The sequence below is a fragment of the Phaenicophaeus curvirostris genome, chromosome 2 (assembly GCF_032191515.1).
Source record: "Phaenicophaeus curvirostris isolate KB17595 chromosome 2, BPBGC_Pcur_1.0, whole genome shotgun sequence".
Lineage (NCBI taxonomy): Eukaryota > Metazoa > Chordata > Aves > Cuculiformes > Cuculidae > Phaenicophaeus > Phaenicophaeus curvirostris.
Window position 1 is genome coordinate 29,041,461 of NC_091393.1, and position 72,089 is coordinate 29,113,549.

Below are 72,089 nucleotides of genomic sequence, written 5' to 3' on the forward strand. Positions count from 1 at the left end.
TGGACTGCAAATATGCACAGGTGTGTGGCCCATGAATAGGGTTGACTGAGCTGGTGGAGGGTGTGATGGGAGTATTGTACACGTGTTACTGTTAGTCTAGGCTAAGGAATGTCAACAATATACAAGATATTGCAAAAGCTGCATGTGAATAAAGAGCTACAAGGTGGCCTTGTGCAAAAAAAAACAGAAAAAGCTGCCTTACCTTTATTTTTTTTCCTTGCTTCAGAGTGTAGTTATCATTTGAATCTCATCTGCACCATTTAACTATAAATTATCGTTATCTATTGATAGCAGAAACAACTTCAGTGTCAGAGAGAGAGACCACTTCTCTGAGATTTTTTTCTTGTTTTTAAATGTGAAAGCTCTTTTGCTTTGTAACCAGAAATACACACTGGAATGGATGAACGGTCTTTTAAAAATCAGCAGTGTGACCCGACCCAAAATAAGGATTAGCAAAATTAAACTCCGGTGTAATGACATGAGATTATACACAAGAAGAGTGCCAAATGGAATGGTTCTCATATGCAAAATTATTCGTCTGCTTAATGTTGAAACTATATTTTCATTTGAAATCTGACTTTAACCTTTGCAGGGATCTCAGCTTCTGTTCTGCCTAAAACGGGAGATGTGATAGAACTGGAGAACGAAGAATTTCTTCGATATGTTTAAGATTATTGCAAAGCAAAAGTTCTAAAATTTCATTTGACATCAAATAATGTGTTTCTATTTTTAATAATATTTTTCAAATTAATTTCTTCAAGTCTCTGAACATTTCACTGAAATACAGAGCAGCGGGTTTTATTTGGAGGTAAGGACCGGTTTCTAGTTCAGCTTTTATCTGATCTACATAACAGAATCCAAAGCTACTCGGTAAGCTTTTCATTTTAGAATGATTTATTTTCATCAAGAAGTTATTTTGGTCAAAATTATTTTAGTTATTTTTGCTAAAATGATTTTATTAATTTCTTGGTGACATAAGGGTCAGGGTCCATAGAAGTAAATGCAAATACTCACTTCTCTTTGAAGACTTCACGACTTTCCCTCCCTATTTTGACCTGCTTGTCCTTCAGAACAGGAGAGCTGATTACATGATTAAGATGCCTGTAAAGAACCTCAAAGAACTGCATTTCTTCTCCCGTTTTGCCCATATTGCTTGTGTGACCACAAAAACTTCCTTTATTAACTTTGGATATCAGGTCTCCACCTGACAATCCCAAACAGCAGGTTTTTTCTCACCACATCATCTCTGGGATTTAGGGTTTTATTTTTCTACTTCCCTGGGGTATAAACACATTTTTGGAGTTTTTGAGAAATGGAAAAGTGACTGGCTGTAGTTTGAACAGTTGAGTAGAATAGTCCATAGGAAAAAAAAAATACAGCTAGAAGGGGTCATATAAATCTGCATCCATCATTAATTTCAGATCATCAAGCATTTACCAGCTATAGTTACACTTTTGACAGACTGAGCTGAGTTCTAAAAATACTTGAGAAGAGAGGATGCCTTCTTGTCTTGTCATCCTTTAAAAAACAGCCTCTGCACCAAAGGTTAAACAAGGGAAAAGGTTTTTTTCTTTCCCATAGACAAACAGAAAGCATTTAATATAATAGGGTACTAACCTGTTTCGATTTCATTTATTGATTTAATGAATAAGAGGAGTGTTGAGTAAGTCAATCAAATCTTTGCAGCATAAATACTAAACAGTAAGCAGTTTGTTAAGCTCCAACCCACTGTTTAAAAAAAAATCACGAAGCTCAAATTGATATTATGATAACAAAAAATCCTCAAAAATTTTGCCTTTGTGTTGTCCTAGGTCTGTATTCAAGTGCAGGCACTATAAACAATCACAGATTAAGTTTTCTTTCAATCCTCCCACCCCACTGAGGGCATTAAACAACCAGATACATAACAATTCATATCCCAAGCTTAAATTTTAACTCAAGATAGGGGCCTCAAGACACCATTATAACATAAATAACAAAATACATAATAATTAGCAATGCTGCTGGGGTTTCTTGTGTTTCAGTTTTTCCTTTTCTTCTTTTTTTTTTTGTATTTGATGAAAGTCAGTTTTGTGGTCTTTCCTTTGCGACGGATTGCTCTAACTTTGCGTGCCCATTTCCCATTAGCTCTGTTCACCTTTAGCCTACACAAACTTTTCTCTAAGGAAAACAGATTTCCTTTGCTCTGAATAGTTGAAAATGCTCTGCGTCTTGGGTGGAAATATCTGGTGAGCTGGTCGGATCTTGAGGGAAAAAGCGTTTTTCCTAGCACTGGTGGAAAGAGTAGTTTAAAGTCATCATGAAAGCAATCCACTCCTTTCCTTGCTTTCCTCTTGCTTCCTCTTTCACAGAGAATCTCTGATTTAGCTGATAAAGAATCTAAATGTATTTCCTTCGTTGATTAATCCTTGATGACAGTCAACACCTTTTAGTCAACATCAAACAATATCAGTTCACTTCATTTCTACACTGCTCTGCACTTGTGTTTTCAATTTGGCTGCTGGCAAAACAGGACAACATCCTCTGATGGGATCTCACCACCTTGCTTGTGTGTTCCTGCTCATCTCCTTACAGAGAACTCAGAGAGTTCTCAGAGAGTTTTGCAACTGCTGTGGCCTCTCCATGGTATCAATAAACCTCAAGCACACGTCTGATAAGATTATCAGTTTTGCGTTCTATGGTCAAAGGCTTGAATTATTCTGGAAGTCTAATTTGGTTCAGGATGCTGCCAAGTTGTGAGCCCTGATTGTCCCATGGGAACTTAAATAAACTTTGAGCCTTTTCCTTGATGCCTACAAAGGTAGGATTAAGCTGACTGTATGTGAACCTAGATGAAAACAGAGGTGCCTACACCCCAAATCATCTGGAAATGAAAGTAATTAAAGCCCTTCAGAGAGCACTTTTGAGTCTTGCCTGTACGAGATTGGGAAGGGTGTTATGACTCCAGTTACAACTCTAGATGTAGTAAGTGGAATCAGATTCCACCAGAGACAATAGGTTCAATCTCGGGTTGATTTTAATGAGCTTTGTTCAGAAATGGAACCTGTGCAGTTCAGCAAGAAAGATTTCTCCAATTAAGAAGGTAGCAACTAGGTTGAATTCATTCAGTTGTGAGTAAAGCATCTTGTAAGTTCTTCTCAGAACAAAAGTTTAATGTAAACTGTCTTCTGGGTTGAACATCCTGCTAAAACATGCTTGAAGTAAGTTAGAAACAAAATCTTGACTTCAAAAAGCTGATCATAAGGGTTAATGGAGGGTAGATAAATGGTGCCTTTGTAGAAATATTTCCACCTTGTATGTTACAACTACATGTGGATTTGGTGTCTGGGGTTTTTTGGTTTTATCTTTTTTTAAGAAGTGAAGTAAAGGTTTGATTTGGCTCTGGTCCCATCGCCAGGAGGCGGCTGGAGCCTTGCCATCTGTCGCAGCTGCTCCTCGCCGTTGCTGCCACTTGAACAGACAATGAACCCAGCACCCTGCAATCATTGGGGTTGCACTGCGGCTTGGGCAGGTAAGGGCCCCCTTTTAGTATCCAGCGGTCCCCATCTGCCCTGCCTCCCGGGGATGGACTCATCCGGGAAGCATTAGGAAGGCCTAAGGGAAGCCAAGCCCACGCTGAAATAAAAAACCTCTCCAAACTCACTGCAAGATTTGGTTCCTGCTGCCAAGGCACACACAGCATCTGCTATTCAGTCCTTGGTTTTACGTTAAAAAAAAAGTGAAAAAAACCCCTAGTATTAAGCAGCCCCAGTCGGGGTTTCTTTGTTAAATTACCTCAATATCTTAAATTCAGCGGTCTGAGTTCTTTTCCCTATCACAAGCACTACCCACACCAAAGCTTCGGGGCAAGTAATTCAGTCATTTAGAAGATGACTTTTCATCAAGACTTTCTTCAAGATTTAGGCATGTTAGGGGAGCAGAGCCAAATGTTCACCATTTTTCTTGACTGCAAGGTGCTGGAAAGCTCAGTCTTTCTCTTGTGCCATGTGCATAACCTTTCTCCATCCCCTACAGGCTCTAGTCTGCAGGGTACAGATGGCTGATTTGCAAGTTTTCTGGTATTTGGTAGCATTTTGGGACCTGCTGCGTTCTTAAACGGGATTAACTCAGGTTTCCACAACATTTGCATGCATGCTGTAAGATAAAGGTTTACACTTATATATTAATTTTACAGCCCTTTTGGCCTTATCTAGAACATAATGTAGTAAACAGAAATAAGTAAGTTCACTCCAGACAGATTCAGTCTAAGAACATAGGGTAGTTTGGAGTTTATGGCAATATTTTGGGGCTAAATCTCTTTTCTCAATTCCTTCACAATCCTGTAAGAATGAAGACAGGTAGGCCCAGTGATTCTGAGTAGCCTAAAAGGACTGAAAACATAGTTTACTTCATAGAAAGTAGCTTTTGTTTTAAAAAGGGCTATTTGAAGTTGTTGTGATTTCTAATTCCAGGTAAGTTCTTCAGGACCATGCTAGGCCAGCTGGCCTGGCAGCCTGTCTCCAGTGCACCAAGGCTTTCTCCACATCTTCAGACTTTGCCATACCTTGATTTAGCATGATTTGAACAATAAAAAGTCCTTTACATCTTTTATTCCATCATTATGAATTAAAACATAATATTTCCAGCTTCATTACCTCTCTTTTTGCTCTTCTCTATCCAAAACAGATGCCTAATATTCTTTCAGATCACAGCACTGTGAGGTCACAGCCCACAAGGCCAACTGTGTCCTGGGCTGCATCAAAAGCAGCGTGGCCAGCAGGGTGAGGGAGGGGATTCTGCCCCTCTATTCCTCTCTTGTGAGACCTCATCTGGACTATCGAGTATTCTGGAATCCTCAATATAAGAAGGAGATGGAGCTGTTGGAACTGGTCCAGAGGAGGCTACAAGGACAATGCAGGGGCTGGAAAACCTCCCATAAGAGGACAGACTGAGAGAGTTGGGATTGTCCAGCCTGGAGAAGAGAAGGATCCGAGGAGACCTTAGAGTGACCTTCCAGTACCTGAAGGGGCTACAGGAAAGCTGGAGAGGGACTGTTTACAAAAGCTTGTAGTGATAGCACAGAGAGCAATGGGTATAAACTGGAGAGGGGAAGATTTAGACTAGACATAAGGAGGAATTTCTTCACGATGAAGGTGGGGAGGCCCTGGCCCAGGTTGCCCAGGTTGCCCAGTGGCTGCCTCATCCCTGGAGGGGTTCAGGGCCAGGTTGGATGGAGCCTGGAGCAACGTGATGTAGTGGGAGGTGTTCCGGCCCATGGCAGGTGGTTGGAACGGGATGGGCTTTCAGGTCCCTTCCATCCCACACTATTCTATGATTCTATCATTCACGGGAATAAACCTTGCAAAGAATTTAACCCATGTAATTTTTAATATTATTAATACGTTTATTATTGAGAAAATCCTTCTAAGCTAGTGTAAAACTGGTTTACCAGCTCTTGTCTTGAAGAGTGTGATTTTTTCTTCAGTTTTTGACAGAGTGCTGTGGAGCAATGTTGTGTTAACACTATGTAAATTACTCCAAGGGCAACTTGTAGCAGAGAGCTACAGCGTAATGGATTTCAATCCTTAACCACACTTCAGCAAAAAGCTCACCTGAAAAATTAATGAAACTGTGAGCTGAGAGGTGGGAATTGCTGAAATGGGAAACACATTACACATGAGTTGTTAAGTAGCTGGAGATGTAGTTACTGTTCACTTGTACCTTAAATACAAGAAAAGACGTTTAAGACTTGGCGCACAAGTCAAGAGAGTAAGTATTCCTAACAAAACTTAAAAGTAGTCAATATTCATATGGTCAGAGTGTCTTGCTGACATGTATTCTACAAAAAAAAAAACAGTCATGGAGAGAAACTGACTGTTCATACACATACACAGCCAGGTAGAAGAAACACCAGAAGGATGTTTCTGACCCTGATGTGAAGAGCATAAAACATTTTGTTGGGTCTCTGTCTCGTCAGTTCTCTATAGGAAAATTTTAGATGTAGAAATACCAGTGGATTTTTACATTGTTTTACATTTAGCCTGGAGAAGAGGAGGCTGAGGGGAGACCTCATTGCTCTCTACAACTACCTGAAAGGAGGTTGTGGAGAGGAGGGAGCTGGGCTCTTCTCCCAAGGGACAGGGGACAGGACAAGAGGGAATGGCCTCAAGCTCCACCAGGGGAGGTTCAGGCTTGACATCAGAAAGAAAAATTTCACAGAAAGGGTCATTGGTCCCTGGCAGAGGCTGCCCAGGGACGGGGTTGAGTCCCCTTCCCTGGAGGTGTTTAAGGCACAGGTGGACGAGGTGCTGAGGGGCATGGGTTAGTGTTTGATAGGAATGGTTGGACTTGTTGATCCAATGGGTCTTTTCCAACCTGGTGATTCTGTGACAATGAATCACATTGAAAACAATGATGTTTCTCAAAGAATCAGTTGTGAAGAAGCAGATTCTGCAATAATTTAAGCATATTTATTGCTGGACACAAAATAATTTGTCATGAATATTACTACTCTGCAACCATTGTTTCTAGTATTTATGCCAGCTTCATTTTGACCTGGGTTATTTTCTTAACCTGGTTTACAGCATGGTTTCAAAAGCAATGAACCTGACTGATTTGTGAAAGATGTGGCAGTGCCACTTCTCCAGCAGAATGAATGAATGAATAAAGGTAATTCACAAATGCCTGCGGTGGCTTTCAAGGCTTGAAATCCTTGTGAAAACGGAGTTGAGATAAATTTCTTCATTTTACTTAAGGAAATATGTTAAAGCCAGATAAAAGGAGACCGTGTGAAAAGGGAAGAGCAGAGGGATCCTGCTTTCTTTGCGAACCAGGAGCAGCCTCGCATTCCAAGCCGCAGATCCCGTGCGGGCATGTCTGCTCTTGAGCTGTGTGCATGGGACCCATTTCCTGAAACCTACAGGCTAGAGTTTTGATTTATGTGGCACAGAGTTTAATTGCCCAGCATTTCCCCAAGTTTAGAGCTGTGTTTTCTAATGCAGCTCCTATGGGTTACTTGTGAATTGAGTGCCAGCATTCGAGGCAGTTATTCAAAGTATAAAGCTTGGCTGTGGTCCAGTGTCTAAAAAGAGAGACATTGAGGCAGAACTCATCTTGGATTCCAAAGGTGTTATTCCAGATTTATATGAATATAACTGAAAGCAGAAGGAAGTTCGTTGTCTATTTTGTCAAAGACAAGATATTTCAGACAATGGGCTATAGATCCCAGGCAAAATGGTCTCGTGTGTTTTGCATCCTATTCATTGGATTTCTTTGCTTGGAAAACTTCATAACTTTAAATGCAATGTTCACATATTGTGAGGGGAGCTTGGAGTATCTAAATCAAAAAAGTCTCTGGGAAAGCTTTATATCAATTCACATACAAAATCTGTCCAGAGATTGAGATAAGCAACCCACAGATACACACAGAACTTCAACGCTATTTCTAGAGCAACTTTAATTGTCAAATAAAATGAAACATATCTCTCTCTTCCAGCTGGAGTGACAACTTCATGCATCTCAACAAGTTGTCTCATAATAAAGGATGAACACCTCTGTATTCATAGTAAGAAACTTTACTGTTAGGTTTGAGGTATGTGACATTTTATAGCTGACTAAATGCATTCTCCGAGGGTGAAACAGCTTCCGCAAAGTGTTTGTGTCTTGTTATACTGCATCTCTTGAAAATCAGCTTTTTCAAGCACAAAAGATGAGGATTTGTGCTCCTTTCAATATTTCTTTGCTTTTAAAACACTTTACAGCTTAGGAATTCAGGCTTTGACTTTCTAAGAAGGAGGGGGCACCCTGAGATGCTTCACTTACTGTATCTTTCTGTCCTTCCTTTCCACTACAAAAGCAACTATTTCGTTCACAGGATTTGCTGACGAACATCTTTCACAATGAAACCTGAGGTTTCACTAACATATTGTCACTTCTTCCAGATCATTATTAAATATAAACCATATCACTCTGTCTAACAGAATCTTGCCATATCCTTGCAGCAAATACCTCCTGACTGATTACCGAGCATCATTACATTTCTCTTTCATATCTTCCCAAGACATGCAAGTTTTTTTCAGGTCACTTGCACATATTTCTCTGGAACTGTCGCAAGAAACAAAAAGGAATCAAAGGACAAACTGACTTAAGGTTTTTGTTGTACACAGGCAGTCCTCCAGCCGTGCCTGCCAGGGGCTTGTCCAGCTTCTGGGCAGTGGCTGAAGAAAACACTTAGGACCAGAAGAGGCAACTTCGTTGGATTTCCATGAGTCAGTCTCCAGAAGCAATTTCTTACAAGGACTACCCTCAAGATCCGCAAAGGTGAATTTCTAATTGCTACTCAGGTATTTAGCAACACAAGTTTTATTAGTCTACAGAATCTTTACTCTTGATAAACAGGGAACAGTTGTAAAATCTTTGTCATTTGAATGCTAAATGGATTGAACTCTGTCAAAATATTTTCCTCCCTGAGGCGTATTTTTTACTACAGATAAATGTCAGAATGGCAATATTCTTTCTTCATAAAGCAATTGTAAATTGGACTTCCTCAGGAATGCTTCTTCTGCTGCGATCACAGAGCTTTGAAGAACTGTTTGTAAAGCATCTTTAAGGCACTCAGCTACTCTAACTTGAAAACCTGTACCACCTGCATTAAAAAAAAAAGCCAAAACTATCCTGGTTTAGAAAAAACAGATGCTAAAAAATGCAAAAGTTTCCTTCAGAACTAACTGAAACCTTCTTACAATTTTTGACTCAGCAGTAAAAAGAACTAATCTGCTCCTGACCTGAGAGTAGAGGAGGGATGTAGGAAAAGGGCTATATTAAGTAGGGGCTCCAGGCATACATAATAAATCCTTCAGTCAGGTTTATTGTTCTGGTTGAAGTGGTGACCGTAGTGTGGGGTGTGAGTCTTTCAACCCTGGGACTCAGCAGCACTCTGGCTTGCTAATAGTGGCCACCACCTGCTGCACTTTGACTTTTGGCTCAATGGTAGCTGCAAAAGCCAAGCCAGAAGAAAAGTGATGAGAAAGCACACTTGGCTGCTGGTGGAGAGATAGCTACAAGACAATCAGACACATACTTCAGTATTAAAGAGAAAAAAATTGCCCTTATATCATGATGGGATGTAATTACAGAGTTCTGACTGATACAGACTCCTGCTGTTGAGCTCCCACTGCATCTTGCAAACATGTTCAAGCAGTCGTGGCTTGACCTCTAGCCCTTAATACCACTATAGAATCATAGAATCATAGAATAACCAGGTTGGACTAGACCCATCGGATCATTGAGTCCAACCATTCCTATCAAACACTAAACCATGTCCCTCAGCACCTCGTCCACCCGTCCCTTAAACCCCTCCAGGGAAAGTGACACAACCCCCTCCCTGGGCAGCCTCTGCCAGTGACCACTGACCCTTTCTGTGAAAAATCTTATCCTAATGTCCAGCCTAAATCTCCCCTGGTGGAGCTTGAGGCCATTCCCTCTCGTCCTGTCCCCTGTCACTTGGGAGAAGAGCCCAGCTCCCTCCTCTCCACAACCTCCTTTCAGGGAGTTGTAGAGAGCAATGAGGTCTCCCCTCAGCCTCCTCTTCTCCAGGATAAACACCCCCAGCTCTCTCAGCCGCTCCTCATAAGGCCTGTTCTCCAGCCCCCTCACCAGCTTCGTTGCCCTTCTCTGGACTCTCTCCAGAGCCTCAACATCCTTCTTGTGGTGAGGGGCCCAGAACTGAACACAGGATTCGAGGAGCGGTCTCACCAGTGCCAAGTACAGAGGGAGAAGAACCTCCCTGGACCTGCTGGCCACGCCGGGTCTGATCCAAGCCAAGATGCCATTGGCCTTCTTGGCCACCTGGGCCCCTGCTGGCTCATGTTCAGTCGCTGTCAACCAACACCCCCAGGTCCCTCTCCTCCAGGCAGTTTCCATCCAGACTTCTCCTAGTCTGTAGCTGCTCAGGGTTGTTGTGCCCCAAGTGCAGGACCCGGCATTTGGCCTTGTTAAACCTCAGCCCATTGGTCTCAGCCCATGGATCCAGCCTGTTCAGATCCCTTTGGAGCCTCCCCACCCTCCAGCAGATCAACACTTCCACCCAGCTTAGTGTCATCCACATCCGACTGAACAAGACGCCTGCCTGGGCCCATTTAGGGATGCTAGAATAAGAGTTAGTTTTTGATTGATAGGCCTAATTTTGATTTTGATTTTTTGATTGCCTAAGCTGCCTGTGTAATTAGTGAGATGCTTCCAAAGGCAGAGTTTGGCTACTTCACTGAAGAAATGCTGAGAAAAACATTACAATCTGGGCCCCACCTTGCCCCAGGATTTGGTGGTGCCTAAGTGGGGTTACAATGGTTAACTGGGAGTTTGCAGTCCCGAAATTTAAATTCAGGGGGGAAAAGTGATGTTGAGGTGGTTAAATCACTGTTCTTCTAGTTGTTTTTAAACTCTTCAGACTGACTCCTGAAGTCTGTCTGTGTTTTGTCATGTAAGTATTTGCACTGTAAAATAAATGGGGACTGTTTAACATTCCCCTCTAAAAATGTGTGTGTGCATGTTCAGCTCCATTAACAATAGGGGTGTATACAGGGCAGGAGAGACCCTGACCCCAGGAAATTATTGCCTAGCTGCTCTAATGGCAATTGCTTATCTCTTATTTAAATAATCAAGTCAAACACCAAACAAATCTTCTAAACTCTGTTTTTTGTTAAGCTCAAAGAAATTGTGGGGAGAATGAAACACAAATCCTGCACAGGACCGATTACAAAAGATCCCCCAAACCCTCCTTCAATATCCTGCTGCCAAGCTATAGAGTCTTTCCAAAAAAGATTAATAGTTTAAAGAACAGCAAAGCAATTATAAACATGAGATGTCCCTATCCTCCAAATGCCAACTGAAAGGCTAGATTCCTATCTATGGAAGATTAGGAAATTTAAATTGTTATTTATTGTGGGCAAGAAATTAGTTTAGGATAAAAGCTATTCCATTTTGAAACAGCAGGGTGAAATTGGAATTTGTCTATTAATTAAGCCACCACTTTCGTGGAAAAGATTTTACTGTCTTCTTGGGTTTGACCTTCTAGCAACTAAACTGGTTTTATCTGCATCTGTGTGACTGTCTATTATACCAGAGCACTACTATACCACCAGATCCCACTCACTAGTGACTGCAGCACAATCCCTATCATACAATAGCATATGACCCCACAAATGATATAATAAAAGTATTTCATATTATAGGGCTTCTAAGGCCAATAAAACAGTTAAGCAGCACTATAAGTATCAATAAAGCCAGTTGCTAGCACAGGTTTCCTTTTTATTAAATAAATCATAGCATAAAATCAGTATATACAATAACCACGTGCTGTGATCAGTATTTCAAAATACTATAAAGTACTTGCAGCCCTTAATTAGGGCTTTGAATGTGGTCTGAACAGGATAAGTTGACACCACCTTACATTCTGATGGTCAAAGAGATGTGATGGTATCTCCTTTACAAAGAATTAAGTAACACTCCAATGTTTATGTGACAATCTGAAAGAAGCCTTGTGAAGGGGAATAAACAATTTTAAATTCTTGACACGCTTGAGACTTTTTTTTTTTTCAAGCCTAACTGCCCCCTCAGCATTGTTATTTTATAAGGAGATGGCTAATACATTTTGAAAATAGAAAGGCAATTTTTCAATCAAAACTGGAAAAACACAATACAAAACTGGAGGGTCTTTTTAGTAGCTGTGGTACCATTTTTGATCTCAAAAGTTCCTGATGTTTCTTAATCTGTAACAGATTTCTTCTGTGAGCAGCCAAAATCAGGAATTTTTTTAGCTGTCTAATTTTGATTTGTCCAGTGCTCAGGGGAATCAATGGAAAGAAGCAGTATGTAGAATTCTGGTTTTGGTGGTTGGGTTTAGGGTTAAGGCATCCATCTGCAGAAGGAATGGACTCTAATTTTTCCTAATGGTCAGGAATTAGGACACAACATTACTGCAGCAGAGAGCTAACTTACAAAAGGAAAAGCAAACAGAGACTTAGAGGTAAGGTGTATGTTTAAACAAGAAGTAAAAGTCAAGATGAAAGATCCACGTAGGTTAATCTACTGTCCTATCACCTACAGTGGGACTGAAACTACTCACCAAAGATTGGAATCTCTTGATGTGACCTACACTTATATTACAAGCCCAGAACCCTTCTATATAAGAAGTGTCTATAAGAAGTATCTATGGTGTCCTACAACAAAACACACCAGAGACAACGTCTTCATATGGAGTGGGAGGTGGGCAAGCTAAAAAGTTTATGTACTCACAGGGAGACGAATTTTATTAAATATGGTTAATTTTAGGAATTTTGTTTAAACTGAGCTGTTCTGGAGCACACAGATGCCCTCACCTGCCTACGTGCTTCTCAGACTTCCCAGAAATCTCTTCTCCTTTTTGAAGACCCATGATAACTGCCTCCCCAGATACTCTTAAGGTATTTAACCACCCTGTAGTGTTTTTCATCTAACTTGGCACAATGTACATTTGAAAACCTGTCACAAATGGGCCACTTTGAAATGATGCTGTAGCGCACAAAAATTAGTTCTCTTGCCCTTTGGCTGTTGAACAAGAAAATTGATTTTTGTGCATTATGCAATGAATTTAAATGGTATATTTGAGACAGCTTTGTAAACAGAGAGACTGGAGGAGATCAAACATAACCAAAAGCAATAGAAACCATTCTGCCAATCTACTAAATCACTTTTTACTGACTGCTGCCCATCATGCTGTTGGACTAACGTGCAGCCCTGTCTTTGTGTTTTTGTGCTCATTAGAAACTGGTTCAAAATGCAACCGGTCACTGCTGCAGCTTCCATTCCTGCGATGGTTTTTAAAGGTGCTTCTGGTTACAGTACTTAGGTGGTATATATATATATAAGGGAGTGCTTTTGTAAAGGCAAATTCCTGTGCTGTCATCCCAGCAATCAAAACATTCTTTGTTTGTGGAGCAGTGCTGGAGGCGAGGGGAGAGGAGAGGGGGAAATGTTTGGAGAACCAGTGGTTGCCACTCACTGGTGAGGCTGCTGCCTTCCTGTCCTTTCCCAGCTACCCCTCAACTGTGTGTAAAAATCCAGTGTTCAAGGTAAGGCAACACACAAAGAATGTGGCCCCAGCCCCAGTGCTATTGTGTTTCCTGGCCAACGCATCTCCTCCTCGCTCTGCTGCCTGCACAAAGCCCCCAGACCTTGAAGGGAGTGGTGGGAGACCCAACACTGGTGCCACACCATCAGGGATGACAAATTAAACACTAATGTGTTTGCTAGAGGCTTAGTTGCTGGGCAGGGGTGGCAGATAGAGTAACCCCTCTGCTCTGTGACCTTTGCTTCTTTTGCTGGGGGTGGGTGCAGAGAGGTTAAAGAACAAATACCCTGCTTTTGATCAGCAGTGCGATGCTGTGCTCCAGCCCAGCCACCTGAAGAGGAAAGAGAACCGATGGAGCTTTCTCCCCTCTCCATGGCAATGCACTGAGTGTTTCTGCAGCAAAGGCATTATTTTTCAAATGGGATTCCTTTGCCACCAGGAGCAGCCTCTTTGTGCTCCGTGGTTTTACATTTTCCAAAGATCAGTTTATCTGAAGCCAGTGTAGTTTTTTTCTCTGAAAGTAAGCAAGAAATTATGCATTTATTAGCAATTTCTCTGACTGAAATATTCTCCTACAAGCATCAGCTTCTCTCTCACTAAGCAAAGCAAATAAGCCATTAACTCTCTGTTTTTCCTCAGGGTATGTGCATGAACAGCAGTTGTAGAAGCTTGTCAAGCTGCTGTTTGTTCGTAACGGAACCAGAATCTCTGATGAATGTTTCATTATTATTTTCAACCAAAATTGAAAAAAAAAAAAGAAGGTCTTTTCTAGGAGAGTTTACACTCCTTTAAATGGCAATGTTAGAACCCTCCTCATGCAGGTTTGCCTAGATCTCAGTTCCTTTCTTCTCCAGGAGAACCTTTCTGAACTCTGGTACCAAATATAGTAAAGATGAAGAACAGGTGACTAGTTTGGAGCCCGATGTCCACACTTCAGGCACTGTTTTAGAGCACTACAGAGTAAAATGTGCCGACATCCTCAGCCAGAACAACAAATTGCTTCCCACATGAAGACAGGTCTCCATTACCCAGAGGAGATCAATTGCTCTCAGTGTGACGGATGAAGCTGAGGTGAAAGTACAAAAACCAGGATGATGCTAGCTCAATATTTTATTTTTGGTAATGAAAGTGATCTATAGCTGTTTAACTGGTAATTCCAAGAACATCAACACAGAAGACAGGGTAAAAAATGTTGGTTACAACATTGTTTATGTATCCAGATTTCAAGATGAAACGAGCTGCACATCGTTCGCAAAATGTTGACATTTCATCATCTTTTATTTATGGAATTCATTAAAATGTGAGACGCTAATATACCACGCACTAAAAAGAAATCCTATAAACTATTCTCCTCCGTATCATCAAACACATCAACCATACGGCAGTAGACGGTTTGGAGGAACACCTCATATTCCAGTGATGAGCCCCTTCATCCCTCGTGGATGTTGCATGCAGCTCGGCAATTTCTTTTCAGGGGAGGCCCATTTGTTTCAGTGGCACATCAGGACGGGACAAGTCGAGCTGCAAGTAAGTGGCGGAGAGAGAATTCACCACCTGCAATTTGGCTGTTACATTTTAGATGTAGTATTTATTTTTATAAGCCCCTGGGGGAACAACTCTCCCAGTTGCACAGTATCTGCATAATCATCCAATTTTAGAGAGATTAAATATTCATATCAGGCTTCTTGAGTTGTGGTAATGTCCCTCTGGGGTTCTGAGGCTCCAGGAAGACTTTTGCCACAGCATATCGATCGGTGTCTGTTGTTCAGATTGCCAGGGTTAGTTTCTCCCCATCTCAGCCTATTTAAAGGTAAGTTTTTCTTGCAAACCCTTGAGAACAATGTGTTTTAACCCCAGTATAATGAGGGAAGATGTTATGGATTCCATAATACAAGTCAGTCTGAGGGTGACCAGACCTGCAGTAAGACTTTTGGTACACCTGTATGCTGAGATTTATTATCTGCCTGTTTAGTTTAGACCCATTTAGCAACATAACTAGCTCAGATGAGACTGAGGTGAATAACAGGTCAAGATCATGGACGTAATTAAACTGCATAGAAATATTTACGGAAGGAGTGGGGAGAGTTTCCTAAGAGAATTTACTCTTCCTTTAATGAAAAGAGAAAAAAAAAAACATGTTTTATCCTCATTTTAAGCCCTGAAAGTTCATTGGATCAGTTAATCGATAACATTACTTGTAGAATAGTAGAATAATAGAAAGGTTTGTGTTAGAAGGGACCTTTAAAGTTCATCCAGTCCAACCGCCCTGCAGTGAGCAGGGACATCTTCACCTACATAAAGTTTCTTAGATCCCCATCCAAAGTAACCTTGAATGAGGCATTTGTCGTCTCTCAGGGTAACCTCACCACCTTCATCATAAAATAACCCTGTATGCATATTTTAAAGGTATGTTCTTTTGTACATTTATCACTCCCTGTGCTATTGCAACAGGTTCCCCTAAAAAGTCTGTCCCCACCTTTCATATAAGCCCCCTTTAAATATTGAAACACTTCAATAAGGTCTCCTTGGAGACTTCTTTTCTCCAAACTAAACATTGTCCTTGTTTTCCTGTGGTTTACAACTTTCTTTGAAGTTCTCAGGGCCCACACAGCAGCCTTTATGAAACTGTGAAAGCAAATCTTGCTGAAACTCTACCATCCTCTTTCGTTGCAGTTGTGACTAGGATCCATTTACTGTGTTGGCTTCTCAAAACCCAAACAATTTACAGGGCATGTATAGTTGTTTTTCCATTCATCATCACTGTTGGTAACAACAGAATATCTAACGTGCATCACCTTGCTTGCATCTAAAGGATGGGATGTACCTCTCCAAATTCAGATGCTTGAAAGGTAGGTGTCTACATAAGAGCTAGTTGTCTACAGCCTCTCTACAGATAACAAGGAGGAGGTGGTATTATTCATAAAAACTTCTTTTGCTTGAAAACAGGTACCTTAAACCAAGAAATAAAGAAACAAGAAGAATTCTACTCCAAAAGAGTTTTCTTCTGATGATACATGAAAGGATACTAGATGACTCTCTCAGATATAGACATCTGCATTATAAACATTTATAATTAGGTCAAATTAATTGCATTTTATATGTTACGTGATATATTTTTCTTTCAAAAATCTGAATGATTTAGAATCTGCTTTTTTCTTTCTGAAATTAATGCAGAAAGGAAGGGAGAGAAAAGCATCCCAGAGTGACCAATTTATAGGGTAACTAATCCTGGCTGTATATGGATAAGCATCACATCCAAATTGATATTCAGACATTCAAGTTTTATAAGCTTCATCTAAAGAGAATATCTCCATCACTGAAAGGTCTGCACACTGAGGATATTGCACAGTTTCAAAAGAGTGGGTTTTAACACTATTGGTTTACAAACTTCTGAAAATAACACTTAAAACTGGTTAATCTTGTACACAGCAATGTAAGAAATTGATTCACGTGGAAATGGTTCTGGATAGTCAACAAATTATCTAAATAAACAGTGCAATATCACTGAAATATTGGTATGCGTGCATAGCCAGTAAAATACTTTTTGCAGCTCTTAGAAAATGCTGCAATGTCTCAGACGTGGATGCCTAAAGCCAATCTACTAATTCATGTCTTAAATTAAAATAGTTTTTTTCAAGAAATGCTGATGATACGCAACTACAAAAGCTTTTAAGCACACTTTTGAAAACCAAGCCAAGTCTTGAGGTTCCTGTGTCGGGGTCCTTGGCTAACAGATTTAGGGAAAATGTAAAAAAATGCTAAATTTTAGTAAATTTACATTCTAGACATGAGGGAGAAGCTTACAGTATTGTGTAAGTGTCTTTGCAAAACACAGCAAGTTATGATGCAAAATAAAAAACTGCTGGTTTGTTGTTATATAGACTTTCACCAGTTCCACACGATGGGATGCTTGTCTTGCCAGTTCAGCACAAAAGGAAATCAGCAGATGGAAGCAATGAAAAGCAGGATCTTTTCTGTGCTTATTGGCAGCTTCTGCAATTTACTGACTTTCCCGATGTATAATATGCATTCCCACATCTTCCATTCCTCCCGTGACAAAGGGTGTTGGATGGGCTGCCTTTCCTTTCAGGAGAAGGAAGGAAGAAATAAAAACCTGAGTGGACAATTGAAAATAAGGCATATTTAATCTATTTCTACAAGTCAAAATCAGATATTTCGGCTCCCACACTTTACATGTAATTAAACTTAGTATAATGACAAACTACTAAGTTAGCTAGTTTGCTCTGACTATGCAGAAGCAAAACCTTCTTTTGGAGGAACTAACAATTCCACTGAAGCAAAAGGATGTGACTTCTAGTCCACTGTTAAAAGCTGAGGTGCCATGGCAGGCCTTTTTTCTGCTTAACAGTGGCTAATGTTTGATCTTCACAGGTTTATTTACATTTTTTTATTAATGTGAGTCAGTAAGACAGGCAAATGCAGTGTATATATCTTAGAAAATATTTTGGTAACATCTATTTTTCCAAGAAGCCTACTTAGAGATTCCTAAAATAAAAACAAATATGTTTATATAACATATATAAGTTAAGTCTTTCAAGTCTGAGACAGATCATCAGATAAGAACCAGCCTGGTTTCAACAACCTCTGTGAAACTGTAGATTTTAATAGTAATAGATTTTAATAGTAAATTAAGTGAGAAATACAGAAAGAAGAGAAACAGAAAGTTTACTCTGAAATTGTTAAGGGCAGCATGCTAGCTGAACAGAAGACACATTATTTCAATACTATACTTTATTTTCAGTCTAAGTGTAATTAAAGTCTTCGGCATCAGTGCTCAATTGTGGCACCTATATTTCACTGATAGCAAGCGAAACAGCTCAGGAGGAGTTTAACAAATGTTTGAAATTTATTTGAAATTCATTACCACATTTCCACCAGCTGGGACGTAGCCACGTCTCCTTTCAGTCTCACACCAAATGCACGTTACATTGCTCTGATTTTTATAAGGGAAGCCGAATTTATAATCATTTCAAACATATCAAAGATTGGCAAGTATTCAAGCCCCAATGGCAGTGAGATGAGACTTCAGGCACTGGGTACATTCAAAGAGGAATGAGAGAAACTTTGTGGTGGGTTTATTATACCTTCTTCTTTCTAATGTGCTCCAGTGTACCTCATTTCCACAAAAAGCCTTGTGATCATTCTCCCTAACCACTATCCTGTCTTTCTTCAAGCTGAAACAAGCGATAAATTACAGCCCTGTTTATTTTTAGAAAGACTCAGGGTCTTCTCTATTGGGTTTCTGTTTTCTTTTTACTTTCACACTCCAATAAACCTAAATTTTCAACACATGAAGACGATTTAGCCTGTCCATACAGGTACAGTGTATTTTAATGTAATATATGCTTATACTCATTCTTTCAAATGACTTATATGTAGTCAGATCTTGAGAAAAGTAACCAACTTTGTCTTCTTAGTGTTTGATGGGAACGGTTGGACTCGATGATCCGGTGGGTCTCTTCCAACCTGGTTGTTCTGTGATTCTGTGATTCTGTGATTCTTGGTCTACACCAAATTCCACAAACACAACAGAATCCAGAACAATAGCAAAACCTCAAACACATTGTTTCCTTCTGAAAATGGATTATAATGTCCAATATAATTGTTTAATTTACAGACTGCAGAGAGACTTCTTCAATAGTATCCTCCGGAGTAACACATTTCAAAAGCCTTCTGAAGAAGGCTACATCCTGATAATTTCCTTGGGGGAAGCTTTGGTGGTGATGATGTTCTTGCAACCAGGCTGCTGTACCTTTATAAGAAGGAAATAACTTTTTGAAGGAGAGCTTACAAAAGGCTGCAGAAACAGAACTGATCTCCTAGCAGATCCTAAGGACTGTGCATATACATAGTGTTATGTTTTCATGGACTGTAGAGACAGCAGACACGGGAATAAAACTGGCAGTGGGAGGGAATGGTCACCATGGAAAACATTCTGCACATCACAGAAAGAAAACATTCATGGTAATCCAGACTAATCTTTCCCAAGTCTGTCTCTGACTCTTTCAATACCTATATCCTCCCATTACCTTTACATGATCACAACTTCCCAGACACCCTTCATCAGGGTCATCCAAATCCCCTATGTTCCCCCTGCAACTCAGTCCTATTTTCCTCTTACGGTCCTCGTCCTGTTGGTCCATGACTGCTAACACTGTCAGACACTCATAGCTGCTTTTTAGCACTGCCTGATTTGGGGAATGATAAATTGTCCCCTTTATGTGTATTTCTACAACACTTTTTTCTCTCCCTGCCTCTTTCCCGGACAGTTCTTTAGGGAATGATTTTAATTTCAAGTAGTCCATTAAAAACATTTCTCAGCATATTAATCAAATCATTGATAGCTTGCACTTGCAAAGAGTTAAAATATTTCCCCTGAGTTTAATAACAAGGAAATTTTGAAATCTTTGAAAATCCTTTTCCATTTTGGAACTAGATTTTCCAGGAAGATTGATTTGCAGTAATTAGCAGTGAGGCAACATAAATAATTTATGGAAAATCTGTCTCGTTCTGGGGAAGCTGGCAAGTGTGACAGGCACGAGTGGCTGAAAACTTTCTAACACTCTCAAACATTGTCCCACAGCATCAAAGATGCATTGGAATTCAAATTAATATGTCTGGGGTGCTGAAAAGCAAAGTATAAGAAAATAAACTCATAGAAAATTATCTTATGCACCAACAAGAACGAGGAGGCACGTCCACATGCTGTGTCCTAGAGGTGGCTATTGGGAGAACTACAACTGACTTGACAAGCACTGGGCCTATAATGAAACAGTGTTTTATTTTAGTCATGGGTAGGAATGTGTTTCATTTAGTCTTTCAGTGGCTTCAGTCTCACACTGGTCACTAGGGCTATAAGATATGCAGGATGGTTTATAGTGATTGTTGCTTTTGGAGCAACCAGAAGGTTGTTCATGCAATGTGTTGTGCAAAAAGCTATGGCAATCCTGTCACCCTACCAAAAGCTGCTGTGAGTGCTGTTTAAAATACATCATGTTTTGTACTGCTGTGTTACTATGATTCCTCAAGCAGACAAGATGAAATTCCGAAGCAAGTGCTGCTGTAGGAGCAGTATGTGAAATGCTGCTGTATCTGTTGGCACCAGGAGAGCACAACATGCAGAAAATTATTCCTACCATTTCCTTTAGAGACCTAAGTCAGATGCAGCAACACTGGAAAAATAGTTCATTCACCTCAGCAGGGCTGCTGAAATTGTCTAAATTTTATGAGTAGGCTGTGAACCCAAAAAACTTTATGGTAGCAGCCGTAGCAATTTGGTCTTTTCCTGAGGTGGTTATAAAAAATCACCTCCACAAAACTGTATTGTCACTGTTCTCTTGGGATCAAGCAATTCTCCATTGGAAAGGGTTTCCTCTAGAGCTCCTTGTTGCTGGTTTTACAGCACGTCCATAATGCGGATTGCACAAAATGGCACTCTGGGTATGTTCATAGAGTCATAGAATCATGGAATCATAGAATCAGCAGGTTGGAAGAGACCCACTGGATCATCAAGTCCAACCATTCCTATCAAACACTAAACCATGTCCGTCAGCGCCTTGTCCACCCGTCCCTTAAACCCCTCCAGGGAAGGTGACTCAACCCCCTCCCTGGGCAGCCTCTGCCAGTGCCCAATGACACTTTCTGTGAAAAATCTTATCCTAATGTCCAGCCTAAATCTCCCATGGTGGAGCTTGAGGCCATTCCCTCTCGTCCTGTCCCCTGTCACTTGGGAGAAGAGCCCAGCTCCCTCCTCTCCACAACCTCCTTTCAGGGAGTTGTAGAGAGCAATGAGGTCTCCCCTCAGCCTCCTCTTCTCCAGGATAAACACCCCCAGCTCTCTCAGCCGCTCCTCATAAGGCCTGTTCTCCAGCCCTTTCACCAGCTTCGTTGCTCTTCTCTGGACTCTCTCCAGCCCCTCAACATCCTTCTTGTGGTGAGGGGCCCAGAACTGAACACAGGATTCGAGGAGCGGTCTCACCAGTGCCGAGTCCAGAGGGAGAATAATCTCCCTGGAGCTGCTGGCCATGCAGTTTCCTGGTTATGAGTCCTTGGAGCATTCATACTTCTTCCTTGCAAAGAAAACAGATGCACTTAAGTGAAACCAAGGCCTGCCATGTGCTGTCTGAAAAACTCACCACCAGGCACCAGACCTGTGGTCCATCTTGCCTCTTCAGAGAATCATTTAGGTTGGAAAAGACTTTTCAACTCAACAAGTCCAATTGGCTTTCTGTTGCCATTTCTAGCTGTGAGCCACAGACAGTGTGATAGTCACTAGCTGTCTTTAATTCATAGAAAGAATACATTTCATCTAAACCAAATAGCTAAGAGCAGCTGTTTTCATATAGTAATTATAGCTGAGTTTTTGCCATGCTTAAGGAACTGGACTTAAGGGATAACACAAATGTCCAGGAGAAAATTGCCTTCTCAAAAAAATTCGATACACTGTACTGGATGACCACACAAAAGGAGAACCATTATGCTTGCCAGTCTCCTAAAACAATGAGTAGATTTTGATGTTTAACGTGAAGAGGAGGTCAAGAGAGGGGACTCTGCCCCTCATTCCTCCCTTGTGTGCTCCCACCTGGAGTCCTGTGTCCAGTTCTGTAATCCTCAACAGAAGAAGTAGATGGAGCTGTTGGAACCTGTCCAGAGGAGGCTATAGAGATGATCCAAGGGCTGGAGCACCTTCTATCCAAGCACAGGCTGAGAGAGTTGGGGTTGTTCAGCCTGGAGTAGAGAAGGCTCCAAGGAGACCTTAGAGTAACCTTCCAGTGCCTGAAGGAGCTACAGGAAAGCTGGGGAGGGACAGTTTACAAAGGCTCGGAGTGATAGGACAAGGGGGAACGGCCTTAAATTGGAGAGGGGCGGATTTAGACTAGACATAAGGAGGAATTTCTTCACAATGAGAGTGGGGAGGCCCTGGAATGAGTTGCCCAGGGAAGGTGTGGCTGCCCCATCCCTGGAGGGGTTCAAGGCCAGGTTGGATAGGTCTTGGGCAGCCTGATCCAGTGGGACATGTCCCTGCCCATCACAGGGGGTGGAATTGGATGATCATGAAGGTCCATTCCAACCCAAACTATTCTATGATTCTATGATTCTAAATCCTCTTTTGACATAGTCATCTTCCTTGAGGTCCCTGTTGGCTCATTGGGTTTCTCTTAATTCCTGAATGGCCAAGGGGAAGAAGTTGATCTTTCAAAGCCATGCTTCTGTGTATGGAAGTTGTGCAAGAACATATAGTGTTTTCTCTGCATCACTGCTGGTTCCTTGTTTTGACTTTGCAGCTCCGTCCTCAAGCGTGAAAAGTGGATGGTCCTTGTGTTGAAACATAATAACTTTGTTTACACATGTAAGGGATTTGCTAAATATATTTTTCTTTAATTTGAAGGAAAAAATACTGTTGAATATATTGAGAAGGTTTAGCTGCTTATTGCTGTTATTCTCCTGTCTAAAGTCACAGAGGTCAAGTCACGCCTCAGAGTGACAGAGACATGAAAAAGTTAGAAAATCTTGGTATCTGCTCGGTATTCTGTAGTGATTCAGGTTCTGTGTGTCTATTCCTGTGTATTACCATTTTAATTGCTGTACGTGAGACTATATATTCAGTAAGGCATGATGCAGAATAATGAAACATTTCATTACAGAAGCATAAGCCTCTTCATTATATTGTCATGGGAATAGATTTGTTCTATAATAATTTTTTTTTATATTTACAAAAAAAAATCTCAAATATATTAAGCTTTAGTACACTAATTAGATTGTACTTTACAGTACCTGTATGTGTGATTTTCTTTCTGTTCACCACTGGCAGATGGTGTGGAGCATATCGTTCTGCTATTAAGAGCTGAGGAATGTTAAAGAGGTGAGCACAATGTGTATTTCTCTTTGTTACCTTTCCATTATGTCTGCAACATTGGCCTGTCTTCTGTTCTTCCTCTTTTTTTTAAATTTATTTAACATTACCTTCTTTTATTTAGCTGCTTTTGCACTTTAGGTCCGCTGTAATCCTTCCAGTATCACAGCAATAACCTCTTTAACCATTGCATTAAGTGTGCTTGAACACGTTAAATTTCCATTCATGTTTAATTTCATTTACTTCACTGGATTGTGGGCACATACAAGGTTCAACACAAAAAAAAAATTAGACTGTGCCTGTATCTCTTTTTATTTAACAAACTAAGAAAATCAACTATGATCACCTCCAAAATAATTTCTTTCCGACAAACGGCTAAGTACGATGCTGCTAGTGTTCAAAGCAACTCTGCAGGTCATTTTCTGAAAGGCTGTTGGGGGTCTCCATCGTAATTTCTCTCACATCTTTTACAGACAAAAAATGGGTTCCTTTGAGCACCAACTTGAACTTTAGGTTCTTTTCACCATAAGCCTCAATAGATAACTGAAAGTTTCCGATGCAGATTTCTTCAGTTTCACTAGAAACTTGATATTAATTCACTGTTCACTCCCACACACCAACATTTCCCAAATGAGGGCAAGAAAATATCTATAATTCAACGTGTCCATTCATACTGAGTGAAGCAACCGAGCTGAGCTTTGTCTCTCTGTGACACATTAGACCATAGAGCAACCTTCCAGGGCTACAAGAAAGCTGGGGAGGGACTTTTTACAAAGGCTTGTAGTGATGGGACGAGGGGCAATGGGTATAAACTGGAGAGAGGCAGATTTAGATGAGAAATAAGGAGGAATTTTTTCAAGATGAGAGTGATGAGGCCCTGGCCCAGGTCGCCTAGAGCAGTGGTGGCTGCTCCATCCCTGGAGGTGTTCAAGGCCAGGTTGGATGAGGCTTTGAGCAGCCTGATCCAGTGGGAGGTGTCCCTGCCCATGGCAGGGGGTTTGGAACTAGATGGGCTTCGAGGTCTCTTCCAACCCAAACCATTCTATGATTCTATGATGCTATTGTTCTATGATAAGGAATTATGTTCTCCTACTAATTATTACTGGTTAACTTGTAACTTAACAAGTCCCTTACAGTTATTAACAAAACTGAATCCATGTGCAGTGTCTCCTACATGGAAAATCAGGGATAATAAAAAGCAAATTTTACATTTTTAGCCTGAAGTCTTTTGTGTATATCTTGATTAGATTATTATCATGAAAGATTACCTCCTTAGCTGATAGCTCTGCCTGCTGATGAAGACCAGAATGAAGAATAATAATGTGTTTGTGTAGTCTACTAAATACTAGTTACTAATTCTTGAAGAATAAACCAACTTCAAGATAAAGCGTCTAGGACTATGAGATTCTAGGCCATATTTTTAATGGTAGGAACTTAAGTTTAATAACCCAATGAATGAATAATTGCAACAAGGCAGATCACAGTGCCTATTTTAGATACTAATGCACTCAGACAATGTAGAGAAAATGATTTCTCCTGCAATGGATCCAAAGGCTTAAGAGGGACTTCTCTGGCCATTTCAAGGGGGACACTGAGCAGAGGAAGGTTGCATAGGGAAATAACTGTCTGGGTTTTTTTCCTGGTGAGGCTGGGTGGATGATGATGAATGTCCAGTGCCTTTTCCCTATTTATTTTTCTATTAACTAACCCTAAATTCTTGTGCCTAGAAGGAACTGTCAGCCATAAACCACTACTGCCATCCTTGCAATGCACTTGACAGATCTTCAGTGCTTGAAAGGACAGAAAATAAATTAATTGAGAGAGCTGTTTACTTGATTTTTTTGAATATTTTCTTAAGAATTAGCTAGTGGATAAAGCATTCCCAGTGATGTTTGCTCTTTTGCTTTATGCCTCCCTCAGCTTCAAATTCTTAAGACCCTGTTATAAGCTTATTACTTTCCCAGGCAAAAACCAAACTAATTTTGTTGAGAAGTCCCAAATAAAGGAATACAGCATTTCCAGATAGCAGTAAATGTAACAAAAAGAGAAAACAAAAAGAAACATAGAACAATTTTCACATGACAGCGAAATCTCCTACTCTCTAACACTACAAAACCAACTTTTATTCAAAGTACTTCAAATAATAGCGTCAACAACAAACATTTTCCGTAAAGAACTCTGATTAGAGTATATATTATTCCGTCTGTTGATTAATTGAACTAGCATTTTGATTGCATTTAATTTTACACATTAAATAAGTGAATATTGTGCAGTGATACACCAATGCATATAGAGGGCTTTTTAATTTAGTGTAAACAATTATATCCTAAACCACACAAAGCAATGAAACATTCACCTTGTTTTTTTTGACTCAGCAAGGAGTCGGGGTTGTTCAGGTTGCAGACTCTGACTTTGCTAAGAACAATCTTTCTCCTCAATCAGAGGAGATAAATCCTCTTACCAATGCTTATCTAGTCCAAGGGGTTTCACAATCAGGAATCAAGAACAGAGGGGGTTGCACCAGTAAAAATAATGATGAGTGTCTTGCAGGTCTATTTTGAAACTTTCTGTTTTAGACATTCAAGATCAGGTCACTCGTTTACCTGGGAAAGGGGGAAAGAGTTTAAATTTAAGAAATATTTTACAATAAACAATAGTGGGTTAAAATGCATTGGTTATTTTGATTTTTTTCCCAGGGTTGATCAACAAGCCTAAACACACATGCTGTGTTTAAACACTGCAAGCAGATCCAATATGAAAACCACATTTTCTTCAATTTTGCTTGATTAGGGCCTGCCTTACTTTGTCCACTGTTACAAACATTTTAATCTCTATGATAATGCTGCTCAAGGTAAAATATGTATTTCTCACCTCGGCCACAGAAACATTTTACAAATATTTTTTTATCTAAACAAAATGAAAAAATAAAAGGCTGGGAGAGAGTGTGAATGTACAAACATTGAAACATGAGAAAGACAGGGAAGTTTAAGGCTTCAAGTAAACTGGAAAGTGTCTTTGTTAAAGTCTGGATGTGAATGAATAATATTCTGCAATGTTCTGAAAGCCCTTCCAGTATACGTCTAACAGAGCTGGTTCTAGAGTACATTTAAAACTTAAGGAAGGTAAAATCTCAAATATTATGAGTGACTGACAATTAAAAGTTAATTTGTAATTAATAGATAGATAGATTATTTCTATAAATATTTATATACACTGTCCTAAGTAGAAGTGGAAGAAAAGAACATCCTGAATTAAAATCTGCTTATTAAAATATAACTTTATTTTTTTAAAAAGGATGAAAAAAGTGTTAAAGGAATACAGAACAGCAGTTATTGTAGGCACATATGCGCTAGTGCAAGAATGAACATACCATGATAGGAAAATATCATAAATAACATATTTCTAAGGCCAACCTTTTTACAAAACTGATAGGAATCAATTAATCACTTGTAAAGTAACTGATTATTTAAAAACAAGCAAGCAAACAAGCAACAAGGATAATTCTTAAGACTCTTTAATGAGCAGACACATAGTAGTTTGCTAAAATTAACCTTGTCAGACTAGCTTGGTGTCACTTCCTAGACTTGATAAGGTTTGTCCATGTCCAGTGAGACGCAGTACAAAAAGGTGAGAGGCAGAGGTAAGGACACGGTGGGTAGAGGAATTCAGAAACATTGCCTGGACATGTAGGGAGGCGTCAGGAAAGCCAAAGCTCACCTGGACCTGAGATTTGATAGGTACACAAGAAGAAGATCTCGTATATCTGTAGTAAAAGGCTGAACATGGAAAATGTGGAACTGTTGCTGAATGGGAAGGGTGATTCAGGGCCAAGGATAATAGATGAGACCAAGAAACTCAGTGTTCCCTTTGCCTCAGTCTTCTCCAGCTACTAAAAGCATGTCAGTATTATTTTCATGTCCATGGGAACAAAGGCCATATCTGTATTTTTGTTAGTATAATTACAATTTGGAATTTCTTGTGATGACAGGAAATTCTTTCTCAAAGTGTTAAAGCCCCAAATAATCACGTTTTCATTATGTATATCACTACCATTCTTTAACCCCCGGCTCATACCTGCTATTTACATTTGTGATGTGCACAGTTAAGAGCTACTTGGCAAAGTTGAGGAGAGTTGGGTTTGCTGTCCATTCCTCTTCTCTCCTACAAGAAATAAGCAAATTCATCTTCATATTTTTGATGGACAAAACCATTCACAGCTGAAGCTGTCAGCCGTCAACCAGGGATGTCAAGACAAGAGGTCATGAGCATACCCAGGGCTGATTTTGACAGTGCCTTGTCCAGTAAGCAGATGAAGAACCCCAGGGTTTATGAAAGTCGGTGAGGAAACACTTTCCCAGAGGATGGACATTTCATTAACACCTCTTTTTGAAGGGCAAAATGACATCCTGGATACAGTATGCCGAGGTCTTGACCCTCCTCAAGAAACCATCTAATTACTATCCTCTGTCAAACCTCCCTTTTTGGAGAAGGTGATTAAGGAGGCAGTTGCTAAGCAATTTCAGGGGCACCTGGACAAAGTGGGATTCTTAGACTTCTTCCAGTCTTCAAGTAATGGTTTCCAGACAAGTTTTTATAACAGTGTTAGCTTCATATTTCACAATACTGCTCTTGGGACACTAATGAAATATTGCTTTATATCAACTCTGTTAATGTCTTTCACATATATTTCAGTTATTGATGATTCAGGTCATCTTATGCTGAATAACAGAAGAATCATGTTAATACTAGAATTTTATAAAGAACATATGCATATAGAATCAGACATATTTTACTTGTATTCATAAGAAGCAAAGCTCACCTTGAAGAAGAGATAATGATTTTATTCATATTCATCTCTGTGTTTCTCCCTGAATCCCAGATATCAAATATGCAAATCCCCTAGCTTCAGTCAAGTAAAAAGAAAAACTGAAATTGTATCACCATGAGGACTTCAAATAATGAAGCCATGAATATAAAGATCTGTGATAAGTGAGTTTCTAATAACAAAGGGGTTTCTAATAACAGCAGGAATCAGATTATGAGAACATAGAGTGGAAATATGAATGGTATAAAGAACCACAAACTTAAGTTTTCTTTATCTCTTAAAATGAAGAATGATGCAGACTGTAGCTGTCAGAAGTTATTCTGTGCACCTGCCAAATCTGTGGCTACGAAATTGCCTGAGTGTCACAGAAATCAAAGAAGGAAACAAACTGACAAAGAAGTTTTCCCTCAGAAAACCTGTCCAAGCTGGAACCACTCTTACAATAAGAAATACCTAGGTTTGTTTAAATAACTTAATGTATTTATATAAATAGTTTGTCTTAGGTGAAATAATTGTCCATTTTTCATTATATACTTAACTGAAAAGATATGAAGAGCTTTTTGTTGTAAAAAGATAGCACTTCTAGAAAAATGTCCTGTTTGGCTCCAGCAAGAGAGAGGGAAGAGCGGTCAATCTGCTCCGGTTCTAAGCATTGAGAAAGTCCTCTTCTTATATTCAGACAGCTTGTCTATGAGAAGCAGCTGAGGTGAGCTCTGAAAGGGTTAATAAAAAGTAGTGCCCGTGTGTAATTTCAGCCCTGTTTCCCTCCTGTATTGACTTTCCCTGTTATCAAGTTTCTATTACATAACCAGATTTATGCCGCAGCTCCGAGCATCACGAGCATAAATCAGTGAGGGGAGCCGCCGGCAGAGGCAGACAGGGAAATTGTTTTTAAGTCCTGTGGATGCTCGGTTCGGAGTCTGAAACTTTAGCAACACTCGTGAACGTGTGACTGGGGAAAGTGGTGCCGGTAGGGCAGCTCAACCCTTTTCCTAAAACATGCCAAGCTCTCCATTGCTCAAGCTGCTGGAGAAGTCGTGGCAAAGACAAGATGATGGAGCAGGGCACAGGGGAACACGAGACAGCCAAGGCACAAAAGCACCGTGGAACAACTTTTTCATCTACTACAACTCCCAGCATGGAAGATGGAAGTGCTTGAACATTCATTATATTCTGAGGAGCCTGGCAAAGTGATCCTTTTTACTGTTTTCAGGACTTTTAATCAATGAATTCAATATTGAGAAGGAAACTTAAGCCATAGAAAAGCAATTTTTTTCTTTTTTTTTCCAAACTGAACACAGAAAATAAGGCTGTTTAGACAGTTTCTTCAATACCAAGACTAGCATCAGTACAGACTTCCTTCTGATTGTCTTTCTATTTGGCTTCAGAGGAGATTGTTTCAGGCAACAAGGCACCTGAAAAATCTCGAATGTTTTCCAGGTGAAGAGGAACAATGAAGAAGAAATGTATGGGCTTTTTCCTGAGCTAAATGTGCAATTCCTACATGTCTGTCTGTTAACGAGACAGCATTGCCATTACTGATTATCACACCTTCAGTAGCTTTAGTGTTGATTGATGAGAACCTCGACAGGGGCTGACAATGCATGTCCCCAGCCCAGAAGGCCAACCCTGTCCTGGGCTGCATCCAGAGCTGCGTGGCCAGCAGGGCGAGGGAGGGGATTCTGCCCCTCTGCCCCACTCTGTGAGACCTCATCTGGAGTGCTGCATCCTGTTCTGCAATCATCAACATGAGAAGGAGGTGGAACTGTTGGAAACGGTCCAGAGGAGGCTACAGAGATGATTCAAGGGCTGGAGCATCTTCCATGATAGGACAGGCTGAGAGAGTTGGGATTGTTCAGCCTGGAGAAGAGAAGGCTCCGGGGAGATGTTATAGCGACCTTCCAGTATCCAAAGGGGGCCTACAAGAAAGCTGGTGAGGGACATTTTACAAGATCATGTAGCGATAGGATGAGGGGGAATGGCTTTAAATTGGAGAGGGGAAGATTTGAGTTAGACATTAGGAGAAAATTATTCATGCTGAGGGTAGTGAGGCCCTTGCCCAGGGTGCCCAGGGAAGCTGTGGCTGCCCCATCCCTGGAGGGGTTCAAGGCCAGGTTGGATGGGGCTTGGAGCCCCTGATCCAGTGGGAGGTGTCCCTGCCCATGGCAGGGGGTTTGGAATTAGATGATCTTAAAGGTCCCTTCCAACTCAAACCATTCTATGATTCTATGAAGTTTTCTGAGACAATTGAAGGGCTTATATATTTAACATTTAACCCACAGATGATGTAAAACTCCTCAAGTATTAAATATATGGCCTTACATCTGTAATAATTGTTCTGGAAGTGACATTTTCTTCTGATTTTCATCCAATATCAAGTTGAAAACAGTTCTTAAAAATTAATGGCCTATGTTAAATAGATACTGAAGGATCAGTGTCTAATTTTACTGAGACTGTATTATAATAAGTAATTACTTTCTCTCATATCATGTTTATATAGCATGACCAAGTTTAAATACCTGATTTAGTAAGGCTCTGAAATGAATAATATAGCTCCTTGAAGGAAGAGTTAAAACACACTACTCATTCAAATCTTACAGAGGTGTTTCTTTCCATTTATTCAAGCTCCAAAAGAATTAGCTGAAATCTGTACTCACACATTGGGGAAGTATATAAAGAAACTTGAGTTTTTTCAGAGAATGAATCATCATAGAATCATAGAATAGTTTGGATTAGAAGGGACCTTAAATGCCATCAATTTCCACCTCCTGCCACGGGCAAGGCACCTCCCACTGGATCAGGTGCCCAAGCCCCGTCCAACCTGGCCTTGAACACCTCCAGGGATGGGGCAGCCACAGCTTCCCTGGGCAACCTGGGCCAGGGCCTCACCACCCTCATCTTGAAGAATTTCCTCCTTACGTCCAGTCTAAATCTTCCCCTCTCCAATTTAAAGCCATTCCCTCTCTTCCTATCACTACATGATCTTGTAAAATGTCCCTCACCAGCTTTCTTGTAGGCCCCCTTTGGATACTGGAAGGTCGCTATAACATCTCCCCGGAGCCTTCTCTTCTCCAGGCTGAACAAGCCCAACTCTCTCAGCCTGTCCTCATATGGGAGGTGCTCCAGCCCTCAAATCGTCTCTATGGCCTCCTCTGGACCATTTCCAACAGCTCCATCTCCTTCTTCTGTTGAGGATTCCAGAACTGGACACAATACTCCAGGTGAGGTCTCCCCAGAGAGGAATAGAGGGGCAGAATCCCCTCCCTCCCTGCTGGCCACGCTGCTTTGGATGCAGCCCAGAACACGGTTGGTTCCTGGGTTGTGTGCGCACATCTCCAGCTCACACCAAGTTTCTCATCAATCAGCACCCCAAGTCCTTTTCCACAGGGCTGCCCTCTGCTTTTTGTACTGTTATGTTTTGGGGCAAAGCCCCCCTTTCTCTAGAACATTTCTCTGTTCAGTAAGACATGCAAGGTAATGTGTGTACCTGATGGTGCTGACAGTCCATCCAGCTCAGGACCCAATTCTGCTCCTCTTTTTAGATGAGCTCACTGGACACGTAGGCTGCCAGTGGTGAGATCTTATTTCTAACAGAAGAAATGAGATCAGATATAAAATCCAGCACTATGTTATGGGAGTGAAGGTTTCAGTGTCTATCCCTCAGTCTTTTGAAAGGTCTCTTGGCATTAGATTCTCCTTTCCTCTGAAGAGATGGTTCTTGAAAGCTTCTCTTGCTGTGGTAATTCCTAGATAAAATGCTAAAGATCTAGTGCATGAATGTCTGAACCTGTACCAATAACCATTCATTACCAAGAAGTCTGGAGCATTCATAATGCCATTTTTGATCTTGTTAGCTTCAAAATTCCTTGTAATGAAACTATTTTTATGTTTCAGTGCTCAGAGATCTTACCACAGAGCACAGCTCCAATGTAAAATACTCTTTTCAAGTATAGAGCATAAAGATGGTTTCTACCTCAGGGAGACCTCATCCAAATACAAAAGATAAGTGACTTACAGATGTAAATAGAGGTGAAATCAAATATCGGTCAGCCTAGAAGGTTGCCTTCTTACAGCATTAACAGCTTGATCGCTATTTTGAGAGGAGGGAGGGGATGCAGTGAATATAAGTAGTGTTTACATATGTTTCCTATATTTGCCATGCGTATGTAGCTCCAATTAAAAGAAATGTACTGCCTGTACAATAATTTTTTCATGGTTACACATTTATATTTCACTTTGAGTCCTTAGCAGGAAAAGAAAAAAAATCATGGATGGTAACAGAGCTGAGGCAGAACTCAATAAAAGTAAATGTGCCTCTGTATATAGGTGCATACATATTCAATCTGTCCAGTTTTCTCTTGCTGAACAGATTCCTCAAGTGGTATCATTGGCTCGCCACCACCGCACCAGGCAGGTGACATTCTCAGTGTCCCCTTGATGTGAATGAGATTATGAGTGATAATGTCAAACAGCAAACGGTGAGGCACCCAGTTCAATCTGGCATAACTTGATTTTGAGAAAAACTACATTTGAATCAAAACCTGTGTCTAGATGTTATAGCAGAAAGTCTTTTGTTCTTTGATATTTTTTCCTCTTTGAAATTGTTTCACAGTGGATTACACGCACAATCCCCGTGTCTATGTGAGATACAGATTTGAAGCCGTGTGATATTGATGACTACATCTAACTCTTAATATTCTGGCTGACATAAATGTATTGACTGTGTAACATTGTAATATGAATTCTGACAAAATATTGTTACATGAGGATTCTTTTAATTAATTGAAAAATTGGGGATAATAGCAGTGCTTTTGAAAAAAATTATCATTTTTCAGACAGACTCTGAAGTATTCCTAATACTTTTCATAGCCAAAACTCCATGTTGGGAAAACTGAATTGAAGTGTATGAAGAAAAATGTTTTTTAAAAGAAACAAAATCTCATCAAAATGCTTCAAGGGGAAAATTGATTCTTGTTATCTTGAGTGATGCGAGAATATATTTAGAGCTATTCACACAATTCATATTGGCAAGAGCTTTTAGCTTCACATAAAGAATAAGATACTTTTCCTTTCCAGGGCTCATGTACAGTGACCGGTAATGTTGAATTCAAATGTGGGTGTAAAATTTGTTTCAAAATTCACAAAAAAAATCTTTCTGTATATGCTATGATGTTCATCCCAGAAGAATGTACGACATTGGGTGTTTTTCATGCTATTAGTAAAAGTGGAAAGGACAATAAAAGCTGTGATATTTTGAAAAGAGACCTGTAATGCTGAAGGACTATCATTTTTTATTTTTTTTCCAGAAAAGCTTTATAAAATAATGTGGACTTAAAATTCTACCGAGATATATGAGAAAAAAATATAATTTATAATTGAAATTACAATACATTAATTTCCTGTTGCGCCACATAAAATATAATCCAAACAATTGGTGTTAAACTCAAGAAAAAAATTAAATTCCTATTTCAGTAGAAATTCCAGCATAGATTTAACAAATAATTATTAGTGTCAATCCTGTAATGTAAACTGTGTTACTAGTTTTCACTGTGCTGTCCTGCGTTTTAGTAAGCTACAGTCCACAGAAGACATATTATCATAGAATCATAGAATAACCAGGTTGGAAGAGAACCACCGGATCATCGAGTCCAACCATTCCTATCAAACACTAAACCATGTCCCTCAGCACCTCGTCCACCCGTCCCTTAAACACCTCCAGGGAAGGTGACTCAACCCCCTCCTTGGGCAGCCTCTGCCAGGGACCAATGACCCTTTCTGTGAAATTTTTTTCCTAATGTCCAGCCTAAACCTCCCCTGATGGAGCTTGAGGCCATTCCCTCTTGTTCTGTCCCCTGAATATTGGACATTCAGACATCAGCAGACATCAGGCATAGGTAAATCACCTAAGAAATTCTGGTGGGAAAGGAACAGAGGGTAAAATATATATATATATATCATAGTATATATATATCTATATCTCATAGTGTATATATATATATCATAGTATGTATCATAGAACCACAGACTCATAGAAGGGACCTTAAAGGTCACCTCATTCCAACCCCCCTGCCATGGGCAGGGACACCTCCCAATGGATCAACCTGCTCAAGCCCTATCCAACCTGGCCTTGAACACCTCCAGGGATGGGGCAGCCACAACTTTCCTCTTTACCTCTAGTCCACATCTGTCCCTCTCCAGTTTATCCCTGTTCCCCCTCATCCTATCACCACAAGCTTTTGTAAACAGTCCCTCCCCAACTTTATTGTAGCCCCTTCAGGTACTGGAAGGTCACTCTAAGGTCTCCTCTGAGCCTTTCCTTCTCCAGGCTGAACAACCCCAACTCTCTCAGCCTGTCCTCAGCTGGGAGGTGCTCCAGCCCTCGGATCATCTCTGTAGCATCTTCTGGACCCGTTCCAACAGCTCCATCTCCTTCTTCTGTTGAAGATTCCAGAACTGGACACAGGACTCCAGATAAGGTCTCACAAGAGAGGAGTAGAGGGGCAGAATTCCCTCCCTCCCAGCTGGCCACACTGCTTTTGATGCCACCCAGGACATGGTTTGCCTTCTGGGCTGCAAGTGCACATTCCTGGCTCATGCCGAACATCTCATCAATCAGCATCCTAAGTCCATCTCCACAGGGCAGCTTTCAATCATCCCCCATTCTGTATTGAAACCGCAGATAATAAACCCTGGATATACTCCAGACTCTCCTCTGCACACAGAATTTTGAAGAACTTATTGCAGAAAACCAGCAGTGTACATCAAAAGTCTCTGTCCATCTACTGCCTCACCATCAGTTAATATCCTAAGTTAAAGGAAAAGGAAAACAAGGACAGAAAGGACATAAACCCTGAATAAAATAAGAATTGCTATTAGCTGTTTTTCACCCTGTTCCCAAAACAGGGAGTATTTTTTAATCCTTTTCAAGGATGAACTCATGCAGATGCTGACTCACAGACACACTGAGGTAATGCGCTTCAGATAAGAAGGACATTGCATCATTTCAACAGATCTCACAATGTAAATATTAAAGGGAATTTCACCACGGCACCAGCTTTTTTTTGTAATCAAAGACTCCAAGGTATGATTCCAGCATAACAGGTCATGCAGTGAGGTAGACTCACTGAAGCAGTAAGATGGTCCTGATCTAAAGAACATAAGGCAGGAGACACAAGCCAATTCTTTTACTGCGTAATAACACATAATGTTATATTACATCTTTATAAAAATCAATTTAAGTTATGCTCCAGCCAAATGTTTCTGGTTAAGGGAAAAAAAAGAAAAACCCTAACATGAGGACTGCACATATTTGTACTGAAGTTAAACACTGTGGAAAGAGATTGTAAATGAGATTTTTCCTCACAGGACAGGATAAGTAGCAATTAACTGAAATGTGCAAACAACGTACATTGTTTAAAGACCTGTGGTTTTTTTTATGTGCCACATTTCATATTTGGAAGGAAATAAGAAAACCCATGGTTCTGATGTTTATTTTTTAAAAAATTAACTCAGGAAGAGAATATGACATGTAAACATGTGCCTCTTCCCCTGGGAGAGGAGCAACGGCTCCTGGAGTTGTCATCTGCATATTTTTTTTATAGAGTCTTGACCTGAACCTGCCACAAGCTGCTTCTACCAAGGCTTGTGGTTCCTCTCTCCTCCCAGGGAACAACTGGGACTCAGCACTGGTGAGGTTGCACCTAGACTCCTCGGTTCAGTTTTGGGCCCCTTACTACAAGAAAGACATTGAGAAGGGGAACGGAGCTGGTGAAGGGGCTGGAGAACAAGGGTTATGAGGAGCAGCTGAGGGACCCGGGAATGTTTAGCCTGGAGAAGAGGAGGCTGAGGGGAGACCTTATCACTGTCTACAACTGTCTGAAAGGAGGTTGTAGCAAGGTGGGTGCTGGTCTCTTCTCCCAAGTGACAGGAGATTGGATGAGAGGGAATGGCCTCAGGCTGCACCAGGGGAGGTTCAGATTAGACACTTCACTGTAAGGGTTCTCAGGCACCAGCAGAGGCTGCCCAGGGAGGTGGTGGAGTCCCCAACCCTGGGAGTGTTTAAAAGGTGGATAGATGAGGTGCTTGGGGATATGATTTAGTAGTAGACAGGTATGATGATCTCAAAAGTATTTTCCAACCCAGGGATTCTGATTCTATGAAGTGGAGAGTTTTATTTACGTAGAGTACACAGCTGTTCTGAAATATAAACACTATTCCACCTAGAAACTAGAAAAAAACCATTTTAAGATACCGAGGGCTGGGTCAGCCTTTCCTCCCTGTGGTCATTGCTCTTGTCCAGCTTACACATGCTGTGCTCCAGCATCCCTGTAGTTGAACCGTTGCTGTTGAAGAAGACACATACCCACGACCCAGGCAGAGGCACCACCAGTGGTCCAAGTCACAGGCAACTGGAGCGCAAGAAAGTTTAGCATGGTATTTTTCAAACTTCATTCTTTCCTTTTAGAGATTCTTCATTTTTTCACATTTATTACACGAAAACATAAAATGTTCAAACACTTGATGCTTCTTCACTTACAGAAAACCTCTTAAAACCTGACTGACTTACTGTCTACAGAAGATTATTGTTTGACTGCTTATTTTTTTCTGCATAAGTGCTTACTTTGCCCCCCAAGGTGGATGCTGGGTAACTCTTGAGGAGTTACAGGTAGGATTTCCTCATGGAAAGGTCCGTGGAGAGGTCATAAAATTTCTGTGGATTTTCAACTTGATGGCTGTGCACCCACGTGCTGGTGATACCTATGGACTGTGGTCCTGTAGCAAGTCTGAGTTTGTTTCAGCAGCGTTGGGCTTGCTCTGTTGGTTGCTAGAGTGCCAAGCTGCATTTCACAGCCCTGTTGAGGGTATGATATATTCCTACAGATTACCGTGCTTTCAAAACCAGCGTGCCTAAAGGGTTTAAGCAGGACATTGATGTAGATTCCAACTAGTTCAAATACTTCTGACATGCAGGGCTACTCTGAACAGTCTTTCTGCATATTATTCATGTAGAGGAGAGTAAAACATGAATCCGGATTTTTAGCTTGCTAGTTTCACTGCCTTGAATCCTATATACGCACCACAACCATTTTGCTGGGTCAGCCCTTGCACTAAGTTGTATGTCGGAGGTGAAGCCTGCGGTCTCTTTTCTTTCTTCATTTCACGAGGGGTTGGATTGCTAGTCTCCTCTTCACTAAGTATTCCACATACTTCATAGTGCTGCCAGGTGTATTGGATAAGAGGGTTTGGCTACAACCTCTTACAGCACTCACAAGCCTTCTTCCCAGTTACCTGCAGCTGGATTTTGCAGTGTAAGTACCCGGAATCCACGAACAATTGACTCCTCATTCTCTTGTTCTCCCACTGCCTGCACACAGAGGATTGCCCATCGTCCAGCTCTTGAGTGACTCCTGCCTTGGTAAAGACCTCGGAGAGTTTCTGAGCACTGCAACACCAGGAATTTCTCCTTTTCACTACACAGGGTCTTCTCTACTAATTTTCTGAAACATTTAATTGTGTAACTAGGGTAATGTATGGTTTCTTTTTTTTGCCTGTTCATAGGGGAAATCCTTACCTATGGAAAGAAGAGGTACTTAATATGTTTCTATCTGACAGAAATATTCATTTATTTTACTTTGAAAATGAAAAATCCTCTCTCTCAGATCTTCCCCAAACCTTATTTGCTTTATTTCCCCAAGAAAAGCTCTGTGTATCTGTTTCCAAACTTTATCTTGGTGATAGTTGTCTATAAGGAAAAAATGGCCCGCTTATTTAAGCTCTGTCATTGTAAACGAAATGAAGGCTTTTACTGTCTCAAATTACATATATGGTGCGGTAGGGGTGAGAGCATATAAAAGAAGTCCAGTATCTGTGCTTGTTCATTCATTGCACCACCGTATTTAGTTGCCTATTCACATCAAACAATCACGCTTTTGTACAAATCTGAGGTTTATAATCTAGTCTACCATGCAACTCTTATTCTATAGTCGACGTTATTTTCATTTTCTTAATGCTTGCTTTACACTTTGCAGAGATTTGAAAGTATCTTACCATTTGACTTAACATCTGTTCGGGAGAGGCTTTGCCAGGGAGGAAGGAATAATAAGGTAGTGTGAAAAGAACTGTGCATGGGTGTCACACGCCAGGCTCTGGTAGAAGTGATATGTTTAATGCCACTCAGCTTTATTTGTTATTAGTGTGCCAAAGGTTCTCTTTTGTACACACTGAATCTTAGCACTGTCAATGTATTTATCTAAATGCGCTTGCATGCCAGAGAATCACACGGTGTTATGTCCTGGTGCTAAAACTGGCTAGACTTTGTATCTGTACCCAGTTAGAAGTGATTTGGATAGTTTCTCCTTTTGTCATTGGAAGAAAGTTTACCTAAAAATGAAAGTTTTTATGATAATTGAAACAGTTATTTCCTGATAAATTACTGTGTCATATAGAGAAAGCTGCTAAATAAAGAACAACACTCAAATAACTGTGTGTCTAATGTTCCTAATGTTAAATGAGGAACTTAAAAATTAGAACTGCTCAGACCACTCTCCTGCCTTCATGACATCTTTCGTTGTAAAGCATTTCCCTCAGACCACCCCAGGCTTGTCCTGCCTGCCTTGCTCCTACAAGTTTTAAAGTAAACGAATAACACTGCAGGGCCCAGGCTGTTCATCTGGCAGAGACTGTCCTCAGGGACATGTCTTCTAATTTTTAAAGCTATTTCCAGATTAAATGACCATCCCAAGCTGCCTCCTTTCTGCAGCGTCGTCATGGACTCTCAGCTGCCTCAATTAGCACCACTAGATGGGAAGAGCCTCCCTGGATACTCTGCTCAGTGCCCATTCTGATATCTGGGTCACCACATAGAATCGCAGCATCATAGAATCACCAGGTTGGAAAAGACCCATCGGATCAGAAAACTTGCGTGCCACATATTTACTCCCCAAGAACTACTTTTTTTCTTGTTGCTTTTTACAAAGAGCAGCCTCCTGCCTCTGGAGGCTGCCTGCTAAGCTGCAAATGCTCTAGCTCCCGTCTGATATCCTTTTTTCTGCTCTCTGAAAATCAGAGATTTGGCCTTCTGGATCAAAAGCTGAGTGGGTGCGGACCAGTGAGGCGGCTGGAGCTGAGCCAGCAACATTAGGCAGACCCCCTCGTGGAGGCAGAGCCGTCACCCACCACACAAGCTCAGCACTCAGGCAGAGCTGTGCTGTGGAACAGCAGCTCCTTCTTTATATTTTGAACCTGTCCACTTGCTTTTATCGGTGTGTCTTACCGTGTATGTAACTACATAGATATATTTGTGCCTTAAGCACATGACTGCTGAGAAAAAGAGCAAAATTCCCAAATATTTATATAAACCACAAGTTTGAGTGTTCACAGATGTAGAAAAGTGTCCAAAAGCGCATTCATGGGTATTGGTGAGATGTGAATACACAGATATTCATGCACAGGATGCCCAAACCTGTAAACTGTTCATGCACAATTTCATGTGTCTCAATTTGCCATTCCGTCACATAAACTAGAAGTGAGTAAATGCACAACATAGAACTTCACATAGTTATTAAAAGATTCTGTTAAGCTGAAATTTTTTTTTACTTTTCTGCACTGCTGTGAACGCTGACCTGTGGGAGGGTGGGATCGTGGATTTTCAAAGAGCAGCAGGGCCAAGGACCAAATGCTGCTGGGGCAGGGACTGAGACCCTAAGGTTGGCTGAAATAGGGTCCTGGACATGGGCAGGGTACAGAGAGGCTGAGCAGGACCAGTCAGGCATCTTGTTACCTTCAGGACTCTGAGGGTACACGGCTTTGAGCAAATGTCCAAGCAAATTGCAACAGGAGAGAATCTTTACAGCAGCTTAAATGATATCAGTAAATAGAATAGTTTGGGTTTGAAGGGACCTTTAAGATCATCTCATTTCAACACCCCTGCCATGGGCAGGGACACCTCCCACTGGATCAGGTGCCCAAGCCCCATCCAACCTGGCCTTGAACCCCTCCAGGGATGGGGCAGCCACAGCTTCCCTGGCCAACCTAGACCAGGGTCTCCCCGCTCTCATCATGAAGAAATTCCTCCTTATGTCTAGTCTAAATCTTCCCCTCTCCAGTTTATACCCATTGCCCCAGTCCAATCACTCTGAGCCTTTGTAAAGAGTCCCTCCCCAGCTTTCCTGTAGCCATTTCGGGTACTGGAAGGTCACTATAAGGTCTCCTCGGAGCCTTCTCTTCTCCAGGCTGAACAACCCCAACTCTCTCAGCCTGGCCTCGTATGGGAGGTGCTCCAGCCCTCAGAACATCCTTGTAGCCTCCTCTGGATCATTTCCAACAGCTCCATCTCCTTCTTATGTTGAGGATTCCAGGACTGGACACAACACTCCAGATGAGGTCTCACCAGAGTGGAGCAGAGGGGACAATCCCCTCCCTTGCCCTGCTGGCCGTGGTGCTTTGGATGCCACCCAGGACATGTTTGGCCTTCTGGGCTGTGAGCACACATTGCCGGCCCATGTTTAGCTTCTCATCCCTCAGCACCCCGAGCCTTTCTCCTCAGGGCTGCTCTCAATCACATCATCCCCCATTCTGTACTGAAGCCATGGGTTGCCCTAACGCAGGTGTAGGACCTCTCCCTTGGCCTTATTAAACCTCATGAGGTTCACAGATGTTACATATTTATAATATTTATATATAAATACATTATATAAATATTTTGCTTTTAACTAACTCTTCAAAAGGCGTGGAGAGGGGGCATCTTTCAGGTGACCATCCCAAATGTCGTGAACACATGCATGCACAAAGGAAGAAATTTTTAATTATATTTTTGTGGGAGTCCTGCTGTCAGTGTAATCATAAAGTCTGATGTTTCTCATCAGCTGAGCTCCAGATAGAAATGAAACATCTCAGTGGGACAGCGAAAAGATTTCATGAGCCCACCAGTCAGATCCTGGAAGGGAGCAAGCTGGTACAGTGGATTATAGAAATGCTCTCACTGCACAGGCATCTGATTCTTGTGATTAAATGCATTTCACAGTGAAGAGAAACATATCATTTGGCTCCACCGGTTGTGACAGAATGAGGGAATTTAAGCAAAACAGGAGGACTTACATGGTAAGGCTGAGGCAGACTCTTTAAGCAAACCTGCAGTTATTGGTACACCAACTGTCACAGCTTCTCAGGAAAGGAAGCATTTCACTCAAACCCTGGAATTCTGAGAAACCTGTGTGCTGTCTTACCCTACACTGCCCTGGAGCTTGGATGTCCCTAAAATTCTATGGAAGTTGTTCTATCAATTCATTAATGCTTGATTACTGAGGGGGCAGAGGGAGTCTGGAAGATCTTTGACTAGAAGTCGAACAGACAGTCTTTTAAATCTGACAGAGTCAAAGTTTCCAAGGAAATGCTTATAACTTATTTCCAGCAACTGTGTTTGTTGGCAACGTCTGCCAAAACTTAGCATAAAAATAAAGCCACAAAAACTCAGAAGTCTCTTCACCAGTTTTCCTGCTGATGACAATGTTAAGTTTCAGAAACTTTAAATACTTTTTAGCAATCAGATTCTTCTCGGGAAACAGAAGTTACGCTAAGGAAAAATTTACTCCTGATAATAATTTTACTGGGATCAACAGAAGTATTTCCTTGAATATCCCTTCGCTTGTATAAAAGGTGAAAAAATAGGCTCTAAATTTAGTCCTTCCTTGCCATTCATGTTCAGAGCAGTATTGTACACACTTTTTTATTCCTTAGGGTATACAATTTGATCATAAATCAAGTATTGGGCTCAAGTATTTATTCTTAGCCTAATGACATTTTCCTTACCATCCTCTTACAGTGTTTTTGAAGTTAGCCTACCCCATTAAATAGAGTTTCTTTAAAGCACCTGATGAAAAAAAGCTCTGAGAATCTTCTTTCTTGTGCTCATGTTTATACTCTTTTATTTCTTCTTCTTCTCTGTAGGTTTTATTTTAAAGCATGCATTATTATTTTTGTTGGCTTACTCTGCTAGACCCAACTGTGACATCCCTTTTCAAAATGCCCATGCAATAAAAGTCACTCAGCCATAATAAGTTTAATTTAAGTAATGTAAGGTTGACATGAACATCAGATTTAAGGGTTTGACTTAAATTTATAAACACAAGGAAGTTCCAGGCACTGTAAATTGAAGTTAAAAAAGGTTCATTCATTCTTTCATTGAGAAAGTTTGCAATGATATCTGTCTATTTATCTATCCCATCAGTCTCTGACTCTGAATTTTCTACCTTACTCTAAGTCAAACAGTCAGTATTGTCAAAGACAATTTTACATGAATCCATCATTTTTGAGAAGTCTTTTAGTTTTGTAAAAATGAGTATTTGAATTCAAGAAATACTGAAAGGCTCCTGATGTACTCAAGTAACCAAACAGTAACTGAAATCTTTTACACTATCAAGACTGGAGTGTGCTTAAAAGACAGATTTATTGGCATGACAAGATCTTTACCTGGAAGAATAAATTCCCTAGAGGACGTGAGCCACTTCCTTGGCTCTGGATGGAAGAGAGCTTGCAAAATTAAGCCCCCAAGCGGGTGCATCCTCTCGTGCCCAGGCTTTCCTTGGATGTTTTAGTTCACAAATCATTAGTGGATAGACCGCAAAACCTTCTAGGGAGCTGCTGCAATCACATGGGTCAATACTGGACAGTGGTGGCTCTTTTTGTGCTAGAAAGCTGCATAGAAGGTGAGCGATTGCGTTCACTTATACAGACAGATGAATAGAGAGATAGACAGACAGATAGATAGACAGACAGACAGACAGATAAAAGCTGACTACTCAAGGCTCCTGAATAACCTGTATATTGATTTGTTTTAAAAGCCTGCCTTCCTCCACATGCATTGACAATTAAATCTCGTTACAGCATATGCGCGCTGTACACGTTATACATCAAAACACAAACACAGACAGTTTGGAGGAAAGAAAAGTGGTGTTAATGAAGCAGTTAGATCTAAAATAAAGTATTTCTTTGAAATGTTAGTTTTTATTCTGGGAGAACGGTGCCTGCTTTGAAATCACAGCTCTGGTGAATCTGTAATGGCAAGGCTGACAGACACATAGCGCTCCCTGTGCAGAAACCATGGTGATGGTCACCTTATACATATGAATAAGTAAATAAACTGTATTACAGTAGCAACAACGAGACTTCCAAAATACAAAGGTGAAACAGAATAATTGGCTAATCAAGATTTTTGAAGAGTAAGGATTTTTTTTTCAGATGCATGCTAATGAGGAATCAGAAGCTTTGAACCTTTAAAGCTTTCAAAGCTTTCAGGGAAGGAAAACTAAGAGGAGAAAAATAATGTTGTTACAGCTATAATAATTAAAAATAAACATAAGAATGAATGGGTAACACTACGTAGATCATCTTCCTTCTTTTATAGGAAAAGATACTCAGATACATGCACTGAACAGAGTCAAGGTTACAAATAGTTATTGCAGCCCAATTCCTCTAGACATGGCTATGGTTTTGCTAATATTTTATTTAAAAAAAAAAAAAGAAGTTAATGAGTTCCCAGAATTTCCTGTAGCTTCCTGCAATAACTCAGACTAGAGAGAGAGAGACATTTCGGTGATTAGGCAGAAAAGGAGTCTGGCAGGTAAGAAGTACCTAATGGCTGTGGATTTTTCGTATCCATTTGGTTTGATTTTTGCTCTGGCATTGAACCCTCTTCGACGCTGACCTTAACGAAGCCGACGTTCTCTCTCAGACACAAACCAAACACGGTATGGCAACCAGAAACCCGGTTGCCTTTCCCGATACCGGAACCGTGTAGGAATAACAAGTCGCACCATGATTTTAAGGCAGTAGAAGAGACATCAGATAGGTTAAATCTCAAAGAATGATTTGCCACACCTATTTTGCCTGGCTCTTTCTGGGCAGGGAGGGTGGGAGAAGGGCTGGAGGATGCCCAAGCATCCCGCTTCAGCCCTGGGAGCTCTCCCCCAGCCCAGCCCTGCCTCCCTCCCTCCCAGGGGATGAGAAAGGGGTGCCACGCCGTGTAAATTCGCTCCGATTGCCCATGTGCCCATCCACATTCTCCGTCTCGGTGCGATGCTCCATGACAACAAGGTGAGACGGCAGAGGTTACCCGAACAGCTGCTTCCTAAGCCAGAAATTCCAGGCATTGAAAACCATCTGTCTATACATTCACAAATGTATATAAGGGCAATCTATCAGGCTGCGGCACTGCAGCTGCCACTCCATCAGGCCTGCTTCCTTTCTCCAGGCTGAACAATAAGAGCTAGTTCTTCACTTTGTGTCACACAGAATGGCTGATTTGATTAAGTCCCCAACTCTCATTATGCTAGGTAGGGGTGTAGAATTTCAATGATAATCCATAATGCATGACCAGTTTGTCGCCATGGCAACATAAATTCAAGGTTACTAGCTCAGACGCATAATTGGGTGTGCATTGAGTGCTGAAGAAGGGCTGTTAAAATTCTTGTCATAGAAGAGTAACATCCATCATGCTGTCTGAAATTGCAAAGTACTCATAATCAGAAAGAAAAATCCTTGGAGAAAAATGTTAATAAAATAACGATTACACCTAATAAAATTGTTTAAGTTTAAAAGAAAAAGAAAAAAAATCCCCAAACCTAAGTGGTTAAAGTATTTTAGTTAATAAGAAAGGAAAAGGCAACTCATTAAATGCGCAAGACTTGAGTTGAACATTCCCCACCCCCCAATATTTGCATTGTAAGATGGACCCAAAGCAGTTCAGCTCTGAATCGAACTGATTAGCTCAGGGTCTAATCCATATGATACAGTAAAAGGTGACGCTTCACACGCAGACGGCTCAGTCTTATAGGCACCGTTTGTCCAGTTTGATCTTTTGTGGGTAAACATCTTCAAAATTAGCTGCACTAAGGATAAGAGGACTTTTACAAGGTGATTTTTTTTTTTTAATTTTTTTAGATGTTGCCCTGAATTATTGCACTATGCAGCAGCCATTTTAACTACTCGAGATGAAATAGGTAAGGTCAAATTGAACAGATGGAAACAAGACATTTAAAATCATACTGAGAAAAGCTCTAGGATGTGTGTTGTAGGGAGTGATCTTATTCCAGCAGATGGATGCAATAGATGACCTAGAAAGGCTTCTCTTTCCTTTTTTTTTCCCTCCTCTCTCATTTCTATGCATTTGTGACTGAAACATACCTGAAACCTGGCATCCAGTGTACTATTTTAGTGGGGGAGGGGATTTTTTTTTTCCTTTTTTAAAACTATTCTGATGTACATCTCCTCTGTCTTCCTCTAATATTGCAAGATGGATGTGACATTTGCATTACTTCTTCCCAAACAAGTCTTGTTTTGATGACCATCTTTGCTAGCAAGAAAAAATAGGCAAATGAGATTTTACACGAGCACTTCCAAGATGTCAGGGGCTTAAACCTAGCATGTCATTAAATGAAGAAAGATCCTTACTAAGTGAATATTTTCCTCAGCTCCAACCCCATTTTCCTTGATATTGTCTGACTTGTGTGTATCTGTTTTATAGCCTCGGTGAATTCTAGCTGAGGTGTTACAGCATATGGTTTTATTTACTATGATTTGTTGTAGAATTTGACATTATTTCAGTGTATGCTTCTGTAACAATATTAGGAGAGTTTCTTCAAAGGAATGAAACCTCCATTTATGCCTTTTGAGTCATACCTACCCCTTGCTTCTGGGACTGAGCTTTTATCTAATTCTGTGGGAGATGCTCATGATTTGTTGGCTGAATTGCTTAAAAATAACAATAGAAAATTCACATTACATGGAAGTGGAAAATCTCAGTAAAGAAAACAGGGTTTCAGCATAAATTTTCTGCAAAGATTTAACAATCTGTTTGGGCTTTCCAGGTTTGAGGTTACTCTGACTTCTAATCTAGTCTGCATTTAGATTTTTCAAACAGAAATTGTGGGAAACTTAACGCAAATATAACTAAAACTGTAAAATCACAGCAAACTGGAAATGTTGGAAAGGGCGTTAGTGCTGTCCCCATTTTATACTTTTGCAGGTTTATTTCTGTGAGGTTTGTATTTTGAGAAATGACGTTTTATATTAACAAAACTGCATTATTTTCATAAGGTTAGAAAATACGGGCTCTAACTTGCAATTTTTAAAAATTCGGTTTTGCGCTGAAGCGTTCAGGTCCTTTTCTGACCAAGTGAGTCTAAGTCATGCTGTCTTGGCTCCATTTTAAAATTGCTCAGATCTGCAACTAATTTCCATTACAGAAAAAAAATATCCTGGATCATAAGCTTATCTGTACCTCGTAGGCAGTAGGATTTTTCACATGAGTGAGAAACGGCGAGATCAGAACCTACAGTGATGGAGGCTGTGGTTGTATCATACTGAATTCATTTTTGTCTGCGTGTAAGACCTGGTTTGTACATAAAAACATATATTACTGTTCAATATCAAGATTGAACTGCATGTTCAATGATGTGTTTTATTTCAACACAGCCTGGCTTAATATGAAGCTTGCAAATACCGCATCTGGAGGTGTATTCTCCTCTTGATGTGCACATGTAATTCCAATTAACATTAAGAATGTTAATGAGAATATGCCCCTCTAGGGGCTGGAGAGGGGGGAGGTGAGGGAGCAGGTTTGTAGTTCTGATTTAAATAACAAGTGACTTTTGTGGAGAATACCAGCATGTGGTCTCATGCTCTTATATTGTGGAAATGCAGTGGCTCTGAATGAGAGCGCACGATTTATACATTGATGCTCAGTGATGCTTAGCCAAGTGAACCCGTTGTTGGGGGCAAATATTAAATCCCAGTGTGCCTTCTCCAGGAAGCAGTAGTTTTTAAAATGTTCGGTTCTGTATTTATGCACAGGCATAAAAGGCTCTACTGCGAGAGTGTGGGCTGGGGGGTTGTGATTTTTTTTCTTTTTTGAAGACTAGCTTAGTTTGAAGGAGAGAACCATTTAATTACTTGTTGTTTCTCAAGTATGCAGAATGTATAGAATAGCTTTCAAGGCCCTAAGCAGAAATGTGCTCCTATGCTTTGATTAATTTACTTGACATACATTTAGTCTTCCAAGGAAGAAGTCCATATATTATCAAATTTCAAAACAACAATATCTAGCTAAAAATGGCTAATAAATCATTACCTTTTCTTTAAAAATGTGATGCCACTGGTGTTATTTTGAGGCATACTGTGTAAGCACGGAGTAAGAATAGTTATAGCACTCCCATTTCTGAAACAGGAAGGTAACAGATTGTGAAGTGGTTTTAAGGCAAGAAAGTATCCCATATATATCTTATAATTGCAAGCAAATGTGGTTAATACATGAAATGGAATTACTATTTCATTTTAATAGATGAAAACAGAGCTCATGTTGATGTGTGGAATATATTTTCTCTTGTTGTTTAGCCAGAGAATAAAACCATTATACAGCAAACAAAGATAACATGCAAAAGGGTATGAAATTAAAGTTAGAAGGAAAAAAAAAACGACAAAATCCTTTATAGTCCGAAGAAATTATGAAGGTTTGGGTTGTTTGGTTTTTTTCTGGTAGTGTTTATTGCAAGACATAAAAATGACCAAGAAATACAAAGACAATACTGTCTGACGCTCCAACTCTTTTGTTGTCAGTGGCAGAAAAAGATACTCCAAACTACACAATTTATCTGTTTTGTCAGTTTTTTTCTGCATAAACTCTCTACATGCCTTTTCAATTTGCACATGGAGAGGTGCTGTTCATTCCATTGATCTGACACGTCCCATTTCATTGTCTTGATTTCAATGCAAGCGCCAGCGGAGGATGTGCACCATGCAGCCAGCAGGGCACAGGAAAAACCTAAAGTGAAAATGTGTGGTTTGTAGAAGCCTTTTTGCCATGACACTTTCTAGGTCAAACAGTAGAAAAGTTGTTATTGGAATCACTATCTTGTACATTTGATCTGCTGGGTCTGGTGTTTGTAAAATGTATATTTTGTAAGTACACAGTGAAAGATTTTAAATGATAAAATACCCTGATGTTTGAACCTATTCAGTGGCTGATCATATAATCTTAGCTACAAGGGTAACTCAAGGCTTTTAATAAGATTATTACAGACAATAAAAAAATGTTCTCGTGTTTAAGGAGTTTAACCCAGGGCTTAGATTTGTCCTTCTCCCACCTCCTCAGGTAGTTCTGGATGAAATCGGTATGAAAAGATTGTTTTGCACAGACTGATGTCAACGCTTGTTCGCTCCCATCTCTCAGAATGAAAAGCCTGCATGTTTACAAGATAAGAAGAGGTGGGAATACTAAGAAGCCATGATGGGAAAGCCAGGACTATTCTTAGCAGATGCAGGCGAGTGAATCTCTTTAGTAAAAGCAAGGCTAGGGCAATTTTTTAATCAGAGGTTTTCACCCCATTAATCTATTTCTTCAGGTTAGAAAAGAGAGGAAAGTATTCAGCTGCAATTCCTCCATGTATTTATTTCACAGCAGCTGGGAGAGAAGCTGGGAAGAAAAGATCAGTCATTAGATGAACAGAATAAAGAGAAGAAAATCAAATTAAAGAGATTAAGGAGGGGTGGGGGAAGTGGGTGACACAACCAAAACACCACGTCGAATAGTTTATTACGTGTTAAAGCTTTGCCTGCCCCATACTGAGAAGGCACAAATTTAAGCAGCCAGAACCAGGGAACAGGCTGCTCCCTCTTCTCAGAGCGCAATTAGGGTCTATAGAGTCATTACAGGAAAGACCAGAATTTATCTGCCTGCTTTCTATCTGTCAGCCACATTCACTTAATTTCATTAGACACAAAAAATATTAATAATGTACCTACATGGAAAAACAGGAACAGAAACAAACTCAGAAAAGCTGTACTCGTGAAAAAAATATTTAAAAAATCAAGGCAAATTGCAAGTTTTTTATTAAAACCTGACTAGTTCTTTCTTCTAGTGCCAATTTGCGATAATAAAAACACAGACAAACAAACAGAATTTAGTTTTCCACCACATTTCGGAGGCTAAGGTAAAAGATATTGTAAAATATCAGGGAAATAAATATGGAAACGTACAAAAAATGTCACCTGTATTTCCTTTTGTTCAAAACTACAACCCTGAAGAAAAGAATTGTTTGTATTGAATCACCTGCAGTCTGAACTTGCAAAAATAACAAGAGGAAGATGTTGTGGTACCTTCCAAACTCCTTTTGGGCCAAAGATAAGAAAACAGACCTGTAGATCCGGTGATACCACTGCTGTTGGCTTGCCTTGGCCTTGCTTGTTAGAATATCCCTTTCCTGGAACTATTTCACTCTTTCACAAAGGTTTCTAATGTGGAAGAAACTGCTGAATGAGAAAAAGGCAAGACAAGGATGAAATTCTCTGGCCTGTGGTCTGCAGAAAGTCATCTTGGCTGGTCATAATCTATTAAATCAGGAAATATGCTAAACATCCTTTAGGTGTTTCAAGGATCAGTGGCAAGGTGGTTTCCAAAACTTTACGGTGGAACATTGTGCGCTGAGAAATGATCACAACTCCTCAGAAAATTGCACTTGTCTTGAGGTGACTGAAGTGGGTCAGGAAGTTAAATATTATGCCCACAGAATAATTATTTCAGCTCTTAAAGTTGGCACTAGCAGCCTACATCTTTACTGTTTGGAGGGTCAGGAAGGGAGAGAAGTACCTTCTTATTTTCTTTAAACCTTTTGAAGGTGTTTTCTAAGTTTAAAATCGGTGGTACATTCACCCAAAGTACAAATGGTATCTCTGTAGCTCCATATTTGATCTCCTCAGTGTTTCTTTGCTGCTGCTGCTGCTGCTGCTGGAGCTCAGGGAAAGCAAGCCAAGCCTAAAACCTGAGATTTCCTATCAAAACCTCTTTCCTATCACTTCAGCTGCTTCAGTTAAGAACGTGATTTATTTTTTAATATTATGCTCAGGCCAGTTGAACCTTTGGTGTAGGTAGAATCATCCTGTTATATGTATGATAATACAGTATAGCTTGTTCATTTCCCCTTCTGCACTGGAATCATCTGTTCTGATATAATCACTTTATATCATTATAGTTGGGTTTGAAAAGGGGAAGATGGGATGTGACCTGCGGTTTTACTGCTTTAAATGAACTTGCATATTTAAAGCAATACAAACTCTGTGTTTAAACAGGGCTTCAGGCCTTGGAGAATTATGAACATAACTCGTTTGCTGTGTCTTTTGTGCAAATTGTTCCAAGAACAAACCCCAGCCTTTGCCCAAGCCCCTAATTAATGAAAACCAGATAACCCTGATTATCATGTAGGGCACAGCAAGTGTGCTGAAGGTTTTCTACTTGGATTTCAGCTGATGCGATTGAGCACCTACAACCTTGTTTTCCCCTTGCCAAGCTCAGGCAAAGGTGTTTCATCATAATGGGAATTATTCCCAAGTCAATTTTCACAAGTTTTTGCTCTGTCCCCTTTCAATCCATATGATCGCAGTTAGTTTTAGCAACGTGGAAAAACAAGAGACTTTGGTTTACTGAGAGTACGTTTTATTATCTTACGGCTGAAGTGATTGAAAAGATTTTGCTCTGCCTTTAGAAAAAATCTGCAAAGAACAAGTGGGGAGATGTTACACTGAGGATATCGAGGCTTTAAAAGTTGTGCACACAACAGAATGCAATTAAAATGAAATAAAAATAATAACAACACAGCATTTGAATTATGCATATCCCAAAGCACTTCACAAGTAGGTCAGTACCATTATAAGCTTTTGATTGTTGCTTGCTTTAGCTGGATTGGTTTAAGAATAAAAAAATAGTTTAGCACAATCTCCCTCTCCTTGTGGCATTTCCACAAAAGTGACCATTTCTATAGAGCTTCTTGGCTTTGAATTCCTAGGCACACAAAGCCCAGTCAATGCTGAATTTCATATCCAGCTGCACAGAAATGTCAACATTATCTTCAGAGGGTTTTTTTTACTAATATAAACATTGGGAAGCAAAATAAAATGCAGATTGGCAGCCAGCATCCAGCTTACTTTTAACATTAAGTCACTTCAAGATTTAGATGCAGTATTCAGGTGTCCTTGTGAGGTGTAGGGGTGGGATGGGTGGGAGTCAGCACGTACACACTGAATGGCTGGAGCAGTAATGAATGTAACGTAAGGCTTGCCCATGACAATCTGTGGGATGAGGTGCCAGGGTCAGAAGATTAGGCTCTGCAAAGGGATCTGACCAGGCTGATGGGCTGAGGACAGCGGGATGAGGTTCAACAAGGCCAAGTGCTGAAGCCTACACTTGGGACACAAGAACGCTGAGCAGCTCCAGGCTTGGGGAGAGCAGCTGGAAAGTGCCTGGCAGAGAAGGACCTGGGAGTGTTGGTTGACAGCGACTGAACATAAGCCAGCAGTGGCCCAGGTGGCCAAGAAGACCAATGGCATCTCGGTTTGTAACAGAGACAGCGTGGCCAGCAGGAGCAGGGAAGGGATTCGGCACTGGTGACGTTACACCTCAAATCCTGAGTTCAGTTTTGGGCCCCTCGCTACAAGAAAGACATTGAGGGGCCATAGAGCATGTCCAGAGAAGGCAAAGGAGCTGGGAAAGGGGCTGGAGAACAAGGGTTACGAGGAGCTGCTGAGGGAGCTGGAGTTGTTTAGCCTAAAGAGGAGGCTGAAGGGAGACCTTATCACTGTCTACAACTGCCTGGAAGGAAGTTGCAGAGAGATGTGGTTCTTCTAATCTTACCCCTCATATATGAGATTTCACAGAATCACAGAATCACAGAGTGACCTGAGTTGGAAGGGATTGGATGAGAGGGGTGTTGGAACTGGATGATCTTTGAGGTCCCTTCCAACCCAAACTATTCTATGATTCTCTCAATCATCTTTGCTCCTAGGTAGTTTTTTCTTATTCTACTGATAGTGCTGCATCCAACCACTTCTCCCGTAGACAAGCAGGTTTGGGCCTTACTCCTGGCTCTCCCTTTCCTATTCTTTATTCTCTAGTTTTAAAGACTATTGTTATCTTTGTAACTTCTCCCCTTGAAAACAAGCTTGTACTGTGATGGTCTGAACAGAATACAAGCATCCTTAGGGAAGGGAATTTCTGTTAGTGTCTGTGGTATCTCGTTCATCTTAATCACACACCTCTTCATCTTTGTACAAAACCTGATCCAACTTTGGTATCAGCCTTGCTGTGAGAAGGGGGTTGGATGACATGACATCCAAAGGCTTCTTTCCATTTATATTTTGCTGTGATTCTGTCATTCTGTAATTGAAGTAAACATCATGAAGAGGTGTGTCTTGGCTTGGCATGAAATTTTGATTAGGCTGATAATCATTGTTTTATTCTGTAGGGTGTATTTTACCTCATTCAACACACTTAAGAACAGTTTCCATGCCTAAGTCAGACATTCTTTTAGTCGTTGAAGAGGAAGAAACGCCTTCAGAAAGACTTTTTTCACCTTAGACACCTGCCTTGAGGTGAAATGGGCAACTGTTTCTCTCCAGTGGCAAGATGAGAGCTATAATAGGGGCAACTTGCTGATACTTGAGCTGAGAAATATGAACCTCACCACTGCAGAACTGCATATTTTGCAGAAACATACACCCCTTGATCACTTCTCTTTTCCTAGTGACAACTTTTTACCTTCAAGCTGACTGTATCTTCCCCCAAAATTTGATAGGAATAAATCAGACATTTGAATTGAGATGTAACAGAGACATTATATGAAGACATAAAACCTAGTATCAAAAATGACAACCCATATTATTTTGTGATATCTTTCTTCACTGAGAAAACCGGAGGGGAAAAAAAAAAGGGGAAAAAAAAAAAAGCTTGTTAGTAACAAGCCACAAAACCTCTCTAAGGAAATGGAAATGTTATTCGAATGTTACAAGTCAACATTGCATTGTTGACAGACCTCTCCCTGCCAAGCATCCACTTGCATTTATTGTGTTTTTACAAATGCTGAACAAACCATCCAAGATCATACTGGGACTTAGAGTACAAGTTTATCATTAATAGCAGGGAATTAAGAATGTGATAAAACATTTCAAAACTGCTGGAACCAACTCATGACCTAAGTGTGCTCTGGGTTCAATGAGAACATTAAATTCTTCACATGGTCAGGCTCTTAACAGCCACATGCCATTAATAACAGCAAGAAACCACATCTGAAGAAACTATTAGATAAAAAGGTTTATTTGGCAGTAAGATATAGGGAAATCACCACTGAAGCCCTCTACCTACCTTTGTAGCACACAGGATAGCTCTGACTCGGCTGTCTCTTCAATATTTGGAATACTAAAAATTACAAAGCCTTGCCAGTCAACTATTTTCTTGCCTTGGTGATGACATATCGAATATGCACTCAGGATCTTTAGTTTCATATTTTAAACTGCTGTGGTTTCATTTTTTTCTTTTCTCAAGCAGCACTTGGGAGTCATTGAATCACAGAATAGTTGAGATCAGAGGAGATCTCTGGACATTGTCCACAAGGTCAGCTAAGGTAGGTTGCTGAGGATGTTGTCCAGTATCATTTTTAATAACTCCAAGGATGGAGACACCACAACATCTCTGGGAAAGCAATTCTTGTGTTCAAAAAGATTGTAAACAAATAAAAAGATGGAAATATTATGTTTGCTTCAAAAAGAAATGTGTACACTACAGAGTATCAGTTTGAATTAAGACATGCAAGAGGCAGCTAATATCCTCCCTGCAGCCGAAATTCACTTTGCAATTCATTTACCCGTGCTAATCAGTCAAAAGATTAACAGGAATGATGTGCTGATTTTCCCTCTTTTTAATTTAGTCATTTCTGTTAGCTGCCAAAATTAATTAAATAAAGTGCAGCTCTGAGAGCTGACATGCTAGTCAAAAATAGCAGGTGGTTTCTCTCAAAAATCCTGCCAGGAGCCCAGTTTCTGAGCCCCCATGGTCTGGGGAAGTGACAGGGCAACTTTTGCTCCCAGAGGAGTCCTGTCTTCCTCAAGAACCATCGAAGTGTTGCCTGGAAATCTGGACAACACCAGCAGAAGGATGAAGAAGCCCTCATCATACCTTGGAAGACCCAGGGCCAGACAGGCACTTGACAGGTTAACAGGGTGTTGAACCAGCAAGCAACAACCTCCACACCACTGAGCAGCATCACCTGCAACGCCTTCCTCGGGGCCACCTTGCAAAACACGGCTGTGCCGCTCCTCCAGTGCCACCACGAACTCTGCAGGTCCTAATTGTCCTGGCAATTGGATAAAAACACAGGGATTCACAAGGTTTGTGGATTACGTCCCAGTAACATTTCCCATCTGAAGGTCTTTAAATGAATTTATGCCAAATGACATTTGAGAAAAGCCATTTCTGACCGATGTTTCAAAGAATTGGCTGTTTGATCTATTTGATTGTTTGATACCACCAAAACAACCAACTCCACCAAGAAATGCCTGGCTTTAATTAAAGTTTTTAATGATAAGCATTAAGATTATTTTAATATTTTCTAAATTTTTTTTGAAAAGACTTTGTTGAAACTCTCAATAGTTTGAAAATAAACAGATTTAAAATAAACAAATAAACTATTCAGAATGATGAAAAAATTGAATTAACTTAAAAATTGTCTGCATTAGCAATAATGTTTAATCTCCACATAATATTCATATTGTCTCAAACTTTTTGAGCTGTTTGGTTTTCCAAGTTTCGGGTTGATTTTGTCAGAATCTATGGATCTATCTACGATGCTGGTAATTTAATAATCAGTAAAGATGCACTGCAGCTATAATTTAAGGATTGGCATGTGAATGCTAAACTGGCAAATCATTGCATTTATTCTCCTTAAATGATGATGATATAAAGAGGAAGAAACTGAATTTAGCTCCTAGAAGTCCTAGGAGTCTTTATATGTATGTTTTTAAGGTGAACATCTTTCTTTGTGATGTGAATCCTTTAGAAATAAAAGTAATGGGTGACCTCATTGCGCTTTATAACTACCTGAAAGGAGGTTGTAGAGAGGAGGGTGCTGGCCTCTTCTCCCAAGGGACAGGGGACTGGACAAGAGGGAATGGCCTCAAGCTCCACCAGGGGAGGTTTAGGCTGGACATTAGGAAAAAATTCTTCACAGAAAGGGTCATTGGGCACTGGCAGAGGCTGCCCAGGGAGGCGGTTGAGTCCCCTTCCCTGGAGGTGTTTAAGGCACAGGTGGACGAGGTGCTAAGGGACATGGTTTATGGTTTGATAGGAATGGTTGGACTCGATGATCCTGTGGGTCTCTTCCAACCTGGTTATTCTATGATTCTATGATTCTACTTAAGAGAATGGAAAAGAAATAGAAGGTGAAAGAATATGAAAGAAACAAAGAACTATCAAGAGTTGCAATTCTGGATATTTAAAATAACATGAAGCATCAAAGTGTTTCGCAGCATTCTTCAACTCAGCCCCCAGCCATTTCTTTAAAGGTGCTGGATGAACAAATGCTAGTTGTACAAGCTGTGACAAGGAGTGCCTGGGAAGGAAAACATGAATCTTGGCCTCTCGGAAGTTCCCATTCAAAGCACTAACCCTGGAGGATGTCAAATCCCTTCAGCTCATATGCCTCAAACAGTGGAGCACCAATTGTTGGCCAAACTCTCTCTCTATCCTCATCCTCAGCAATCAGAGTAACATAAAGAGGAGGTTTTTGCCCCACAAATTTAATGCCAAACTTCCCACTGGTTTCAGTAAAACTAGAACTTTACAGAGATCTACCCTATTCTACGCTATTATTCTTGTTCAGGCAAAAGTTCTATTTGTGGGTCTGAAAGTGTTTCAAAGCAGTGTCTATGTTTCACTGAATTGTGGTGCAGGTAAATATTGCTTAGGTTTTAGGGTGGGGAGGCTCTGGAACAGGTTGCCCAGGGAAGCTGTGGCTGCCACATCCCTGGAGAGTTCAAGGCCAGGTTGGATGGGGCTTGGGCAGCCTGGTCATAGAATCATAGAATCATAAAATAGTTAGGGTTGGAAGGGACCTTAAAGATCATCCAGATCCAACCTGAGTCATGGGCAGGGACACATCCCACTGGATCAGGATGCCCAAAGCCCCATTCAACCCGGCTCTCTTCTCCCAACTCTCTCATCCTGTCCTCGTATGGAAGGTGCTCCAGCCCTCGGATCATCTTTGTAGCCTCATCTGGACCCGTTCCAGCAGCTCCATTTCCTTCTTATGTTATGGATTCCAGTGGGAGGTGTCACTGTCCATCTCAGCATGTTGGAACTGGATGGGCTTTAAGTTTCCTTCCAACTCAAATCATTCTGCGATTCTCTGATTCTACTTCAGTCTCTCAGAGCTTGTGAAAACCGTCCTGGGTCATGAGTCTGCAGCCAAGCCAGGAACAGAGCTCTGAATAACTGACTTCCAGATTTGCTCATTAAAAGAGAATATGAACTATTACATGTCAACACTCTTGCCTTTGATTTATTAAAGCCTAGTTGCTGAGTCTTTTTTTTCTCCTTATTTTCATTTTTTTTTATATACGGGTAATTTTCTAGCCAGTTTTACGCAATGTTTTCCTACTTGGTACCCATATTATGGTAGGTTGGAATTGATGAGATTAACAGTCATCTCTGATTTAGGTTCCTTCTGAAAATCCACAGTAATTTTGAGACAGAAATACAATGTGCACCACCACCGGCATTTTAAGGCACGTGTGAATATGCTTAGAAATTTAATCCATTTGGGAAGACAGCTTCACTGAGTATGATTGAGGAGGTGTACTTGTATGTTAGAGTGAGAAGCATAGGAGAGAGACGAGAAATGGAGACTAAGGCAAAACCTGGACAAGGCTAGAAGGTTCCTGGAAGAAAATGGAAGAGGTGAGAGAGTTTCTTCATCAGACAGTAGAAGGAGCATCCTATGCTGCACCGAGGGCTCATGTCCTCCCAGGAAGACAGGAACCTGCACTCCTTGTAAGCAGAAAATACTAGGACTTGACTCTATCACCGTTTATTCTTCTTCTTTGCAGCAACATCAAGAACTCTGGATTTTGGCTAGCAGCACAATATGACTCAGGAAGACTTAAAGCATACGACTGTCCTCAGAATCCACACTGAAGTTCCCCCACACAAAATAAATGAAAAAAAAAAAAATCACAATTCATGTCAACATTTTCAACAAGATTGTCTGAAGCATTCAAATGTACTATTTTTACAATTGAGTTCCAGTGAAAAGCTTGCTGGAAGTCAGTGAGGTTGAGTTTTTCAAGATGTCATCGCTGCTGAATTCAAAATACCTTTAAAAATACTCATTTTAACCACCAGACCATCTGACAAGCACCCTAATAAGAAGGGCTTTACTAAACATGAAGCAAATCCTAGCAAGTTTCACCTGACGTTTATTTTGTTTCTACAGCTGAATTTCAAAATTGCATTTTTTCACATTTATCCATGGCAGCCTCAGATTGTGCTTCACATCAGCAATAATTGCCACAGCTTTGCTGTAGCGGGGAAAGACAAGAGGATTCTTTGTATGTCTCTTTTATTACATTGTCAATATATTAATACAAGTTATATGAACAAACCTAACGAGACAAAGAGCTGTTTGTTATATTATTATCCAGAGGTGAAAGCACAAACCTGAGAAAAAATAAATCCAGTAGAGGCTGCGGCTGAACAAAAGGTCTACATAAGGCAGGCTTCGACACCTGATTATATGCAAACCCAGCAGCGTAGCCATGCGGGGATTCCCTTCTTCTGTTTGCAGACAAGGACTGAATGAGAAGTGGTGAGATAACAAGGGAGCGTGTAAGCTTAATGATATGCCTGTTTTTTCTATCAGTTGCTAATCTGTAGCTCTGGTGATGACGACTAGTTCATCTCCAGAGATGTGCTATTCAGAGATGATGTACAATCGAATGCCTGTGTTTCTATAAGCACAGGGCCAGGTTGTCAGGGCTGCCAGCCACAGAAAGGAGAAAACCCTCACATTTTATTCTGCGCTTTGCCCCTCCCTGGGCACAGCCAGCCAGCAAATGGCAGGGATCAGCCTGCTCACCTGATGTGCCGTAAGAAGAGGACCCTTAGCAGGAGATGCTGGGCTCTCAAGCCTCGATTCATCAACACCAGAGCGTACAGTTCTTGTGATAAAGCATAGCAGAGACACCACCCACCCACGTCAGCCCACGGGTGTGCGAGGGCATTTCCCCCCTTCACTTGCCGCAAGCCGGCTCGTTACTCTCTACAACCACAGATCCCAGTTCTCTGCCTGCTGTGCGCTGCTGACTCCACAAACTGCAGAATCCACTGATTCTGATGTTTTGTGAACACGGCTGCAATGGTTTTAAACAAGCAGCTTCAAGAACTAGTCTCAGCGTAGCCCTCTCTCCAGCCTCTATTAAACATACAACTGGAGTCCTAGAGGAGCGTGATGCATTTTCTGCCATCACTACCCCATAACTAGTCTTGGATCTAGTTAGTTTAAGTCCATTTTGTTAATGTTTCTGTAAGCAGTTACCACTTATCTGGACTGCAAACAGCAGTCACTGTCCCTGCCAGTCGTCACGTTGTGCATTCCAGAAGCTCAAATCCCTGACTTCAGTGCCAGTTACCTGAATTGCCAAAACTTTCAGAAAGGAAAGCTCCTAAAGATTTAACCTTTCAGTAAAATCTAGAACCATTTAATTCTGGTGTAGAACAATTTACATATATGATCCAATAAGGTCTGGAAGTTTAAAATCTTCAAGCCCAAGAGAGAAATTAATCTAACTTTGTACCTCTTACATGAGTATGTGAGGGAAACCATGGATTCTTCTTGCCGGTAAATAACAGTTTATGCCAAACAGATTTCAGAAATCAGGTCTGGTATTGATTTCTTCTTTGTGAAAATCCTCATAATTTGGACAAATTAGTTCTTCGTGTCTCGATGGTACAACTTTGGGGCAGGATCTCTCTCTCCACAGCTCTGAGGAGCAACTCACACATCCCCTGTATAAGTTCACCTTTGTGTAAGGTGCCCTACATTTTTTCCAGTACCCATTCCTCATGTGACTGAAGGTAAATAGCTACTGCTGGATTCCATCCAAAAGGTCTGCACCTTGACACGGCCACTTTGCACAGTCACTGCACACTTAGGCAGCGTGTTCAGACAGACTTTAGCAGTGAGGCTGAAATGGGCTATACCCTAAAGAGCATATCCAGAAAAAACTATTTATTCTCTGTGTTAATACAGAGAAAAGTCAGAATCATAGAGTCACTGGCTGGAAGAGACCCATTGGATCATTGAGTCCAACCATTCCCATCAAACACTAAACCATGTCCCTCAGAGCCTTGTCCACCCGTCCCCTAAACCCCTCCAGGGAAGGGGACTCAACCCCCTCCCTGGGCAGCCTCTGCCAGGGACCAATGACCCTTTCTGTGAAGAATTTTTTTCCTAATGTTCAGCCTGAACCTCCCCTGGTGGAGCTTGAGGCCATTCCCTCTCGTCCTGTCCCCTGTCCCTTGGGAGAAGAGGCCAGCTCCCTCCTCACCACAACCTCCTTTCAGGTAGTTGTAGAGAGCAATGAGGTCTCCCCTCAGCCTCCTCTTCTCCATCAAGAGGTACAGAAATAACTACTAACCTTCCTGGGCTGTAGCTTGGTAGCCTGCATGAAATCCTCATGCCTCCCCGTGACTCCAGACATTTCCTGGGGGTGCAGTGGTCTGTGTCCGTCCTGCTGAGCAAACCAAAAGTCCTTCAAAGCTGAGTGGTGAATTAATCGTGCTTTGGTCACCTGCCAGTATAAAATCAGAGGAGAGTGTGACTTCTGTGTGAATTGCACATGAAGAATAGATGCTATTTGTATGTTAATAACTGTGTGCCTTTTGCTTCTCTTATTTATTCCCTGTGCTTTTTCCAGATGCGAGCAGGTGACCCACATTCTCCTCCCTGACACATCACACATGGCATTGGCCGAGCACAAAGTGTGCAATCAATTTTTTCCCCCCCCCTTGCATACAAACACAAACACATAGACAACCTTAATCACGCTGCCTGGCGAAGGAGCAGCCTCCCCTCCTCCTGGGCTGGCTGGCAGATGGCACAACAGCAGAGCAGCTTCACAGCTCCAGGACCGGGGTAACAGATGTTGGATTAGCGCACGCTTTTTAGAGTTTTAATATTTGAAGAAATTCTGGATCTTACCTGGCTTCCCCTTTCCTTCTGTCGTTCACGGAGAAGGCAGAAGCCTTGGAAAACAAGATTATACAGGCTCCCAGCACAGCCTGAAGCCACAGTGTCAGAAGGGGTAGAGGCAGTGAGAAGGGGTTGTTAAAGGCTGAAATATGTGTAAGGGTGCAGTTCTTCACAATGAGAATTTTTGAAGATAATTACAGGGGGTGGAAAATTGGATTGAGAAAGATTTTAACAGGGAAAAGCTTTTAACTTCTTAAAATGCAACCCATGACAATGTTACAGGGTGAGTCGATCGTATCTTATGTGCAGTCTGAAAATGTGGAGGATTGTTTGAAAGGTTGTTAAATAACTGTAGAGAAGGAAACATGTTGAAACTAAACAATCACCTCTTCTTATTCCCTGGGGGTTACGGCCACTTCTAGAGCTAATTTTGTGTTAGACTAGATGGTTGTGGAAAGGAGCATCTTTTATCAAGCCCCGGATCCAGACTATATTTCCAGTGGGCAGACACAGCAGAGCAGCATCTACATTCAAATCTGCCTCTAACTCATGCTTTGTTTTGTTTGTATCTCAATGTTTGCTTATATCAAGGGTTACACTGTCATAAGTAGTGTAAATAGCAGCATTACGTTATCAATAAAATTTACATTATCAATGGACTTTAATCATTCTGGAACTTGATCTTATTAGCCCTGGAGTAAATTCATGGTATCTTCAAGGAGTTTGAATGAAGTATTCTAGCATTGCATTTTCGCTGATGCATTAAAAGTCATGACTCAACTTTAAATACGACAGTTGTAACTCTGGACGGATCAAATAGATAGGTTAGGAAGGAAATTATGCGTTTGGAACCCAGTAATATTTTCCTCATTAAGATCCAAACAAGACTTGATTGCAAAAATATTTCTAATTTTATTACTAATTATCCAAGTCCAAAAAAATTAAGGATCCTATTTGGTTTGCTTTTCATTTTTCTCTCCCATGCATCGTGATTTAAATGGCACTGTTAAAGTTTCCTTTCTGTTACAAATAATTTTGAAATATTATTAAGTTGTAGTTTAATTATTTTTTTCAAATTTTGTTATCGAAAGGCTCATCCTAGTTCTGAGAAATGGATTACTCGTTTCTGAAATGTGCAAGTATACTCCAAAAACATACTGCTTTTGGCGAGCTGGTCTTACAGATTAATTTTGTGGTGGCTAAATTTCAGCAAATGCATCCTTTTCCTGTCACTTTGCAACTACCAATTGAGACCTGATGATGAAAAAACTGCTACAGCAGCCAAAAAGAATATATTACAGGTCCAGGCACACAGCCTGAATTACAGTTTCACCTGTGTACTGAGAGCCACATTTAATCTTTCTCTCCAAGAAAGTACTTTTATCATACAAGAGGTCCTGAGAGAACAGCAGGCAGGGTTAGTGCCTGTCCCCTTTTCACTGAATTGGAGGATGTTGCTAACAGGAAAATCTCATTTCCTTTTCATTACACAGCTACCAGCGGGCTGAGCGGGCTGGTACGGGGAGGACACGGGCAGGAGTGTCTTTGCGAGTCCTGGGATTTATAAACTACCAGAAGATATGGAAGCTCAGGAATAAGGGAGCGGCACTTACACATTTGCAAATATGGGTGTTATCATTGTCACCAAAGATATTTAGACAGCTCTGCAGTTATTTTTCTTTTTATTTCAGATAGTTTTCTTTTCTTCTTACTTTAAAATAGACACCTAAAGAGTGTTAGAAATAGTTGAAAGCTGGAGAAATTTCCCTGAAAATCATGCTCCCATTTAAAATAACAAAAATCTACAATTTCTTGTAGGATGCTCTAATTTAGAATCATGGAATCATAGAATCATGGAATCACAGAATCATAGAATAGTTTGGATTAGAAGGGTCCTTAAAGATCATCTCATTTCAATCCCCTGCCATGGGCAGTGACACCTCCCACTGGATCAGGCTGCCCAAGCCCCATCCAACCTGGCCTTGAACACCTCCAGGGATGGGGCAGCCACAGCTTCCCTGGGCAACCTGGGCCAGGGCCTCACCTTTCTCATCATGAAGAAATTCCTCCTTACATCAAGCCTAAATCTCCAGTTTATACCCATTGCCCCTAGTGTTATCCCTACAAGCCTTTGTAAACAGTCCCTCCCCAGCTTTCCTGTAGCCCCTTCAGGTACTGGAAGGTCACTATAAGATCCCTCGGAGCCTTCTCTTCTCCAGGCTGAACAACCCCAACTCTCTCAGCCTGTCCTCATACAGGAGGTGCTCCAGCCCGCTGATGCACATTCAGAGGTACATTTTCCCTCTTCTGGAAAGTTCGCTACCTTCTTATCATCTACAGTTATGATATTCTGCCATGCAGCTTTGGGTTCATTCTGGAGAAGGCGACTGTGCATTATATTCGAAGATTCACCTACGTCTGGTACTTGTTGAATGGCTCACTGGAGATGCTTTGCATTAGGATGCCCTTGTTTCCCAACCAATGTCTGCTGTGACTTGTGGCGCACTCAAATCCTCTTCAGAATGAGGTTTCTGAGGTGCCAGATGTCTTTACCCACAGCGTAACTGATAGATACAGATACGCATCCCTACCCCATAGGAGCAAGAATGCATTTGTCAAGCCCTTCTGCTGGCACCTCATGCTCCTTTGCCAGATAACTGGGTTGTCTGTTCACTCCTGCTTCAGGGTCGTCCTGATTGAGCGCAAGAGCCTCATTCAGATGCTGGAATGCTGCCACGGGCTGTCCTGCTAGACTCCAGTGCACTCAAAGTTCACGCGTACCATCATATTCCTGGCTGCTGACTGATCGCTCGTGCATCGTGCATCAGCGTGGTCTCACGCTGAGGGCCCTGACATCCCAGCCCGCTGGGAAGAGCCACGCTCACCAGCCCTGCTGAGCTCCAGACAGCGGGATGCAGACGCACGTCTGTCAGCTCAGTGGAAGAACAGAGGGAGAAAAGGACAGGGGGGACCCACTCTCTAGTGGAAAAGGAGATATTTGTGACACTGGCTGTGTAATTCTGAGATCTCACTACTGCACTCGACAGATACGGTAGTGAAGTGACATCCAGGACAATGGCGACACGGGGATGTGTAACCTCTCTGTCTTAGCAGACACAGAGGAAAACAAGTTCAAGGCAGATGCTGAAACTTCACACTAATCTAAATCTATAAAAAAATATTCTGTTTTCCAAAAAATCATTCTGTGCAAAATTTACAGGACAATGCAGGTTTTTCTCACATGTTTGGTATCGTCCATGGCTCCTTTCCTCTGTCAGAAGGGTGATTACCCTTGCACATCAGCATTTTAGTTTTCCTAATGCATTTTTCAGTAGAATTCTTCCCCATTTGAAGCCATGGCTTAGATATCTTCTCCAAAGGAAACAAAAAAAAAAAATGCAGTCAGTAGAAATAGAGATCTGGAGGGGATAGCTTAAATCATTGATCCAGCTGCTTGCAGACACAGAAAGTCATGCTATACATGTTTAATTCAAAAAGCACAGTTCACTCACAACATCCACAGAACACTTTCCAGCACTCCAGAAACAGATTAAAGGCTGCACAAGTTTCCAAAGGTAGAGGCAACGTTCAAGTACCACGCCACAACTTGTGCCCCAATCCTTACCTCATCTTCTAAATGTCAGTTCTACCACAAGCCTGTGAAGCAAATGTTAGATAAGAAGCTTCTATTTCACCTTTCATGTACGAGGTCTTTCCCAAAGTGAAATCCCTGCCTTTCCTTTGCATTGTTCCTCAAGGATACACAGAGAGAGGAATAATACAAAATCATCTTAGTTTGGAGCTCACCGAGAGGTCACTGGGAATATGGACATATTATTGTTGGCCTTATTCCAATGCTATTGAAATAGTGCTTGTCACATTTCTTTTCCTCATGGAAGCTGAGACCTTGAAGCACCCACAGGGTGGACACTTTCATTAAAGGAACTGTCGAACTAATCTCTATGGGAGGAAAAAGAGCTCAAAAGTTTTATCTTCAAAGAACTTACACAGAGAGAAGGAGGGAAATTCAAAGATGAGGAAGGATGAAATTTAAACAATTGTCAGAAAGAGGAAAAAAGTGGCCTCACAATTATATGTCAAAGCCATCGCATTAATACTTGTACAACCAATAAGTCCTTAGCTTCAGTATACTGTAAAATAGCACTGGGACTCTTCCTCTGAGCCCAAAGTGGTTTCTCAAAATGAATCGCAACCACCTTGATGAGGAATTCCAACTGCGATGATTTAATTGAGTCTGTAAATGCCACACTTCCTTTTCCTGAAAACTTGACATTGTTGACTGGGGAGGGGAGACCTCAGGAGAGTTGATTTCCCCTTTTTTTTTCCGCTTTTCCTTGTTCTTTAAACACACTGAGAACTACAATGCTCGAGTCCTCAGCAATTAACGTTACCAATTTGCGGGTATTTAATAGTGGCTGGATTCTGGAGAGAAATTAGCACTCAATGTGGAGAGGGATCTGCGTTAAATGCCGGATAAACATTCCTCCTATGCAGGAGGAGGAAGTCAGTGAAACCAGCCTGCATGGCTTTTAAAAGTGATGTTAGTCATCTTTCCTCTGCTACATAGGACAAGGTCACATAGGAGTTGATATCCAGCTTCCAGAAGACTGCAAATCCACACATATTTAGGCTTCTCTTTGGGGACACAGTGGTGGCTTGCAGCAACTCCATCCACTGGCCGTTTATTCTTGAATCCAAGCTGCATTTAACCACAACCCCTCTTCTTCTGCTTATGCAAGTTATAAGGTACTTTTCATCTTTCTAACCCAAAGAAATAGACTGATTCAACCCAAAAATGAACCTTCAAAAAGAAGAGCAGTTCTTCCTTTGTCCTTTGCTGAATAACAGCGGGGTAAGACTTGGAAAGGTGGAATTCTGTACAAGCCAAGGGCAACGCTTGTAATAATGGCTGTAATATGTCATACGAGTTAATAAATAATTGAAAATATTGTGAAAATTTGGTCTAATTCTAGATAAATAAAACACTTAGCTATTTTGAACTGTCCTTACTATATTCTGAGCTTTTTACTTTGTTCATTGCTCTTAATTCTTTAGAGCCCCCCCTACAATTACCTAGAAACTATAGATGCAGTGAGCCAGGCAACCACAGTAATTATCAGATTGGTCCAACATCTTTCAAGAATGGTTTAGAAGTAATTGTTTCTCCTGTGGGGCCAGGGGCTGGAAAGCTGCCCCTCTTCAGCTTTCATCACATTATCTCGTTTACTGTATTATCTTGTAGTCAGTTCAGATGTAGCACAGAAGAGAGCAGACTGTCACATTTCAATTCTTTGCTACTCTCTGAACTCACACTAAGACAAAAGCAGCTGTTACTACAATTCTTTTTTATTTTACTCTAGAAGGGAGATTCTTTAGGGTATACCAAGCATCAGCAATCATTGCTGTCACCTATTTTGAGGTTCATACCCCACATCTCTCATCTGTAGCCTCCTGGTGGCCAGAATGATTGGATGCCTCCATATGAAACCTTGGTTTCTCATGTCTGCAGCTGGGTTTGAATAGATGTAGTTCAGTGTGGGAGTTTCTCTTCTTCCCATCCAGCATTTTCCTCCAGTCTAGTCCAATCCATAACAGTTGGCACATCCTGAGTTATGCCAGGTCCAAAGAGGAGGCTGAAGAAGAGGACTGCCAGGTGAGAAAAATAGTTAAATGATGTGAATCAGGAGAGCTATTAAAGGATGTTGGTGGGTTTATCACTCTGAAAATGAGTGTGGAGAAAAGCGTGAGGGGATCCAGCAGAAACTGTGCAGAGACCATGCTGTTGCTGACAAAATTTGGAGAGCAAAGTAGGGTGGTTACACTGGATGTTCTGGAAGAAAAGATAAAAATACTATCATCATGCCTTTGGGGAGGTTTAATACTACTTTTGTTGCTGTTTTTCTCATTACTAATATATTGCTCATGGAAGCAAACATGAGTGAGTTTTCAGCCTGTCCTCCTGGGGACAGATATGCCAGTGGAAAAAGAGGGAAGTTCAAAAGATGCCTGTACATCTGCAGAGAAATCCAAACCCCAAACCTGCATGCTGCTGCCATGGCAACTACATTTATAATGGGATGAAAATATGAGATACAGATAACACTTCCTCTGCTTTTGACCTATTTGCTTTTCCTATAGCACCTCTCATCTCATCAAGGTCAGACTTGCCTGTGAGCACCGCAGCCCAGATGATTTTCCCTCTCTGCAGGATGTCTGCATCTTCTAGAGAGCCCGTCCTTCAGCCCAGATATCTCCTCAGGGTGTTCCTCAGCTGTTCTAAAGCATTTCCACCTATGCACCTTTAATTCTGCTGCAATGAAATCGTCGTACTGGGATGTGCCCCTACTTGGCACAGCTATTTTATATAATAGTCTTTGTTTCTGTCAGCATGTCCTTTCCTTACAAACAGACTGGGTTTGGGGTTTTCAAAAGCTGGAAGGAGAAAGGGAAGGGATTTTGCAGGTTTTTTTTCCTGAATACATATATATAGGCAGTGAGCTGAACCAAGAGACACCAAAAAGACTCCACCTTTGCTTAAGGATTTTGAGTTGAGGCACCATCAGGCCTTGAAAAGTTTCCACCTATGTTAAGCCTGTGCATGTGGAGAAGAGGAGGCTGAGAGGAGATCTTATCACTGCCTCCAACGGCCTGAAAGGAGGTTGTAGTGAGGTGGTTGTTGGTCTCTTCTCCCAAGTGACAGGTGACAGGATGAGAGGGAATGGCCTCAGGCTGCACCAGGGCAGGTTCAGGTTGGACATTAGAAAAAACTTCATCACCGACAGGGTTCTCAGGCACTGGATGGCTGCTGAGGGAGGTGGTTGGGTCTTATCCCTAGAGGTGTTTAAAAGATGAGTAGATTAATGCTTAAGGACATGGTTTAGTGGCAGATAGGTATGGTTGGACCCAATCTCAGAGGTCTTTTCCAAACTGGTGATTCTGTGATTCTTTAAGTCCATAAATAGGTGGGTTTAGCTGAGATGCAGTCTGGTAGAGAGAGACATCAGGACTGTACAGAGCATATGTCTACAGTCTTTCCTTCATTGTTTAAAAATCGAGACCTTACTGGGAAATGCGTTGTCATCGAATGACGCGGTGTGGGGATGTGACTCATGGCGAGGGAAGGAAGTAGCATCACTCCTAACCATCAGGGCTGTGTCACCCATGTGCCAGCAAGAGCAGCGCGGCATCCCATTAACAGGCTGCCCAGGGAGGGGGTTGAGTCACCTTCCCTGGAGGGGTATAAGGGACGGGTGGACGAGGTGCTGAGGGACATGGGTTAGTGATTGATGGGAATGGTTGGACTCGATGATCTAATGGGTCTTTTCTAACCTGGTGATTCTACGATTCTGTGATTCTATGATCCTGGTAGCACTGTCTCATCCTGCCACGGGCAAAGGCCACCAGGAGCAAAGGACGAGCCGCAGGATGCACCTTTCTGTCTCAGTCTTGCCATGGAGAGCTCCAGGGTTACTCTCAAAGCTGCCTCTTCTTCCTGCAAGATGCACCACCAGCTGTAATTAATCTCTTATGCTCTGCTGTGCTCTAGCACTTAATCTTGCAGGCTACAGAAGACTTAGGCAACTGTTCTACAATGAAAATATCATTGAAACCACCAGGGGAGGTATAGGCTGAACATTAGGAAAAAATTTTTTGCAGAAAGGGTCATTGGGCACTGGCAGAGGCTGCGCAGGGAGGGGGTTGAGTCACCTTCCCTGAAGGGGTTTAAGGGACGGGTGGATGAAGTGCTGAGGGATATGATTTAGTTATTGATGGGAATGGTTGGACTCGATGATCTGGTGGGTCTCTTCCAGCCTGGTGACTCTATCATTCTATGATTCTATGAAAATCAGCCTGCTTATTGGCTATGGGCTGGTCTACCATCTCTTTGAACCTCACCTTCTAAGTTTTTATCTCACAGGGTATTTTCTTTTCCAGCGTTGGTTTTTCCTAGTGTTTTTTTTGGTTGGTTGGTTGGTTTTTTGGGTTTTTTTTTGTAATTTACATGTAGAGCTCCCTTTCCATTGCCCAGCTGCAGCAAGGGGTTGTTCAAGCATAGCAGGCAGAGCAGCTCCGTTTCCTCCATCCAGACCTTTTCTGAGTCCAATAATTAAACTAGATCCAATAAAAGTAGCTATTTAACTTGCATTATGTTCAATTTTATTCCACCATCAGAAGGTCTCAGAAAAAAATCTGTTAAGTTGCCTACCTTATAAATTTAATGTTGCGAGAAATGTGTCTAGAAATGTGTCTAGCCAACTGAACATGAGCCAGCAGGGGCCCAGGTGGCCAAGAAGGCCAATGGCATCTTGGCTTGGATCAGAAACAGCGTAGCCAGCAGGTCCAGGGAGGTTCTTCTCCCTCTGGACTCAGCACTGGTGAGACCGCTCCTCGAATCCTGTGTTTGGTTCTGGGCCCCTCACCACAAGAAGGATGTTGAGGCTCTGGAACGAGTCCAGAGAAGAGCAACAAAGCTGGTGAAGGGGCTGGAGAACAGGCCTTATGAGGAGCGGCTGAGAGAGCTGGGGGTGTTTAGCTTGGAGAAGAGGAGGCTGAGGGGAGACCTCATTGCTCTCTCCAACTACCTGAAAGGAGGTTGTGGAGAGGAGGGAGCTGGGCTCTTCTCCCAAGTGACAGGGGACAGGACGAGAGGGAATGGCCTCAAGCTCCGCCAGGGGAGATTTAGGCTGGACATTAGGATAACATATTTCACAGAAAGGGTCATTGGGCACTGGCAGAGGCTGCCCAGGGAGGGGGTTGATTCATCTTCCCTGTAGGCATTTAAGAGACAGGTGAACGAGGTGCTGAGGGACATGGTTTAGTGTTTGACAGGAATGGTTGGACTCGATGATCCAGTGGGTCTCTTCAGACCTGGTTATTCTATGATTCTATGATTCTATGATTATGATGAGAATAACTGTATCAACACTCACTAAACAAAGTGTTTGTCAGAATTGGACTAAAATCATTTTATTGAATACTTTTAAATAAAAAAAATAAGAATAACTGCTGAAAAGTTCAAACTTCATTTATATATATTTATATATATGCTTGCTTTTTTTAAGCTGCTTGATACCCTTTATTGGGGAAGCAGGGGTGATTTCTTTCCTTTTATTCCTTTGAATAAGAAAACAATACAACAACTAACAATTTGGCACATCTTTATTCATTGTTTTTATTTTAGCTTTTGACGTGAAAAAATAATTTGTCTCCTGGCTATGAGCAAAAAATGAAAGAATGGACAAATTTCTCATGCAAAATTTTAAACTAAGCAAATTTGACATGAATCAAAGAGTTGCAAGTGCAAAATTTCAAGCTATGAATGTGAAAAAGAGAAGCACGAGCTCGTACAACATCAATGTTGTTGTATGATTATTTTAGGAAAATAATACGGACATGTAGGGTGCAAATTCTTGGGGATGGAGATGAATAAGAGCAAATGACACAGAGGACAGCCCGTGATTGCTAAGGCAGGAGCGTGCCTCCCACTCCTGCTGGCAGACGCGCTGCTGCGTTAGCATCTGCTCCTGCCGGGCTCCCACCGAGCCTGTTTGCGTGCCCTTTGCGGGGTGAAACCAGGTGCTGCGGTGTCGTGTATCTGCAAACACACCACGTTTCATCGCTTTTGGGGGAAGAAGGTCAGTGCTTTCCCTCCAACCTCCCAGCTGCGGGCTGCCCTGTCCCTGCTTTAGCTGGCTGCTTTCCCCAGTTGGCTCTGCAGCGATTCCTGACACGCGGCGCAGCCTCCACAGGGCTTCAACTGTTTCCCTCTCGGGTTTAGGATGCTTCCCCCACCAACGACAAATCAGCCACGTCTGCCTCTTCCAAATGCTGAGTCTCTCCTGACTGCTTCCCTGCAGTTTCTCATGCAAGAGAAGAGACTTTCCCAAAACCCAACTGGCATCTCTCATGGGCCAACAGATGTTGTAATGAAATCCCACCCTCCTCAGGCTGGAGTGGCTGGATACACGCAACCCAAACATCTTTCCTCCAGCTCGTAGATCACCTGCCTTCCTTGCACAGGCATTTCTGCTTCTTATTGATTTTATACACTGCTACCAGGTTTCTTAACTTTTTTTTTTTTTTTATTAACAACAAAGTTTAGCCTTTTTCCACCCTGTGGGAATAAGCAATTTCAGTAGCTATACAGTATGATTATTTCCATGAGGATTTTTTTTCCTCTGCAGCTGTGGATCCTGTAGAAGACAGTGTTGAAGAGGCTTTACTGCCTGCTAAACACACTGCAGTGAATTTCTGCGTCTGTGGTCTAAGCCTGGCCAAATGAACATTAATGCAATTGAGCCTATTTCTCTGAAGTTTAGATTAAGGCCCGTTACATCACAAATAAAACTGACTAAAACTGATACAGACATTTCAGAGCAGTTACGGTTATTGCCCACCGGCTGATAGCTTGTTTTACCACCTTAACTCAATTTGATGTCCAAATCCTAAAGAAGGAGGGAATGTAACATTTTACTTGTAGCACTAGGGATAGTTTAAAGCTATTTCTGTCAGTAGAGTAGATCTGACAGGCTTTTTAGTTCACCTCAACTGGGAATATACAAATTGTCAGGGGTTCAGTACCCTCTGATGTGTCATTTGCTGTTAAATATACTTTCTTCTCATTGAAGCAGCTCCGACTTGGCTGCTGTTTATGTGGTTATCTGGTTTTGGAAGATGTTCCATTCATTTTGTTGACTTTGGCAAAGGTTAACCTAATTGCTTGTCCATGTTCTGAGGCAATTCCATGAACCAGTCCTCCTTTTAGGAAAAAAAAAAAAAGAAAAATGAGCTGGATGTTCTCATTCACCACTGCTTTTAGAGAAAGAAGAGTGGCCGGGGCAGGGTGGCTGACAGTGAGCAGTAACCCATCACACTTTGTGTTGGAGACCCCTTCAAGTGGAAAAAGGAGAATATTTGTCCAGAGTATTGCAGGAGCTTACAATGACCCTCGTGTGGTTATCTAAGCATAGGAGTTCATATAAAGCCTGAAGTGTAATGTTTTCCATTTCTCAGTCCTGGAGTTTAATTAAGTTTTAGTTGGACTCCATGATGTCAAAGGTCTTTTCCAACCAAACAGTTCCATGGTTCATAGAATCATAGAATCATAGAATCATAGAATCATGGAATGGTTTGGGTTGGAAGGGACCTTAAAGGTCATCCATTTCCAACACCTCTGCCATGGGCAGGGACACCTCCCACTGGATCAGGGGTTCCAACCCCCATCCAACCTGGCCTTGAACCCCTCCAGGGATGGGGCAGCCACAGCTTCCCTGGGCAACCTGGGCCAGGGTCTCACCACTCTCATCGTGAAGAAATTCTTCCTTATGTTCAGCCTAAATCTGCCCCTCTCCAGTTTATACCCATTCATCCTCCAGCCTGTATTAAAACCTTGGATTGCCCCAACCCAGGTGTAGGAAACTTGGCAACCTCTTTCTTTTCCCTCTGTTCTCAAAGTCTCTTTTATGGACTCATGCTGATGAATACTGGTCTTAAAGCTCATCATTTACAACACTTTCCCTCTCCATCAGGAGTGTGTTTTTTAGAAACAAAACACCTGCACTTACTGTACTTTGGCTTATATTGCGAAAAAGTCTCTGAGCACAAAACTTTATCTTTAACTATGTAGCCTTTGGTATTCATCCTCCCTTGCCATCTTGCTAAAAATAGTTATAGTTATCCCATCCAACCCCAGAAGCCAGAACATGAACCTTGGAGACTTACGCACACAAAAAGATTTAGCAATACAAACAAATTCTAATACACTTCTTGCTAATTTAAATAGCATTTTGCTCAACAAATAATTTATTTGAGCAAAGGCATTTTTTTGGTAAAAAGTCATGAGCCAGTATGAAAAGTGAAAGGATTAAAGACCCCAGGCTCTACCAGCAAGGCTATTTATAGAATAGGTATTATCCATCAGGGCTAACAGTGACAGAATGGATCTCAAAGTGAATACTTGAAGTAATGAATCTGTTACACAGAAAATTATTCCCCAAAGAATAGGGATGACAAAAGATACTGTTGATTTTTATTTTATATTTTAATTATGTGCATTTTAGCCATCTTTTCTCTGCCAGGTGAATCCCTGTCTTCTTCTTATGAAAGCTATGGTATCATGTAGCAGCTATTACACAGTGGTTGTTGCTTTTCAAAAAATCCCAGCTGTTTCATTGTAAGAGTAAAAAGATATTGGGTACCTGCCAATTAAATAAATGGAATTGCCGT